This window comes from Nerophis ophidion, linkage group LG02 (genome assembly GCF_033978795.1).
Source record: "Nerophis ophidion isolate RoL-2023_Sa linkage group LG02, RoL_Noph_v1.0, whole genome shotgun sequence".
NCBI classification, from domain to species: domain Eukaryota; kingdom Metazoa; phylum Chordata; class Actinopteri; order Syngnathiformes; family Syngnathidae; genus Nerophis; species Nerophis ophidion.
Window position 1 is genome coordinate 10,612,595 of NC_084612.1, and position 72,089 is coordinate 10,684,683.

Genomic DNA, 72,089 nt, shown 5'->3' on the forward strand with positions numbered 1-72,089 from the left:
TGTGCCCCTCCTGTGTGAAAGAGAGGAAAAAAAGGTTGGAAGTTTGATGGAATAGAATAACCCCAACCCTCCTTCTCCTCACTTCACATTCTGTTAAAGGGCCGCCGGGCTTTTTGTGTGTGTGTGTGTGTGTGTGTGCGTGTGTGTGTGTGTGTGTGTGTGCGTGTGTGTGTGTGTGTGGTGTGTGTGTCAGGCGGGACAAATTTGAAAGGCAATGTCATAATGGTTGAATTGGAGCGATATCTTGAAGCAGAATAGACGTGGCTTCTCTCCACGAACAACTTAAAGCCCCATTGTTCCTATTATTAGTCAAGATGTTTGGATACACGCAGACGCTCTGAATGAGAATAACATGTTGTAGCTACAACCGCGGTAGGAAAATATTCGGCGCGATTGCACACGTCGTGAAAGTGTGTGCGGTCCCGCGGACAACAACACGTTTGGGCCGCTAATTTTCTAAACTAATTTTGTAATCCTCAAACTTTTTCTTTTACACCACAAGGAAACCATACTCAAAAATGACCAACATTAAAATACAGTAGCGTAGTAGGCCTAAGTATTCATTAAAACAAAGCAGAGGTTTTATTTAACAGGTATTCATTTAACAGCATGTGACAAGTTTAAGAGTGTCACATGTGGTAGACGTAAACGTGACTGCTGTTGTTGTGTGTTGTTACTGCGCTGGGAGGACGTTAATGAAACTGCCTAACAATAAACCCACATAAGAAACCAAGAACTCGCCCTCGATCATTTTACAGTTATAACGTCATTGGGCAGACACGCTCTCAGACACGTCACTCAGGTCCTCATTGAGCTGGAGGGGGCGTGACCTCCAGCTCCGCCTGAATTTCGGGAGATTTTCGGGAGAAAATTTGTCCTGGGAGGTTTTCGGGGGAGTCGCTGAATTTCGGGAGTCTCCCGGAAAATCCGGGAGGGTTGGCAAGTATGAACATTACCCACGGCTTGAACAGTAACACTGTGTTTGAATATGTAATTAAGTAATTATTTGGCGTGCCACCTGATGGCGCCCAAGTGCACAGTTTGAGAATCACCAGTGGTACTCAAACTTTTTTCACCAAGTACCACCTCAGAAAAATCTTGACTCTCCAAGTACCACCATAATGACTAACATTAGAATACAGTAGCATAGTAGGCCTAAGTATTTATTAACAAGTATTTGTATATATATTTAATAATTTGGGCTACTGTAACATTATCCACGGTTTGAACAGTAACACTGTGTTTGAATATTTAATTGAGTGGTTCTTTGGTGTACCACTGCATGGAGCTTGTGTGCCACAGTTTGAGAATCACCAGTGGTTCTCAAACTTTTATCACCAAGTACCACCTCAGAAAAATCTTGACGCTTCAAGTACCACCATAATGACTAACATTAAAATACAGTAGCATAGTAGGCCTAAGTATTTATTTAAAAAAAGGCAGAGGTTTTATTTAACAAGTATAATTAATAATTTTGGCCACTGTTACATTACCCACGGTTTGAACAGTAACACTGTGTTTAAAATATTTAATTGAGTGCTTCTTTGGTGTACCACTGCATGGAGCTTGTGCGCCACAGTTTGACAATCACTACACTAATGGTTCTCAAACTTTTTTCACCAAGTACCACCTTGGAAAAATCTTGACTCTCCAAGTACACCATAACGACTAACATTAAAATACAGTAGCATAGTAGGCCTAAGTATTTATTAAAAACAAGAGAGAGGTTTTATTTAACAATTATATTTAATAACTTAGATTTATATCGCGTTTTTCTAAACACTCAAAGCGCTCACAGAGAAGTGGGACTCAACATTCATTCACACCTGGTGGTGGTAAGCTACATCAGTAGCCCCAGCTGCCCTGGGGTAGACTGCCAGTTTGCGCCTACGGCCCCTCCGACCACCACCACCTATCATTCATTCATCATTCATTCACCAGTGTGAGCGGCATCGGGGGCAAAGGGTGACGTGTCCTGCCTAAGGACACAACGGCAGCGATTTTTTTGGATGTCAATAGGTGGGAAGCGAACCTGCAACCCTCAGTTTTCTGGCCGGCCGCTCTACCCACTACGCCATGTTGCCCCACAAGTGTCCTGACTAGGTTGGTGGAAGGTGGGGATCGAAACAGGAACCCATGCCGCATTAATAATTTTGGCCACTGTAACATTACCTACGGTTTGAACAGTAACACTTTGTTTGAATATTTAATTAGGTTATTCGCTAGTGTGCCACTAGATCGGGGGGTCGGCACAAGCAGCTTCAGAGCCGCAATTATCTTCGTTGAGGTCCTTGAAGTCCTTGGCTGTTAACGGGCTAAAACAAAGATTAAAATCTGCGGCTGAGGCCACCCCTCGGACAAGAAGATTTGTCCTTGCACAGATAGAAAAAGTACGGCTTGAGCATAATAGCTAATAACTATAGCAACAGACTTTAAGCATACTAAAGTTTTGTGATAACTTACACATAATTATTCTAACAAATACTCTGTGCTAGGACATCAATCAATCAATCAATGTTTATTTATATAGCCCCAAATCACAAATGTCTCAAAGGACTGCACAAATCATTACGACTACAACATCCTCGGAAGAACCCACAAAAGGGCAAGGAAAACTCACACCCAGTGGGCAGGGAGAATTCACATCCAGTGGGACGCCAGTGACAATGCTGACTATGAGAAACCTTGGAGAGGACCTCAGATGTGGGCAACCCCCCCCCTCTAGGGGACCGAAAGCAATGGATGTCGAGCGGGTCTAACATGATACTGTGAAAGTTCAATCCATAGTGGCTCCAAGACAGCAGCGAGAGTCCCGTCCACAGGAAACCATCTCAAGCGGATGGGGGGACATAGGAGAAAGAAAAGAAGCGGCAGATCAACTGGTCTAAAAAGGAGGTCTATTTAAAGGCTAGAGTATACAGATTAGTTTTAAGATGAGACTTAAATGCTTCTACTGAGGTAGCATCTCGAACTGTTACCGGGAGGGCATTCCAGAGTACTGGAGCCCGAACGGAAAACGCTCTATAGCCCGCAGACTTTTTTTGAGCTCTAGGAATCACTAATAAGCCGGAGTCTTTTGAACGCAGATTTCTTGCCGGGACATATGGTACAATACAATCGGCAAGATAGGCTGGAGCTAGACCGTGTAGTATTTTATACGTAAGTAGTAAAACCTTAAAACATTAGGCTGGATGTCGTCCAGGTTTTGTACCCAATCCTGCTCAATCCAAACTCCGCCTGCATTCTTTTTAATAGTTTAAAGTGAGGATGCATGTTTTGTCGCACACATGGAGCTGTCTTAGAAAAGTACACAACATTGCATCACTAACACAGCACATCTTGGTGAAATTATGGAATGACTCATTTTCAGTCGCCGTTACTTTCCGAGAGTAACTGCGCAAAGCGATTAGCGTTGGAGGCTTTTTCTTGCCGTTGTAATGCGCTCGCCACATTTCCGCGCGCACACACACACACACACACACACACAATCACACACATTCACACACACTGCAGCAATTAGTGGCTGCAACAAAGCCTGACCAAAAATAAACACTGCAGTATTGCATACTTGTTTCGACAATGCCATGTAATCCCGGGGATATGCTGAACAATATTAGCTTTTCAATTACTCCTCGGGGCCTTTGAGTGGCGGTCTTTCGAAAGCCCCTCCACTTCTAACACGCCTGCCATATTGTCCAAAGTGAAAGTCCCTCTGCTGCGCTTTACATCAGGGGTCTTCAATGTTTTTGGAGAGATGGAGTGGGGACCCCTTACTTATATCTTGTCTACAATTGTTTTAAATTAAACAGGTCCTAAAGGTACCTTATTAACCTGTGGGTTTCTCAAGTGGAGAGTACTGTTTTTTTTATTGTATTCCAAAAAATATATATATATTTTTTACAAACCCTACACTTAAAAGGCCTCTCTAATGCTTACAACATTGCCACTTATCCTATAGTTTAGGATAGGGGTGGGCAACCCGCAGCTCTCGGGTCTCATGCGGCTCTTTCATGCCGTCCGAGTGGCTCCCTGGAGCATTTTTAAACAAGGATTGAAAATGGAAAAAGATGGGGGAAAAATTAATTTGTTGTTGTTTTTTATTTGAGGACAAACATGACACAAACCTTCCCAATTGTTAGAAAGCCCACGGTTTAATATGTTTGTGTGTATGCTTCACTGATGAGAGTATTTGGTGAACATCGTTTTGTCCTACTAATTTCGGCGGTTCTTGAACTCACCATAGTGTGGACTGTGACGCAACAGTTTGTTTACATGTAAAATCTACCACTCCTTCTTTGTCTCATTTTGTCCACCAAACATTTCATGCTGTGCGTGAATGCACAAAGGTGGCACTTTGTTGACGTTATAGACTTGTTGGAGTTTTAATCAGGCATATTTGGTCAGTTGCGCCCTTGAAGGCCGCCTGAACATATCTGTTTCTCAGCTGTGGTCCATAAGGAGCCACATCGCTACTTAGTTGTAAATAAACGTTTCAAACACTTGTGGCAGTAATGAGAAATTTCAAACAAACAGAAGAAGTTTGAAGCTAAAGTTATAGAAACATTTCTTAACTTCAAAAATCATGACTAAAGTGCTGAAGCTGTTTTTTGCTTTGCCCTTTAAAGGGAAACATTATCACCAGACCTATGTAAGCGTCAATATATACATTGATGTTGCAGAAAAAAGACCATATATTTTTCAACCGATTTCCGAACTCTATATACACATCGAGTCAAATCAGCTCTGTTGTTTTCCGTTTTTTCGACTGTTTTCCGTACCTTGGAAACATCATGCCTCGTCGGTGTGTCGTCGGAGGGGGTAACAACATGGTCAGGGACGGACTTAAGTTGATTTACGTAGAGTGTGCATCGATTAGCATGCCATGCTAATCGATGCTAACATACTATTTAGGCTAGCTGTGTGTACATTTGTAGCTATATTTGCATTCAGCCTTTCCCTCCATCCACATTTGATGCGAAACAAACACTTATTACCAATCGACGGATTTAAGTTGCTCCAGTGTCACAAGATGCGAACGTCCCGATCGTTTGGTCTGCACATTTTACCAGCGATGCTAAGGCAGACATGGCACAGAGATGCATGGATATCCTGCAGATGCATTTCCAACGATAAAGTCAACGAAATCACAAAGGGGAGTTTTGTTGATGTTCTTGACTTATGTGCTAATCAGACATATTTGGTCGCGGCATGACTGCCAGCTAATCGATGCTAACATAATATTTAGGCTAGCTGTATGTACATTTGTAGCTATATTTGCATCCAGCGGTTCCCTCCACCCACATTTAATGCCAAACAAACCAATCGACGGATTTAAGTTGCTCCAGTGTCACAAGATGCAAAAGTCCCGATCGTTTGGTCCGCACATTTTACCGGCGATGCTAAGGCAGACATGGCCGAATAGCGTCAATAGCTATTCGCTCAATAGCTTCAGTTTCTTCTTCAATTTTGTTTTCGCTGTCTGTCTCCATACTCCAACCATCCGTTTCAATACATGCGTAATCTGTTGAATCGCTTAAACCGCCTAAATCCGAGTCTGAATCCGAGCTAATGTCGCTATATCTTGCTGTGCTATCAGCCATGTTTGTTTGTATTGACATCACTGGATGACGTCACAGGAAAATGGACGGTGGCTTCACAGATAGCGAAAATCAGGTACTTTAAAGCCTTTTTTCGGGATATTCCATGATGGGTAAAATTTTGAAAAAAAAACTTCGAAAATTTTAATAAGCCACTGGGAACTGATTTTTATTGGTTTTAACCCTTCTGAAATTGTGATAATGTTCCCCTTTAATCTCATCAGCAGTTCATTTAAGTTACATGTATATTGTTATTTTGTATACGTAATTGAGTTAGAATGTATTTATTTAAGCAGTGCGTAATTGTGCAGTACGTATGATTATTTTCCGTCTAGCTCAGCTGCATTCGGGCGGAAAGAGGGGTACACTCTGGACAACTCACCACCTCATCACAGGACCAACACAGATAGACAGACAACATTCACACTCACATTCACACACTAGGGCCAATTTAGTGTTGCCAATCAACCTATCCCCAGGTGCATGTTTTTGACTGTGGGAGGAAAACCGAAGTACCCAGAGGGAACCCACGCAGTCACAGGAATAACATGCAAACTCCACACAGAGAGATCCCGAGCGCAGGATCGAACCTAGGACTACTCAGGACTTCCGTATTGTGAGGCACATGCACTAACCCCTGTAATGGTAATGGGTTATACTTGTATAGCACGTTTCGACCTTGAAGGTACTCAAAGCGCTTTGACACTATTTCCACATTCACCCATTCACACACTGATGGCAGGAGCTGCCATGGAAGGCGCTAACCACGACCCATCAGGAGCAAGGGTGAAGTAATAATAATAATAACTTGGATTTATATCGCGCTTTTCTAAACACTCAAAGCGCTCACAGAGAAGTGGGACTCAACATTCATTCACACCTGGTGGTGGTAAGCCACATCAGTAGCCACAGCTGCCCTGGAGTAGACTGACGGAAGCGTGGCTCCCAGTTTGCGCCTCCACCGACCATTCATCATTCATTCACCAGTGTGAGCGGCACCGGGGGAAAAGGGTGAAGTGTCCTGCCCAAGGACACAGCAGCAGCGATTTTTTTGGATGTCAATAGGTGGGAAGCGAACCTGCAACCCTCAGTTTTCTGGCCGGCCGCTCTACCCACTCCGCCATGTTGCTCCACAAGTGTCTTGATCAGGGACACAACGCATGTGACTAGGTTGGTAGAAGGTGGGGATCGAAACAGGAACCCTTATTGCTCGCACGGCCACTCTCCAAAATGCACCACGCCGTTCCCTGTGGATGGCTGGTTGGACGCTATGGGTCTTTTGAAAATCTGAGAATCAGGGAGAACCTTAAGGGGGATTAAACAGGTATCCTCCAGTGTGTCGCTGAGCTGTGCATTGTAGTGATAGGATCGGCAGTTCTTTTGACCGTACTGAATCACTACAATCAGTTCCTTAAATTGATTCGTTCAAAAGATTCGTTCACCGAATCACTTCTGCGGCAGTTCTCTGCGTCAGTACGTTCGCGAACATGATTCACGTGTTTCACGTCGCGACACAGTCAGTTCCCTGCGTCAGTACGTTCGCGAACGTGATTCACGTGATTCGCGCCAGTTGCACTCATACCGGCATGGTCGCGGCGGAGCTCAACTGAACTGAGAAAGGAACGAATCAGTTCATGAAGTGATTCGGTTCGGTACGTTCACTCAAAAGATTTTTTCGTTCGAACGAACCGTTCGCGAACGACACAAGACTAGTGCATTGCCTCCATTAGCCTATAGTGTGTTGGATCAATGACAATGTACATTTAAAGACACAAAAAAATATATATTTTGAAAAAGTTTGATTGCTCAAAAGTTTATTGATCCTCCACTTTAGATGAAAATGACGGACATGATGATGATGAATGAGGAAGTGGCGCTTTTCGAGATCCAGCCCTACTTCGCCCCCGCCCCGCTACGACCCGCTCCTCAGCCGTCACCATTGTCCGGGGTGGTTGTGTGCAGCGGGGGCCTCTGAGTATTCTTCTCCCATCCCTCTTCAATCGCTTGCCCCCTTGATAGGGCCCACATCAAAGCCGGGCTTTATGGGCCAGTGGTCCCTTGACTCTCAACATGTGGTTTTGTGGCCGTGGACATCGGCACCTTTTAACCCATTCTGTCCAGATTAGGCATCGCCTTCAGTTGGGCTTTGGTGAAACTATAGTAACCAATAAGAAGCTTGTCGCTGAAAGGAAACTATGTATCTTGTCGCGTTGGAGCTGTCGGAACATCACCATCCCAGACAAGTTCCTCAGCGGGATTTTTTTGGGCTGCCTGGACGGGGAGGGGACTTCTTTTCACTAACACTCACAGTCGTTTATATTCAGCTCCAAGAAGGGGGGAATTTGTTGTCCACAGGGTACAAGCATTTAATTATCTGCTTTTTTTTTTTTTTTCATGTTCAGCCAGTGAGTGGGAAGAAAATGACTGAACAGAGGAGGGGGAATAGGCAAGAAATAAACAGGAACTTGCGAGGTGAGTCCCCGTGGTAGTCAGCGCTGGTCCCGCTGGGAGAGAAAGGGCAGATCAGGGAGGGCCAAGTGTGTCTTTGCCTCTTCTTGACGAGATGGAAACTCTTCCCCCGGAATGCTCGAGGATGTAAGCGCTCCCCCTCCCAATCCATCAGTCAGATCCTTGGCCTGAGCTCGGCTTTAACAGGAGCTAAAGACTCCAGACATCACACACTCATTAAAGCCCGGGAGCAACTGTCGCTGGCGAGCAGCTCACCAACTCTCTCCAGATTCCTGTTGAGGGGAATCTTCACACATTCCCAGGTCGTCGCCCCTCGCAGATCCCGCAAATCATCAGCTCGGATTAGCCGGGCGCTCTAGTCACAACATTTACTCTGCTGTACCACTCAAGTATTTTTAGCGGGAGTAATACCATTTATAGTTGCAGTCGTCCCTTGTTTATAGCAGCCAATGGGTTAGGGACTTGACCGCGGTAAAAAACAGTTTCCAGTAGGAGTATTGGGGCGGCATAGCTCGGTTGGTAGAGTGGCTGTGCCAGCAACTTGAGGGTTGCAGGTTCGATTCCCGCTTGTGCCATCCTAGTTACTGCCGCTGTGTCCTTGGGCAAGACACTTTACCCACCTGCTCTCAGTGCTACCCACACTGGTTTAAATGTAACTTAGATATTGGGTGTCACCATGTAAAGCGCTTTGAGTCACTTGAGAAAAGCGCTACATAAATATATAATTCACTATTATAAATAAATAAAATATTTTCATAGTTAGAGCATGCAAAACTACTAGCTAATATGTTTTGACATAATTAGAGCCATTTACCGTATTTCCTTGAATTGCCGCCGGGGCGCTAATTAATTTAAAACCTCTTCTCACTCCTGCGCTTACCAAAGGCATGCGGTAAAAGTAAGCATGCGCTAATCATTTTAAAACCTCTTCTCACTCCGGTACTTACCAAAAGCATGCAGCAAAAATTTGCGTGTGATGTAAGCTTGGACCGTAAATCCTACTGAATAGCTCTTAATCTTCTTCCCTTTATGCGATTTCAAATTACCGGTATTGAAATCAGCCTCCTCCATTTTGAAAATGATGACAGGGGAAGTGTCACTCGTGACGTCACGAGTTTGACCAGACGGGAATACTAAGCATGCGCTAATTATTTAGCGAAGCGAGTTTGACCCGGCAGTAATTCAAGGCAGTCGCATACTATATGCCCTGCGGTAATTCAAGGAAATACGGTAATTATAAAATAGCATCCATATAGTCACATCTACACTTGTTTCACCCATCATAGTAGCCTTGAGTTTGTTCTACTGTAGATTACAGTACTCATTAAGAGGGATGTGTATCGAGTACCTGTATTTTTCCTGTATTGGTTCCTGGTTAGGCCAGTCCATGAGGACTGTGAAGATTCTGGACTAATAAGTTAAAGTGAAAGTACCACTGGTAATCACATACACACTCGTGTAATGAAATTACCCTCTGCATTTGACCCATCCTCTTGTTCCACCCCCTAGGAGGTGAGGGGAGCAGTGAGCAGCAGTGTTAGCCACGCTCGGGAACCATTTTGGTGATTTAACCCCCAATTCCAAGGCTTTACACTGAGTTCCAAGGGAGGTAATGTATCCCATTTTTATAGTATTTGGTGTGACTCGGCCGGGGTTTGAACTCACAACCTACCGATCTCACTCTATCCACAAGGCCACTGAGCAGGTTTAATGATACACCCACCAACACTCGGCCAGTGTCCAGTCCAAATGGACGAGCGAGGATACGTCCAAGAAGACTGAGGTGTCCGATGCCTGCTCATTCAGCCAAGAAACTGTGAAGCTTGTCCGTCCCGGCGCTCAGCGCCAGCTCCACTGCCCTGTCTCTTCATCCACATCTCTTCCAGTCTCTCCAAACAAACTTTGGTGTGGCAGAGACCCAGCAGCTGGTCTCCATGGCCAAAAGGCTCCCAGGAGGCAGATCCAGAAGTTCAGAAAAAAAGCACAGCAGAAGTCACAAACGTGCCACCCCTTGTCACACAGTCCCAAAGGGTCCCAAACCCATCCATTTTTCTACCGCTTATTCCCTTTTGAGGTCGCGGGGGGCGCTGGTGCCTATCTCAGCTACAATCGGGCGGAAGGCGGGGTACACCCTGGACAAGCCGCCACCTCATTGCAGGGCCAACACAGATAAACAGACAACATTCACACACTAGGGCCAATTTTTAGGGTTGCCAATCAACCTATCCCCAGGTGCATGTCTTTGGAAGCGGGAGGAAGCCGGAGTACCCGGAGGGAACCCACGCATTCACGGGGAGAACATGCAAACTCCACACAGAAAGATCCCGAGCCCAGGATTGAACTCAGGACCTTCATATTGTGAGGCAGACGCACAAACCTCTCTCACACCGTGCTGCCAAACGGCAAAACAAAAAACACATACATACTGTGAGGAGGCGTGGCCGGCGGACCTGCAGCGAGGTCTGGCTCTGAGATGGGCGTCAGGTGCAAAGATGGCCCACCTGGGCGCAGTTATGCAATCACCTCTCAATGTGTAAAAGGGCGGCAGGATATGCAGGAGGGGTGAAAGGTGCTCCAGAGTCAGTGGTGCTTGAGGAGCGAACGCGACAAAGAGCAAGAGACAGACGACGCCGGGGACGGCTGAAAAGCGACCGGAAGAGCGAGCAGTTGGAAGAGGCGAGAGAGGAAAAGCGACCCGACCTGGACTGAGGTTTATTTAAATAATAAACAGAGTCACAAAATTGCTCGCAATTATGTCTCTCCTTGGTGGTCCGAGGAACCCGGAGAGAAGTGGTTCTCCACACATACAATAAACCTTTTTTCAGTGATGTACCCCCTGTGAATTTTTTTTTTATTCAAGTACCCCCTAATCAGAGCAAAGCATTTTTGGTTGAAAAAAAGAGATAAAGAAGGAAAATACAGCATTATGTCATCAGTTTCTGATTTATTAAATTGCTCATTTATAAATATTGCTCATTTGTAGTGGTCTTTCTTGAACTATTTGGAAAAAAATATATAAAAATAACTAAATACTTGTTGAAAAATAAACAAGTGATTCAATTATAAATAAATATTTCTACTAGGGCTGCAAAATTTTGTGTGTCCCACGATTCGATTCAATATCGATTCTTGGGGTGGCGATTTGATTATATATAGATTTTTTCGATTCAACGCGATTCTTGATTCAAAAACGATATTTTTCCGATTCAAAACGATTCTGTATTCTTTCAATACATCGGATTTCAGCAGGATCTACCCCAGTCTGCTGACATGCTAGCAGAGTAGTATATGTTTTGTAAAAAGCTTTTATAATTGTAAAGGACAATGTTTTATCAACTGATTGCAATAATGTAAATTTGTTCTAACTATTAAACAAACCAAAAATATGTCCTATTTTATCTTTTTAAAAATATTGGATACTGTGTTGTCAAGCTTATGAGATGCGATGCAAGTGTAAGCCACTGTGACACTATTGTTCTTTTTTTCTATTTTTATAAATGTCTAATGATAATGTCAATGAGGGATTTTTAATCACTGCTATGCTTAAATTATAACTAATATTGATACTGTTGTTGATAATATTCATTTTTGTTTCACTACTTTTGATTTGTTCTGTGTCGTATTTGTGTCTCCTCTCAATTGCTCTGTTTATTGCAGTTCTGAGTGTTGCTGGGTCAGGTTTGGTTTTGGAATTGGATTGCATTGTTATGGTATTGCTGTCTATTGTTTTGTTGGATTGACAATTAAAAAAAAAAAATAGATTAAAAAAAAATTAAAATTGATTCTGAATCGCACAACGTGAGAATCGCGATTCGTATTCGAATCGATTTTTTGCCACACCCCTAATTTCTACACATAGAAGTAATCATCAACTTAAAGTGCCCTCTTTGGGGATTGTAATAGAGATCCATCTGGATTCATGAATCTAATTCTAAAAATTTCTTCACAAAAAAAGAAATCTTTAACATCATAATTTATGGAACATGTCCACAAAAAAATCGAGCCGTCAACACTGAATATCGCATTGTCGCATTTATTTTCACAGTTTATGAACTTTCATTCATATTTTGTTGAAGTATTATTCAATAAATATATTTATAAAGGATTTTTGAATTGTTGCTATTTTTAGAATATTTTTGAAAAATCTCATGTACCCCTTGGCATACCTTCAAGTACCCCCAGGGGTACGCGTACCCCCATTTGAGATTCACTGCAATAAAAAGGTGTAAAAGTAATTGCATTTCTATATTCCTTCAAAACCGCTCTAAAACAACACCTCTACGCAACTTCAACCCTTTACTAATACCCTCCTCCATTCACATCCCATCTCCCTGGATTATAAATAACCTAATGTAAATAATCAAATGTACTTCTATTGTATTTACTTGCTCTTATGCTATCTGAACTCGCTATGTTCTCTGCTGGCTGTACATATCCTACTAAGTAAGACCTACAGCATGGGTGTCGAACTCTGGCCCGCGGGCCAAATTTGGCCCTCCCTGTAATTTCATTTGGCCCTTGAGGCAATGTCAAATTAACGTTAGAGCTGGCCCGCCGGCGTTATACAGCGGTGGTTTCGGTGTAACACCGCATCCACCGCTAATACTCATACTTGTCAACCCTCCCAATATTCAAAGGAGACTCCCGAAGTTCAGTGCCCCTCCCGAATTTCTCCCAATTTCCACCCGGACAACAATATTAGGGGCGTGCCTTAAAGGCACTGCCTTTAGCGTTCTCTGCAACCTGTGGTCACGTCTGCTTTTCCTCCATTCAAACAGCGTGCCGGCCCAGTCACATAATATATGCGGTTTTAGCACACACACAAGTGAATGTGTTGGGATGTCGCATGGCTGCAGTTGTGTGACCTCAAGTATGCAAAAATCCAGGAGAGCAGAAAGCAGGTAAGATGATTTTAATTTCATCAAAGTAAAAGATATAAACAGAAAGCAGTCTTGCATGGAGATGTTCCCAACATAGTTTTAACTTCGAGCACTGAGGAGTGCTCGAGTGAAACATAAATAGACCTATGTTGATTGACCGCAGCTGAGGACCGCTGCCAATCAACGGCGAGTGTGACAAAAACAGTGCTCAGCGGAGTAAACAGGAAGTATGACAAAATAAGAGCACTGAACAGGAAACAAAGTACAAAACACGAAAAACTATCAGAAAGTAAGTGACAGATCGTTACAGGACCTCCCCCTCAAGGAACAGATACCAGATGTTCCCTGGAAAAGAAAAATGGAAAAAAATGTCCACAAAGTAAGGGAGGATGGAAGGAGGATTTGGTGGAAGGTCGCCAAACCTCGTGTCCCCGCAGCCAGCGAGGGAAAGTCAGGTGGCGACGGCGCGTAGAGCGCCGCTGGAACTGGCGGGGCGGGCGGCCACGGAACAGCCACATCATTGGCCGAAAAAGAGACGAGTGCATCCCGCGAGGAGGACGCCCAGGGCACGGCCACATCCGCGGCTGACGTGGAGGCGGGCGCGCTGAAGCAGGCCCGGAGACAGCAGACAAAGCGGCGGGGGCTGCAGCCAAAACAGATACCTCTGCAGGAGGCGGCTGAGGAGCCGATGTTGGTGCCGGCGTGGAAGCGGCAGACGTCATCAACGGCGTGGAAGCGGCAGACGTCATCAACGGCGTGGAAGCGGCAGACGTCATCGGCGGCGTGAAAGCGGCAGACGTCATCGGCGGCGTGAAAGCGGCAGACGTCATCGGCGGCGTGAAAGCGGCAGACGTCATCGGCGGCGTGAAAGCGGCAGACGTCATCGGCGGCGTGAAAGCGGCAGACGTCATCGGCGGCGTGAAAGCGGCAGACGTCATCGGCGGCGTGAAAGCGGCAGACGTCATCGGCGGCGTGAAAGCGGCAGACGTCATCGGCGGCGTGAAAGCGGCAGACGTCATCGGCGGCGTGAAAGCGGCAGACGTCATCGGCGGCGTGAAAGCGGCAGACGTCATCAACGGCGTGAAAGCGGCAGACGTCATCAACGGCGTGAAAGCGGCAGATGACGCCGGGCGAGGAGCAGCAAATGCTGGCCGAGGAATAGCGGATGCCGGCGGTGACGAAGCCCGGCGTGGTACTGCTCTTGGCGGCGTTGGAACCGTGCGTAGTGCCGGCGTTGGAGCTCGGCGTGGAGCCGGCGTTGGGGCTCGGCGTGGAGCCGGCGTTGGGGCTCGGCGTGGAGCCGGCGTTGGGGCTCGGCGTGGAGCCGGCGTTGGGGCTCGGCGTGGAGCCGGCGTTGGGGCTCGGCGTGGAGCCGGCGTTGGGGCTAGGCGTGGAGCCGGCGTTGGAGCTGTGCGAAAACCCGCTAGGGACGTAGATGTCTCCGTGGAAGGAGACGCTGGCGGGGATGACAGCGGTGTGTGCCTGGCTGCACCGCAGTGTATAGTGGGCCCCCCTCCACTAGGTGGCTGCCAGACACCGTTCACACATGCGGGAAAACGTGCCTGCTCGTCGGAGTCCCCCAGTGCGAAAACCAGGGACGGGCGGGAGGGGACCAGGAGGAGGGACGAAGACACGTCCCGTGCCAAGTCCCAGCAGGAGGACAAAAGCGACCTCACTGTGGGCTCCACTGGAGCTCTCGGCGGACCAAAAAAGAGAGCGGGAGCTGGCAAAAAGAGCAGCCGGGGAGCAGCCGCTGGAAGCTGCGTAGGAGCAGGGAGAAGCAGCTCAGCAGACGACGGGAAGGATGGCGGCGGCGGACGTGCCGGTCGGAGAGCCGCAGTCGGCGACGGAGCCGCAGGAGCCGCGAGACGTGAAGGAGGAGGCGGGCGCGCCGGTCGGTGAGCCGTAGCCGGCAGCGTTGCCGAGAGGAAGGATGGCGGCGGAGGACGCGCCGGTCGGAGAGCCGTAGCCGGTAGCGTTGCCGCGGGAGCCGCGAGGCATGCAGGAAGTGGCGGACGTGCTGGTCGGAGAGCCGTAGCCAGCCGTTGAGCCGAGAGGAAAGATGGCGGCGGGGGACGCGCCGGTCGGAGAGCCGAAGCCGGTGGCGTTGCCGCGGGGAGAGGGTCCGCGTCTGTAGGCTGGGACCGCACAAACCTGGCCTTCAAGTCCTCCAGGAATTGTGCGGTCCAGAACGTCGGCTGAGGATTGCCGACAGGGATTCTCGCGAGGTCACAATTTTCTGGCTCGAAGTTACTGTTGGGATGTCGCATGGCTGCAGTTGTGTGACCTCAAGTATGCAAAAATCCAGGAGAGCAGAAAGCAGGTAAGATGATTTTAATTTCATCAAAGTAAAAGATATAAACAGAAAGCAGTCTTGCATGGAGATGTTCCCAACATAGTTTTAACTTCGAGCACTGAGGAGTGCTCGAGTGAAACATAAATAGACCTATGTTGATTGACCGCAGCTGAGGACCGCTGCCAATCAACGGCGAGTGTGACAAAAACAGTGCTCAGCGGAGTAAACAGGAAGTATGACAAAATAAGAGCACTGAACAGGAAACAAAGTACAAAACACGAAAAACTATCAGAAAGTAAGTGACAGATCGTTACAGAATGCAAGGCATACTTGATCAACAGCTATACAGGGCACACTGAGGGTGGCCGTATCAACAATGCCAACACTGTTACAAATATGCGCCACACTGTGAACCCACACCAAATAATAATGACAAACACATTTCGGCAGAACACTCGCACCGTAACACAACAGAAGAAATATCCAGAACCCCTTGCAGCACGAACCCTGCAGGCCCCCTCCCCCCCGCTACCACCAAACCCCGCAGGTCCCCATTAAAAGGTTAATTTGTTCAACCTTGGCCCGTGGCTTTGTTCAGTTTAAAATTTTGGCCCACTCTGTATTTCAGTTTGACACCCCTGACCTACACTGTTTCAATGTCCATTTCTCTTTTGATGCAATTGTTGATGACTGAAGTACTGATATCAACCAAAGCTCCTCATCCGGATTGTAAATAATGTAAATAATTCAATGTATATACTATGATGATTAACCTATGTGATGACTGTTTTATGCTGATAGTATATATTTGTACCATGAATTGATTAACGTGGACCCCGACTTAAACAAGTTGAAAAACTTATTGCGGTGTTACCATTTAGTCAATTGTACAAAATATGTACTGTACTGTGCAATCTACTAATAAAAGTATCAATCAATCAATCCAATAAAAACAATACATGTTGGGCACATACCATTAGACAGTTGACAAAAAGACGCTGACTAGGCAATACGTGCGGGGAAGTGCAGGGTTTGGTTGAATGTGTGTGAATTGGTCCGATCCACTGATTATCCTTGCCCGCATTTTCTAAATATTCGCAATGGTTTTTTGTTCAGTTTGTCACTGATGGTTCAATCCTGCGTTGACGGCTGCTGGGACGCACACTCGGCGAGCGAGGCCATGGTTGGTGGGGTGAAATGAACACATCACCGCATTGACACTTGACCGGGGCATTTTTGCGGCGAAGCTTCGGTTACAGTGTCCACTTGCTGCCGCTCAGTCCGGCTTAAGCCGAGCAGCAGATAATCGGCATGCAAGCGGCTTGATTTCTTGGCTCAGTGTGGACAGTTGGGTAGAAGGGGCGGAGGGGAGGGTAGGGGGGGTGGTGGTATATAGCGGCCCTCCAGGAGAGCAAGAGAAGCGAAGGCTGGAGGAGCCTTCTGTAAGGGTCGCTCGCCCCGCCACATGGAGTGCTCTGACGGTGACCCCCGCGTAAACTGGCAACTGCACACCGTCTGCTTGGCATATTTGGCCATTTAGTGGGCGCTTGTGGAGATCAAACGGGTTAAGATGGGCCCTCGTGGTGAGCGGGGAGAAAAGAACATCAAAAAGGTGTTAATTTCACTTCCCCACTTTTGATTAAGTCAAGCATGAAAAGAAATGTAATACTCTCAAGTGGCAAGGGTTTACACTATTGATGCTGTTACTTCTGCTTCACGAGGCCCAATCAGCCGACGGGGAGCTGAGTAAACTCGCCCCGAGTTTTAGGAGAGGCCAGATGGAGGGCTTTTGCTTGTGCCTGAAAAGACAGCTTAAGAGCTCGCCTCCTCAATCCCACTCAATACTGACTGTGTGAAATCCTGGCCCCGGCCAACACCCTCCCTCCCGCTTTTCAACCCACCCGCCTTCTCCTGAAAAGCTGGTGGCCACCACCATATGGGCTTGTTTAAAATCTCCCACAGGCTGGTACAAAGCACAACACAGTTTTCATATCAAGCACTCTTGACTCTTTTCTATAGTCTTGTCGTTGCCCAAGCCTGTCAAAGGGTCTGCGCTCGGAATAGCAGGTTGTGTTGGCCGACTGTTCTGCTTGGCGATTAATGCGAGTTTGCTGGCAGAAGCCAGACTTCATATGTTACAAAGCAAACAAGGTTGACTGGAGGTTTTCAGCCCCCCCCCAGTAACTTAGAGCCAAACACGAGACATGACAACTGGGTAAACCCAAATTAGACGTCCGGAAATCGTTCGTGCTGCCAACCGCAACAGCAAAAAAGTAGTCTTGAGTGATTGAAAAAAAAGTACAAAAGTAAAAATGTAATTCTCCAATTAAAAACATATTCATGCCTCCTTGTTCATTTTGGCCTATCAAGAGCCTGAAACCGTGACCTGACTTGGTCGTGCTGAGTTTGTTTTGCACGAGGCACTAATCAGGCGCCACAGGGCTATTGACAGCCAAGCAGGCACAAGACTATAAAACGACGGTGAGAACTTGTTGAATTAGGTCCTGACGTTGAGCAACAAAAAACCTAACGTTAAAACAACATGCTTTTTGACGACGTTAAACCAAAGTTGGGTTCTGACGTCAATTTTGGTAATATTGCAACCAATATTTTACAACACAAATACAACGTTGAAACGAAATGCCTTTTGACAACGTTTTTTCAATGTCAGATTGTGACGTTGATTTGACCATTGAAATTTGGTCACCAACAATTTTGGAACAATGTGCTTTTTGACGATGATGAATCAAAGATGGTTTCTGACGTTGATTTGACCATTGAATTTTGGTAATATTCCAACCAATATTTTGCAACAAAAATACAACGTTGAAACAACATACTTTTTGTCACTGTTTATTCAATTTCAGGTTGTGATGCTAATTTAACTATTGAACAATTTGCTAATATTGCATTCCAATATTTCAAAACACAAATACAACGTTGAAACAACATGCTTTTTTGACACTGTTTATTCAATGTCAGGTTGTGACGTTGATTTGACCATTGAAATTTGGTCATTTCCCAACCAACAACTTTGGAACAACATGCTTTTTGACGACGATGAATCAAAGATGGTTTCTGACGTTGATTTGACCATTGAATTTTGGTAATATTCCAACCAATATTTCACAACACAAATACAACATTGAAACCACATGCTTTTTTGACACTCTCTATTCAATGTCAGGTTGTGACGTTGATTTGACTATTGAAATTGGTTCATTCCCCAACCAACAACTTTGGAACAATGTGCTTTTTGACGATGATGAATCAAAGATGGTTTCTGACGTTGATTTGACCATTGAATTTTGGTAATATTCCAACCAATATTTTACAACAAAAATACAACGTTGAAACAACATACTTTTTGTCACTGTTTATTCAATTTCAGGTTGTGATGCTGATTTAACTATTGAACAATTTGGTAATATTGCAACCAATATTTTAAAACACAAATACAACGTTGAAACAACATGCTTTTTTGACACTGTTTATTCAATGTCAGGTTGTGACGTTGATTTGACCATTGAAATTTGGTCATTTCCCAACCAACAACTTTGGAACAACATGCTTTTTGACGACGATGAATCAAAGATGGTTTCTGATGTTGATTTGACCATTGAATTTTGGTGATATTCCAACCAATATTTCACAGCACAAATACAACATTGAAACCACGTGCTTTTTTGACACTCTCTATTCAATGTCAGGTTGTGACGTTGATTTAACTATTGAAATTTGTTCATTTCCCAACCAACAACTTTGGAACAATGTGCTTTTTGACGATGATGAATCAAAGATGGTTTCTGACGTTGATTTGACCATTGAATTTAGGTAATATTCCAACCAATATTTTGCAACAAAAATACAACGTTGAAACAACATACTTTTTGTCACTGTTTATTCAATTTCAGGTTGTGATGCTGATTTAACTATTGAACAATTTGGTATTATTGCAACCAATATATTAAAACACAAATAAAACGTTGAAACAACATGCTTTTTTGACACTGTTTATTCAATGTCAGGTTGTGACGTTGATTTGACCATTGAAATTTGGTCATTTCCCAACCAACAACTTTGAAACAACATGCTTTTTGACGACGATGAATCAAAGATGGTTTCTGACGTTGATTTGACCATTGAATTTTGGTAATATTCCAACCAATATTTCACAACAAAAATACAACATTGAAACAACATGCTTTTTTGACACTCTCTATTCAATGTCAGGTTGTGACAATGATTTGACTATTGAAATTAGGTCATTTCGAGACCAACAACTTTGGAACAACATGCTTTTTGACGACGATGAATCAAAGATGGTTTCTGACGTTGATTTGACCATTGAATTTTGGTAATATTCCAACCAATATTTCACAGCACAAATACAACATTGAAACCACGTGCTTTTTTGACACTCTCTATTCAATGTCAGGTTGTGACAATGATTTGACTATTGAAATTTGGTCATTTCGAGACCAACAACTTTGGAACAACATGCTTTTTGACGACGATGAATCAAAGATGGTTTCTGACGTTGATTTGACCATTGAATTTCTGTAATATTCCAATCAATATTGTACAACACAAATACAACATTGAAACAACATACTTTTTTGACACTGTTTATTCAATGTCAGGTTGTTAAGTTAAAGTTAGTTAAAGTACCAATGATTGTCACACACACACTAGGTGTGGTGAAATGTGTCCTCTGCATTTGACCCATCCCCTTGTTCACCCCCTGGGAGCAGGGGGTGAACAAGCAGCGGTGCCGCGCCCTGCAATCATTTGTGTTAATTTGATCCCCAATTCCAACCCTTGATGCTGAGTGCCAAGCAGGGAGGTAATGGGTCCCATTTTTTATAGTCTTTGGTAAAGGTTGTGAAGTTGATTTAACTATTGAACAATTTGGTAATATTCCAACCAATATTTTACAACACAAATACATTGTTGAAACAACATGCTTTTTGACAACGTTTATTCAATGTGTGAGGAATATATTATACTATTTATAGTCAAATTTTTTTCCCAAGGGGGGGCGTACTGAAAATATTTGAGAAGCACTGCCGTAACCCAAAGACAGCTGCAAAAAAAACTCTGTCATGTGCGATGTGTATAGTAGAGATTTGCAAATTGAATACCAAGTATGGAGCTGGTCTATAGGAATGAGATTTATTCATGACTTCTGTTGTGATCTGGTGCTCTATAGAAAAAAAAAAAAAAAAATCATTAATTAATCCAACATGACCTTCAAGGAGAGGAGGGATTACCACACTAGTATTACCGTATTTTTCGGACTATATGTCGCAGTTTTTTTCATAGTTTGGCCGGGGGTGTGACTTATACTCAGGAGCGACTTATGTGTGAAATTATTAACACATTACCGTAAAATATCAAATAATATTATTTAGCTCATTCACGTAAGAGACTAGACGTATAAGATTCCATCTGATTTAGCGATTAGGAGTGACAGATTGTTTGGTAAACATATAGCATGTTCTATATGTTATAGTTATTTGAATGACTCTTACCATAATATGTTACGTTAACATACCAGGCACCTTCTCAGTTGGTTATTTATGCGTCATATAACGTACACTTATTCAGCCTGTTGTTCACTATTCTTTATTTATTTTAAATTGCCTTTCAAATGTCTATTCTTGGTGTTGGGTTTTATTAAATAAATTTCCCCCAAAAATGCGATTTATATATGTTTTTTCCCTTCTTTATTATGCATTGTCGGCAGGTGCGACTTAAACTCCGGAGCGACTTATACTCCAAAAAATACAGTAAACAATAATAACAAAGTATCTAAGTGGTAATTCTTTTCCCAATTGAATGGATGCGGTAGCCATTCAAATCGATATTTGGTACTTTTGTGTGTGTGTGTTCCTTTAAATTTGTATAATGATAACATATTTTTTACATTTAACACTGAGCTGATAATGACAGCTGTGCTGTCCAGTTCTTATATTTTGTATTTCTATTCTTAGTCTCATTTGCAAGTATGTATTCATTTCAATTTGTTAACAATGCGTAGTCAGGAAGTAGTCTCTGCAGTTAAGTTGACTGTGCCTTGCCTTGTCTTTTTTTGAACCCTACAAAGTATGTGTACAGTAAGTATTATACTTGTTACACACCAGCCATTGGATTGTAACTGTACATCTTAGTTGTAGATATCCATCCATCCATTTTCTACCGCTTGTCCCTTTCGGTGTCGCTGGAGCCTATCTCAGCTGCGTTTTGGGCGGAAGGCATGTACACCCTGGACAAGTAGCCACCTCATCGCAGGGCCAACACAGATAGACAGTTGTAGGTTTGATTAACACATTACAGCTGTACTCACTTCATGTTCTCTACTGCTCTAATCTGAGTTATTGTATAGAAATATAGGGAAATAACTACAAAAGTACACTTTGTTCACTAATGTGGACCAAAAAAGGTCAGTTAGGATAATACATAATGTTGGAGTGCGAGAACATCCCAACCCTTTATTTATTAAATCAATTATAATATTATTCAATTCTTTGGTGCATTTGCGAACAGCTGAAATTATGCACAAAGCAAACTATAACCTGCAGCTCAAGAACATACAACAATTTTTTGTAACAAAAGAAGGAGAATGTAACGTTAGAGAAAATGTAACTTAAAATATTTGTTTGCACGTACCACACTTAAAACCTTTAGAATATCAGGATGGGGATTTGAATTCTGAAATGAATTAAGCAAACACGCCAAACAATGTACTGACGTGATCTAGTTTACTGTTCGAACTAAAACTGTTTACAAATAAATAATTCTGATAAACATCTAGAACATTTAAAACAATTAGATTCCATCCAGCTTATTATGCAAATCATAACTGACCTAACTATTCATCAAGAGAACTGTTCCATTTAGAATTCATTGATGTAAATTGTGTTAAATAATTGGAACAGGAAGTGAACATGTGTTAGTAATTGCTATGAATCAGAAAAAAACGGAGCATTAAATAAGCGTGCTTATACTAATGAACCTTATTCACGTCCTGTCATGCAGATGAGCATGTTCGGCAGCGCACAATCACGGAGTACTTACAAGCAGACACAGTGTGTAGACAGAAAAGGGAGAACGGACAAAATGTGGCTTAAAAACTAAAGATAAAGGTGAACTTTTAACACAGAAACACTCTCAGGAGGATGGAGTTATAAGGCATGGCTAGCTAGCAAGTGGCTAACATCTGTCCACAGGCTTAGCAGTGTTGTAATTACTTCAAAATCTCTTATCCTTGTCTCCAAGGAGACATTGTTATGTTATTATTTTTCACATATCATCCCTTTAAGATGATTGAGTTAATTTTGACCACACTTCAGAAACTAATGAACAATAGGCATATTTAGACAACAGCCATACATGTCACACTCAGGGTTGCTGTATGAACAACTCCTGCAATGTCATAAAACTGTGCCATATAGCAAAACCACGCTAAAAAACACATTTTAGGAGACTATTTTCACCACAACACAACATAAACACTACCTAACAAATTCCCAGACTTCCCTGCAGCACCAACTCTTACTGGATGCTACAATATAAACAAACGCCACTTGTGGATCTACACCTAACATCCACTGTAATGATACCAAGTACAGGAGCGCATCTAGTCGATACGACAATGATTACATCGATATTTTTTAGCATCACAAAATCTTCTTTAGATTTTTTTTTTTAAATGTATATTATGTTTATAAACTCAGGAAATATGTCCCTGGACACGTGAGGACTTTGAATATGACCAATGTATGAATGATACTGTAACTACTTGGTATCGGATTGATACCCACATTTGTGGCATCATCCAAAACTAATGTTGAGTATCAAACAACAGAATATTAAGTGATTATTAAATTTTACCAGAAGTGTAGATAGAACATGTTAAAAAAAAGAGTAGGCAGATATTAACAATAGATGAACGAGTAGATAAATAATTCATTTTCTACCACGTGTCCTTAATAATGTTGACAAAAATAATAGAATGATAAATGACACAATATGTTACTGAATATGTCAGTGGCTAAATTAGGAACGTTTGTTTGTTTACTTACTACTAAAAGACAAGTTGTCTTGTATGTTCACTATTTTATTTAAGGACAAACTTGCAAAAAGAAACTTATGTTTAATGTACCATAAGATTTTTTTTTTGCTAAAATAAAGCCAATAATACAATTTGTTGTGGTCCCCTTTATTTATAAAAGTACCAAAATATTGGTATCAGGACAACACTAGTAGTAGTATAATGGAAGCAGAATCAAATATACAGTATACACAAACTAAAGGGATAACGGTGAGCTTGCACAAGAGTCCTTACTCAGTGGCCTAGTGGTTGGAGTGTCCGTCCTGAGATCGGTAGGTCGTGAGTTCAAATCCCGGCCGAGTCACACCAAAGACTATAAAAATGGGACCAGCATTAAGGGTTGGAATTGGGGGTTAAATCAACATAAATGATTCCCGGGCGCGGCACTGCTGCTGCCCACTGCTCCCCTCACCTCCCAGGGGGTGATCAAGGGTGATAGGTCAAATGCAGAGGATAATTTTGCCACATCTAGTATGTGTGTGATAATCATTGGTACTTTAACTTTAACTGTTAATCCCCTTGCCTCTTGAGCAATACAACTTGTGTACCGTTTCCACTATTATTGTTTTTTTGGGGGGTTTTTTATGTTGACAATAACTGTTAAGGTCAAATCAAATATTTAAAAAATCCATCAGCCATAAAATATGAATTGACTTCAGTTGGTACAGCCTTGCACTGGCACGATGTTTCTCAAACTGTGGTTTGTGTACCATTAGTGGTACATGTCCAAAAAAATCCCTTCATTAAAGTACAGGGTTTTATTTTCCTATAATAAAATGTGTAATGCTAGTGGCCAAAAATATTATATATAGTTGGTAAATAAAACCTCTGCCTTGTTTTTAATTAATACTTAGCCCTACTACGCTACTGTCTTTAAATGAACCACAGCTCGAGCGTAACCATACCTTACTTAAAATGCCAGTGGTGACAGCCGCTCTTGACAAAGCTCCTCGTAGGAACTGAGTGCACGGAACTAACTAAAATGGCTTTTTCTTTGGGGAGGGGGGGCAAAAGACTTAATAGAATCTTTAACCGCTCCAACAATCCACTCCCATGGAGTTGCATTAAGTAGATATTGTAAAGGCACAATGTCCTAAATAGCTCAACATCAACCTCATTAGGCATGCAGGCAAGGACCCGGGCCATTTCATGGTGCAAGCCATTGTCAGGGCTCACCCCAGGTAAGCATTAAATTGCAAATGATACCCTGAAAAGGTGGAGAAAAAGAGAGCGGAGGAGAAGAGAGGGTGGCCCGCAGAAGAGAGAGAGAGAGAGAAAGAAAAGTCTTCTCAGGACAAGAGAAACAATGAAAGGCAATTGGAGGAACTGCTCGGAACTCGTCTTTCACTCGTCTGAGTGTTTTATCTGTATTAGTGCTGTCCCGATACCAATATTTTGGTCCCAAAATCATTTTGATACTTTTCGGTACTTTTCAAAATAAAGGGGTCCACAAACAAATTGCATTATTGGCTTTATTTTAACAAATAATCTTAGGGTACATTAAACATATGTTTCTCATTGCAAGTTTGTCCTTAAATAAAATAGTGAATTTACAAGACAACTTGTCTTTTAGTAGTAAGTAAACAAACAAAGGCTCCTAATTAAGCTGCTGACATATGTAAAGTTAAAAAGTTAAAGTACCAATGATTGTCTCACACACACACTGTGTGGCGAAATTATTCTCTGCATTTGACCCATCACCCTTGATCACCCCCTGGGGGGTGAGGAGAGCAGTGGGCAGCAGCGGTGCCGCGCCCGGGAATCATTTGTAGTAACATATTGTGTCATTTTCCATTCTATTATTTTTGTGAGACTTCTTCCAGGGATGCGTCGTACAAGAACACAGCGTAAGTTAAGAAATAATATTCATTAAACTAATTAAACAGGCTACAACAAAAACACTGGAGATAAGCAGGCAAACAAATCTAGACTCCAAACATCCCAGAATAAGCTAATCCGGTTACTTTTAGACCTCCACCCCAGATCACACCTCAATCCAACCCACTTCTCCAAAGTGGGCTGGTTCAGGGTGGAGGACAGAGTAAAACAACTTGCACTGAGCCTAGTCTATAAAATCCGCTACACCTCCTTGATACCGAAGTACATGTCAAACTACTTCCTTAACGTAAATGACCGCCATAACCACAACACCAGGGGGAGCTCCACAAACCACGTTAAACCCAGATTTCGATCTAACAAAGGTCTTAACTCATTCTCTTTCTATGCCACATCAATGTGGAATGCACTCCCAACAGGTATAAAAGTAAGTGCATCTCTATATTCCTTCAAAACCGCTCTAAAACAACACCTCCAGGCAACTTCAACACTTTACTAATACCCTCCTCCATTCACATCCCATCTCCCCGGATTATAAACAACTCAAATGTACTTCTAATGTATATACTTGTTCTTATGCTATGTGAACTCACTATGTTCTCTGCTGGCTGTACATATCCTACTGTAAGACCTACACTGTTTCAATGTCCACATTTCTCTGTTGATGCAATTGTTGATGTCTGAAGTTCTGATATCAACCAAAGCTCCCCTCCCGCCCCCCGGATTGTAAATAATGTAAATAATTCAATGTACATACTATGATGATTAACTTGTGTGATGACTGTATTATGTTGATAGTATATATTTGTACCATGAATTGATTAACGTGGACCCCGACTTAAACAAGTTGAAAAACTTATTCGGGTGTTACCATTTAGTGGTCAATTGTACGGAATATGTACTGTACTGCGCAATCTACTAATAAAAGTATCAATCAATCAATCAAAAACAAAAGGAGCTAACATGGGAGCTAGGAAAATAAACAGACACACTAATACTTTGCACAAAGGCACAAAAAGGGAAAACAAAACAATTAGCATGAGAGCTAGGAATAAAGAAAAATGCAGCGCGAGAGCTAGCGAGATTAACCATGGAAAGCAAGTCGTCGTCTGTTGCGTGAAAGCAAATTAGGATCCCAGAATGAATGAACAGAAAGGGCTGGCTTATATAAAGATGGTGATTAGCAAAACAGGTGTGTGTCTGGAAACCACGGCAGGTGAAAATAATTTGTTGCTATGGAAACAGACTAAAACAGGAACTAAGGACGTCAAACAACAAAATATGATACAAAAATGGAACAAAACACGAATACGGAATGATCTGGCCATCGGATCATAACAATTTTGTCACTATTATTAAGGACAAGTGGTAGAAAATGAATTATCAATCTACTTGTCCATTTACTGTTAATGTCTGCTTACTTTCTCTTTTAACACGTTCATCTAACATGTTCTTTTAACATTCTTCTGTTGTTGGATATTTTACATTAGTTTTGGATGATACCACAAATGTAGGTTTCAATGCGATACCAACTAGCTACAGGATCATACATTGGTCCTATACAAAGTCCTCATGTGTCCAGGGACATATTTCCTGAGTTTATAAACATAATATGAATTTTAAAAAAACAAAAGATCTTGTAATGCCAAAAAATATAGACATAATCAACTTGATACGTGCCTGTACTTGATATCATTACAGTGGATGTTTGGTGTAAATATAGCCATGGCGTTTGCTTATATTATGACGCCGATGAGCTACGGTATGTAGTGAAACATGTATTAATATTCCTCGTCCTGCAGGGATGATACTTGTAAGAAACGTACTTTATTTGTCACCATGGAGGCGATGATTAGTGATTTAGAAGTCGCTAAAACACTGCCGAGGGCGGATGGACATTAGCCGTTAGCGAGCTAGCCATGTCTTGAGGGCCTTTCAGTGTGATAACTTCACCTTTATAGTTAGTTTTTGTCAGGCATGGACTTGGACTTTGCTTGTTTTTTCGACGCAGAGGATATTTAGGACGAGCCAGACGTGAATGTAAGAACATCTTGATTTATCAACACTAACACAAACAAACTACAAAAAGGGCAAACATAGGGCGCACACAATGGCAGAGAACAAATACTTGCCTACAAAAACAAATGACCAGAACAAAGGCTGTAAACTAAAAACGTGAAACTAAAACACTTGCGCTGTGGCATGAATAACAAACCTAAAACTCACGTGGCATGGACAGAATAATTAACAGAATGGCAAGGCATGAAGGGAGATGGGCGCTGTGGGTAAGGTAAAGTTGCCAGAACGAAGACAGAAACAGAATGGCTTAAATAATGACTATGATAATGATTAGCAGGTGTGAGAACTGAGGACCGGGGCGTGACTTGGAGACAAGGTGGAAACTAATGAGTTAATATGGAAACCAAGAAAACAAGGAAGTGCAAACGCAAGAACTGAATGTCCAAAAAACAAAACATAACATGACCAAAACAAAACATGATATTTTGGGCGTGACAGTTTTCAAGCCAAAATGCGTCCGTTCTACCTTTTCTGTCTCCACACTGTCTGCTTGTAAGTACTCTGTGTTTGTGCGCTGCCGAATATGCTTCTCTGCTCGTAAACCAGCAATGTCATGACGTGAAGACGACGCGGGTGGGGCAAGGAGGGGGCGGGACCGGCACGTTTCAGAGGCGGTACAGTACTGAAAATGATTCATTAGTATTGCGGTACTATACTAATACCAGTATAGCGTGCAACCCTAATTTGTAAGCAAAAAAGAAAAACAAAACAGAGTGGGAGGGATGTCAATGAGGAAGGTGAGACAAGAAAAACGAGGTTTGGAAACAGGAGGTATTGATCGTAAAGAAAAAAAAGTCCAGGTAGTTTCTCCCGCTCCGAAACTTTCCAGGAAATTCCACCTTGCAGCCAATCGATGGCATCAAACGTCACGCTGCAAACACCTTAACGGCCCTTTTGGATGGCAGGGTTTTAGTAAAGGGCTCTCTGAAGACTAGTGGCACAGCGCTCCAGTCAGTGAGTGACACTGAAAGTGACGGCGCCCTGTCGGCCTACCCGGTGAGGGATCGTGGCTTTTTGCATATTTCCTGTCACTTGGAGGCGTAAGTGAAAGGACTCCCGAGGAAAGTGCGAGGGAGTGAAGCGGAGTCAATTCAAAGCGAAGCGCTCCTCGGGATTACGACCATATGTCTTCTACGTGACGTGTTCATGTCAGGGGCACCGATGAGCCTCCAGTCAAAATGTTTATTTGGAATTCAACAACCACACAACTCCTGAAAATATGTCTCCATAGTCCAGCTTGTGAGACAGTCCAGAGAGCGTTCGCAGGTTTGGCTTTTCCTTTGGCTTAAAGGGGAACATTATCACCAAACCTATGTAGCGTCAATATATACCTTGATTTTGCAGAAAAAAGACCATTTATTTTTTTAACCGATTTCCGAACTCTGAATGGGTGAATTTTGGCGAATTAAACGCCTTTCTGTTTATTGGTCTTGTAGCGATGACGTCAGAACGGGACGGCACCGAGGTAATACAGCCGCCATTTTCATGTTCACAAACACTGGGTCTCGGCTCTGTTAATTTCCGTTTTTTCGACTACTTTGTGGAGACATCATGCCTCGTGGGTGTGTTGTCGGAGGGTGTAACAACACTAACAGGGAAGGATTCAAGTTACACCACTGGCCCGAAGATGCGAAAGTGGCAAGAAATCTGCCGCCAGACCCCCATTGAATGTGCCGGAGTGTCTGCACATTTTACTGGCGATACTAAGACAAACATGGCACAGAGATGTATGGATAACCTGCAGATGCATTTACAATGATAAAGTCAACAAAATCACAAAGGTGAGTTTTGTTGATGTTGTTGACTTATGTGCTAATCAGACATTTTTGATCGCGGCGTGACTGCCAGCTAATCGATGCTAACATGCTACGCTAATCGACGCTAACAGGCTATTTACGCTAGCTGTATGTACATTTGAAACTAGATACCAACATTTAATGTGAAACAAACACTTACCAATCGATGGATTTAAGTTGCTCCAGTGTCACATGATGCGAAAGTCCTGATCGTTTGGTCCGCACATTTTACCGGCGATGCTAATAAGACAGCCATGCTATGGGCCACTTAATTAGGTACACCCATGCTATGGCCGAATAGCGTCAATAGCTATTCGCTCAATAGCTTTAGTTTCTTCTTCAATTTCGTTTTCGCTATCTGCCTCCATACTCCAACCATCCGTTTCAATACATGCGTAATCTGTTGAATCGCTTAAGCCGCTGAAATCCGTTTCTGAATCCGAGCTAATGTCGCTATATCATGCTGTGGTATTCCCATTGTTTGTTTGTATTGGCAGCCCTGTATGACGTCACAGGGAAATGGACAGTCGCATCGCAAATAGCGAAAATCAAGCACTTTAAAGCTTTTTTTTAGGGATATTCCGGGAGATGTAAAATTTTCAAAAAAACACCGAAAAATAAAACAGGCCACTGGGAACTGATTTTTATTGTTTTCAACCCTTTTGAAATTGTGATAATGTTCCCCTTTAACAGTACATCCATCCGTCCATCCATCTTCTTCCGCTTATCCGAGGTCGGGTCACGGGGGCAGCAGCCTAAGCAGGGAAGCCCAGACTTCTGTACTGTATAGTACGGTGCAGAAATTGAAAGCGTCAGGTTACCCACTAAATTTTAGAATTAAAACATTTTGTTACATATTTTAGCCGCAACAGATTATAAGGGACAGATACAGTCGTGGTCAAAAGTTTACATACACTTGTAAAGAACATAATGTCATGGCTGTCTTGAGTTTACAATAAATTCTACAACTCCTATTTTTTGATATAGTGTGATTGGAGCACATACTTGTTGGTAAAAAAAAACATTCATGAAGTTTGGTTATTTTATGAATTTATTATGGGTTTACTGAAAATGTGACCAAATCTGCTGGGTCAAAAGTATACATACAGCAATGTTAATATTTGGTTACATGTCCCTTGGCAAGTTTCACTGCAATGGTAGCCATCCACACGCTTCCGGCAAGCTTCTGGTTGAATTTTTGACCACTCCTCTTGACAAAATTGGTGCAGTTCGGCTAAATTTGCTGGTTTTCTGACATGGACTTGTTTCTTCAGCATTGTCCACACATTGTGCAAATCAGGACTTTGGGAAGGCCATTCCACAACTTTAATTCTAGCCTGATTGAGCCATTCCTTTACCACTTTTGACATGTGTTTGGGGTCGTTGTCCTGTTGGAACACCCAACTGCGCCCAAGACCCAACCTCAGAGCTGATGATTTTAGGTTGTCCTGAAGAATTTGGAGGTAACCCTCCTTTTTCATTCTCCGGTTTACTTTCTCTAAAGCACCAGTTCCATTGGCAGTAAAAGAGGCCCAGAGCATAGTACTACCACCACCATGCTTGACAGTAGAATGGTGTTCCTGGGATTAAAGGCCTCACCTTTTCTCCCCCAAACATTTCGCTGGGTATTGTGGCCAAACAGCTTAATTTTTGTTTCATTTGACATCACAGGGACAAAGATCAGACCTTCTGGAGGAAAGTTCTGTGGTCGTTTAAGTCTTGACTTAAACGAAACGTGTGGACAATGCTGAAGAAACAAGTCCACTTCAGAGAACCAACAACTTCATCTGAACTGCACGAATTTTGTCAAGAGGAGTGGTCAAAAACTCAACCAAAAGCGCCTTATTGCAGTGAAACCTGCCAAGGGACATGTAACCAAATATTAACATTGCTGTATGTATACTTTTGACCCAGCAGATTTGGTCACATTTTCAGTAGACCCGTAATACATTTACAAAAGAACCAAACTTCATGAATGTTTTTTGTGACCAACAAGTATGTGCTCCAATCACTCCATCACCAAAAATATGAGTTGTAGAAATTATTGGAAACTCAAGACAGCCATGACATTATTTTCTTTACAAATGTATGTAAACTTTTGACCACGACTGTAAATACGTTGTAAAATGAGTTATTCACGCAGACGGATTATCCATCCATCCATTTTCTACCGCTTAATCCCTTTTGGGGCTGCAGGGGGCGCTGGCGTCTATCTCAGCTACAATCAGGCGGAAGGAAGGCGGTGTACACCCTGGACAAGTCTCTACCTCATCGCAGAGCCAACACAGATAGACAGACAACATTCACACATTAGGGCCAATTTAGTGTTGCCAATCAACCTATCCCCAGGTGTATGTCTTTGGAAGTGGGAGGAAGCCGGAGCACCTGTAGGGAACCCACGCATTCACGGGGAGAACATGCAAACTCCACACAGAAAGATCTCGAGCCTGGATTTGAACCCTGGTCTGCAGGAACTTCGTATTGTGAGGCAGACGCACTAACCCCTCTCCCACCGTGAAGCCCATTTGAGTGGTCCACCCCGGATCCCGAGTTTGAACAGCTAGCACAGAATTTTTGGTACAATCACTTAATGTGCAATATATGTAGATGTGCATAGCCAAAACCACTGATTAAACAAAACAAAAGTCTCGTCATCATGGACCCACTAGCTGCGGAAGCTAGCTCTCCAATCAGCTGAAACCGATTTAGCTCCTCAGTGATGTTTTGGTGAATGTACAAAACTGAAACAATGCAATGAAAATGCCATTTTAAAGGCCTACTGAAACCCACTACTACCGACCACGCAGTCTGATAATTTATATATCAATGATGACATATTAACATTGCAACACATGCCATTACGGCCTTTTTAGTTTACTAAATTACAATTTTAAATGTCCCAGGAGTTTCGTCCTGAAAACGTTGTGTAATGATGACGTGTACGCAAGACGTCACGGGTTTTTAGGAAGTATGAGCGCTATGCACACACAGCTAAATGTCGTCTGCTTTAACAGCATAATTACACAGTATTTTGGAGATCTTTGTTGCTGAATTTTTTGCAATTTGTTCAATTAATATTGGAGAAGTCAAAGTAGAAAGATGGAGTTGGGAAGCTTTAGCCTTTAGCCACACAAACACACGGTGATTCCTTGTTTAAAATTCCTGGTGGTGAAACATTGCTATGGATCAGAGCGCGGTCAAGCAAACATGAATCAAGACAGAATGTTAACCAGCAGGTTTCCGTGAGAAAATTGTGGTTAAAAAGTCGCTACTTACCGGAAAAAAGCTGAGCTTGTGTTGTCCATGAAGCTGCCCTCGACTCCCCTGAGACATTGGCGTCAAGACAACCGTGGAGACACCCTTCCGACTATCAGGTACTATTTAACTCACTAGAACACTAGCAACACAATAGAAAGATAAGGGATTTCCCAGAATTATCTTATTACATGTGTCTAAAAACATCGGAATCCGTCCCAATCACGTTTTTTTTTTTTTTTTCTAGTTTGTCGCTATCAGTATACTCAAACACAAATCTTTCATCCTCGCTCAAATTAATGGGGAAATTGTCGTTTTCTCGGTCCGGATAGCACTTTTTGTTGGAGGCTCCCATTATAAACAATGTGAATATGTGAGGAGCCATCAAACTTGTGAAGTCCTCGTCTTCGACTTCCGGTAGAGGCAGGGCTTTTGTCTTAGCACCGAAAGTTGCGAACTTTACCGTGGATGTTTTCTACTAAATCCTTTCAGCAAAAATATGGCAATATCGCGAAATGATCAAATATGACACATAGAATGGACCTGCTATCCCCGTTTAAATAGGAAAATGTCAGTCCAGTAGGCCTTTATGTTAATATAACTAACACAGGCACTCATAAATGCACACACTAATATGCATTAAACACTCCTACAGACATCACACAGGTAAGAATTGTTTTAGTTGTATTGTAAAACTTACAAACGTTGCTTGGAGTGATGAGCGAAGAATCTTTTCTAGTAGAACACTATAGAGGACTTAGAAGTCAGAAAGGCAATTGTGCTTCCTGTTCAAATTTCGAAACAGAAGAGTACTGCAGCACCTGCAGTGAGCAAACACGTCCAAAAGATGGCGCCAAAGCACAAACAACAACACATTTCACTGTATTTGTTAGTTTTTTCTTTTAAACTATTTGCTTTATGGCCGTCAGCAAAGAAACATTTAACAAATTAACTGTACCGTTTCATAAAGCCGCAAGGTTCAAAGCAAAGGAAAAGAAAAGTAATGATCGTGAACAATAGGCAAAATTACAAAAAGTGAAGTCCCCCTTTTGCGCAAACAACTTCCTATTTCCTTGCCATTAACGTGTCTGAGTGGTTTACCTTTATTGTTGTTTTATTTAGTATTATCTTACAATTTATGGATGTTAAATTATGGGTTATACTTGTTTACCGCTTTTCTACCTTCAAGGTACTCAAAGCGCTTTGAAATTATTTCCACATTCACCCATTCGCACACACATTCTACACACTGATGGCGGGATCCGCCATGCAAGGTGCTAACCACGACCCATCAGAAACAAAGGTGAAGTGTCTTGTTCAAGGACACAACAGCCGTAACTAGGATGGTAGAAGCTGGGGATTGAACCCGGAACCCTCAGGTCGGTGGCACGGTCACTCTCCCAACCGCGCCACACCGTCACCATTGCTAAATTGCTACTTAAAACACTGCTTGAGGAGTAAATAAAGATTTTATGAAGGCTTGGAACAAATTAATTCACTTTCTAAGGGAACACAATTTATTAAAGACAAGGGTCAACCACCTCACGATATCTGAGACTGCGTTCTGTCATGTCCTTGTGATCATGTTTTGTTTAGTTGTGTTACATTACTTCAAGACTCCATTAGTTCCTGTTTTTTCACTCCATTGTTTTGTTTCCATGCCTACCAATCAGTTCACCTGTCCTAATGACTCACGCACCTGATTCTTTGAACTCACGTGCCTGTTTTCAATCACCACAGCACTATTTAAGCCTGTAGTTGCCAGGCAGTCGGCCTGGCGACATCATCCTCTACACACCCTTGGACCATGCTGATGATCCATGCTCTTTTCTCGTTTCCCTTACGTTTTGTTTTTCATGCCATAGTTCGCAAGTTTTGTTTTATGTCCATAGTTTATGTTGTAGTAATAGTTTTGTTTAATAGCCAAGTTTTTGTACCTCCTCTGTGAGCGCCTTTCGTTTGTTCCTTTTTTTGAGTTAAGATTAAAATATGTCATTACCTTCACATCGTGTCCGATCCAGTCACCTTGGGAAAATAAACCACACCAAAGTACACGTCTTGACACGTTCATCTTTTTTAATGTTTTATTTAATGCATGAAATTCCACCCTAAAAGAAAAGCGTTTGGAGTACACTTCCATATTAATCCTTTATTAAGAGGGAACAATCATAAGAAATAATCTGCTCCCCGAGCAGCGTGGAACGCTGCCTTCAAGGCTTAAATAAAACGTGGCGCTTGTTGTTTCCGCTTGTGCTTTAAGATTTAAAATTATCACGCAATTACAATATAATGACACACACTAATTGTTCCAGGGACCATGTTGGATGCATTAATTAGCACGCTCCTGCTTGGCGCTGTGTCCCAGCAATTGTTAACATTTGGGAAGACGGGGGGGAAAAAAAATAAAGAGAATCCCAAGATAATACGCTCCTGCAGATAAATATCCTGCAGCAAGTGGATGTAAATATCAAAAACAAGAACGATCAGGTGTCAAGCAGCAGGGCGAGAGGCATGCGGGGGAATCCAGAGGCATGTGGAGAATATGTCAGAACAGTTCCGGAACTATTATACAAAGTGATGCTTATGGAGTTTTTTTTCCAGCAATCTAACAACAAACCCAGTGCCGGCCCAAGCCTCCATGGGGCCCTAAGCAAAATTTCATTTTGGGGCCCTCTATTTCTGCCAATAATATTGATTGTTGATCGTTCACAAACCTACAATATTGCAGCTCTGGCAGTGTTGTTCACATTATCCTATTGTCTTTACAAATGACATGTCATTTATAAAGATTTGGGGGTGGCCCAGTTTAGAACGTAAATAATACCAATGAATGAACGAATGATGTCCGGAATGCCACATATGGTCCCTAATCTTAAAATGTAGAAAACGTTCAGCTACAAGAGTGGCCTGGGGTCGAACAGTCCAAGTGATAAAGCTTTGTATTTACAGAAAAAGTGTCATCTTGTCTCATCAGTCTTGTACATTATAGTCTTGAATTACTAGTTTATATTTTTATTTAATTGTTCATATTTAATGTTTACTTTGTACAAAGAGAGCGCAGTCTACTGAAGTTAAATTCCATGTGTGTTAAACATAACTGGACAATAAAGCTGGTTCTGATTCACTTTATTATTTTTGGTAACAAAAACCTGAAACAGCGATGTGCAAAAATAAGTCGTAGTGCAAGAAAAACAATAGAGTCCAACAATAAAATCACTTAAATATATATAAAAAGGAACAAATTCAATTGTACAAAAACCGACATAATTAAATTAAATATCAAACAAATACTTAAATAATATTAATGAACAGTTACCAGAAACAAGGTAACATAATGGTTTATAAACAAATATGAAGTTACTACATATTAAAACTATGTAAATATACATAACGATGTGCAAACATTTTTTGGGGGAAAAAAAATCTAAATAAAGTACCTTAATTCACACATTTGACCATCACATCACAGTTTTGTTCCTCTGTTCTTCACCACCCACACCACTCCACCCACTCCTTAAAACCTGTGCTTCCTGGCTTTTCTGGAGGCAAAGTAATTTATGACATCACTGTAAGAAATCTGATGGCCGACTTTGTTATTAATACTAATCACTGCCAGTCCACTCAGTCTTTCTTGAGCCATGGAAGATCTCAAGTAGTTTTTTTTTATTAATTTGAGCTTGGAAAAGCTCCGTTCTGCAGATGCAGAAATACAATGTGAAATAATGTTATATGTATGTGTGTATATATATTCATATGCATGCGTAATCTGTGTGGATATATATACATATACATAGATACATCTCCCATCTCTATCTTTTTTTTACTATTTATATTAGCATATTGTATATGGACCTTAGTAGGATCTGCTCCAATTTCATTGTTCTTGAACCTGTTCATTGCAATAATGACAATAAAACTCTATTCTATTCTATGCAACAGTCGCAGGAAGAGTGCAGGCTATCCGCAGAGCTACCCAAAGATTTGGGTACAACTCAAAAAATAGAATATAAACATTTTTTGTTGATTGCTTTTGGGGGCCCCCTGTGGCCGCGGGGCCATAAGCAAGCGTTTAGTTTGCTTATGCCTCTGTTCAAACCCCATTTCCATATGAGTTGGGAAATTGTGTTAGGTGTAAATATAAACGGAATACAATGATTTGCAAATCCTTTTCAACCCATATTCAGTTGAATGCACTACAAAGACAAGATATTTGATGTTAAAACTCATGAACGTGTTTTTTTTTTTTTTGCAAATAATAATTAACTTAGAATTTCATGGCTGCAACACGAGCCAAAGTAGTTGGGAAAGGGCATGTTCACCACTGTGTTACATCACCTTTTCTTCTAACAACAGTCAAACGTTTGGGAACTGAGGAAACTGTTGAAGCTTTGAAAGTGGAATTATTTTCCATTCTTGTTTTATGTAGAGCTTCAGTCGTTCAACAGTCGGGGGTCTCCGCTGTCGTATTTTACGCTTTATAATGCGCCACACATTTTGAATGGGGGACAGGTCTGGACTGCAGGCGGGCCAGGAAAGTACCCGCACTCTTTTTTTACGAAGCCACGCTGTTGTAACACGTGCTGAATGTGGCTTGGCATTGTCCTGCTGAAATAAGCAGGGGCGTCCATGAAAAAGACGGCGCTTAGATGGCAGCATATCTTGTTCCAAAACCTGTATGTACCTTTCAGCAACTTCTGCTGGCATCCAATTTTAAAGTTAATGATTATTTGCAAAAAAAAAAAAAGTTTATCAGTTTGAACATCAAATATGTTGTCCTTGTAGCATATTCAACTGAATATGGGTTGCAAATGATTTGCAAATCATTGTATTCCGTTTATATTTATATCTAACACAATTTCCTAAGTCATATGGAAACGGGGTTTGTAGAATATTCAAAATAACAAGACATCAGTCCGCAGTGCGAGTAAGGATAATGCCGCTGTTGAAATGACTCTTATTGGATTATGTAAAGCAGTGTTAAGTCTATGAGCCAAGCCAGCAGGAAACCCGCAGTGGGCCCGCTAATGAAAGTCACCCGGACTGTCCAACAGAGAGGTCAAGTTTCGACACCTGGACCAAACCGCATGGGGGCCCCAAGCACTGCGTACGTGCACGGCCTTGGAAATGACCGCCGGATAAGACATAGGGGTCCTTTTTGCAAGTGATATACTTAGTCACCTAAGAATGGTGGAGAACCTCGTTGTTGTCCCCTAGTGGGAATACTTGGAATCAATAGTTTTGTCTGAACGGTAAATCCAGGCATGCCAAAGTGTGTCACAGTCAAAACAGTAACAGCAGACAGTTTACTTGTAAACAGTCTTGTAACCAAGGTTACAAGACTGTTCCAGATCAAATGTGTCAGACAGTTTGTGCGCATGGTTGTACTGTCTCTTCACAAAGTGATACAGGTGAACCTTGATTCACCTCATTGTACGAACTCTTCCATTGCTACTTTGTGTGTCTTTGAAGAGTTTCTTAAGCCCTCTGTTACACTAAGGTTATCCAGCTATGGTTATCCAGGGTAAGTCCCACCTAACCTTGTCCTTGTCCAAAAACACACAATAGTCATCCGCCAGTACGCATGTGCTGAAAATAAGCACGTCATAGAGTTACTTAGTGTGCAAGTTCTTAAATTTAACTTATCTGAACAAGCGGTAGGAAATGGATGGATGGATGAACAATATCCAGTGTTGTGGTGTTTCAATGAACTGGAATCCAGTGTTCTGTAGGCCCTATTGTGGTGAATCACACCTGAGCCATCATAAATTAATCTAATCATATCTGATTGGCACCTGGCCACACCTGGTGTCAATCAGCCAGCCACTATATAGACCTGCTTTCTCCTCCAGTCACAAGTTGTAGGTGACAAACCCCAAGATGCAGAGATGGTGGCAGGCATTGAATAGGTAAACATAATTTAATGTCCAAAAATGTAAAAATAAAGAAGAAACACAAACCAGGAATCAGGCACAAACAAACTGGAAGTAGGGAACAGGAACACACTGACAACGACACGACAAGAGGTAACGACAATCGAGTATTAGCGACAATAATCCAGCACCGACTGGAGGACAAGGCAGGTCTAAATAGTGGCTGGCTGATTGACACCAGGTGTGACCAGGTACCAATCAGCCACAGCTGAGGGGACACAGTACTCAGGGAGACAAACAGGAAACAGAACCAAAATAAGAGTGCTGACAGGAACTAAATTCAGGAAACGAAGACAAATGCAGAGGAAAAACTAAGACATAGTCAAACTGTCAGGGACAAGCCTGACAGAAAAAAATCCAACTGTTGGAGTAAGTGGAGAGTAAGTACAACACCGTTTGTTAAAATGTCATCTAAAAAGTTTCAAACTCGCTTTACATAGAAAAAAATCCAGTCTTACGCCAAAATAGATATAAATATGACAGTATGGTATTGTTTTCCTTGAAAAAAACATATTGTATTTGGAGGGTTTTAAAAATAACACCAACAGGTGACTCAAAAATACATCTTTCCCATGTGATTCAGAGGTTTTCTTCCTGCCACTCACACACATACCCGGGAAATTAGAAATACGTTTTTTAGTTTCTTCTATTCATAAAAGGTATAATATATTATATATTTTTTTGACCTTACAATGAATGTACATTCAATAAGAATACCTCTTTTTGAGTTATAGCGAGATAATGCCGAAATCCAGAGGCCTGGTAATTAAGGTTGTTAACACAGAGTTAGTTATGATGCACATTTTGCAGTTATGTTACTCATATTGAGAACATGGATCTTGAAAAAGACAAAAATGAAGGTTCATTTTAGATCAAAAGTAGATATTTTAGCTAATATGACATACTTTTTTTTGCATAAACATGCAAAAATAGGTCGGATGTGTTGACGATTCGTAATTCAACAATGTCAGTATCAATACCTGAGATAAATGTTCCACTCTCAAATTAAAATTGTATTGGATACAAGCAAAATGTTTCCAAAAAATGCAGGATTTAATGATCTGTAATCCACTCTTGAACTGATCTACACGTAAACCACCATCCAAATGTGTATTGCCACCATCACGCCAGAGGATGGCAGAGCAAGTTGATGAGACTCGGCTCCTGCTTTGGATTTGGGAGGAGGGTGGGGGTGTATGTTGGGGCTTAGACAGAGACCCCCAGGCCCTATTAAGCGCCACAAAGCCTACTTTTTTTCTTTCAATTCCACACCTCAGTTTTAAATAATCCCGCACTCTATGAATTTGTACGAAAGTAAAAGCATGGAGGCAAATAAATCCAAGTGCGGGTGGCATCTGGCATCGCATTTCAAAGGTAGCTCAAAACACACTGACAGGTTGTAAGTGACAGTTGTGACACTAATTCTAAGACTCTTCTCAGAAATGGGGATGTGTTTTTAAAGATTCCCCTTCCTTTCTGATTCCATCATCATCTGATAGGACAACCATGTAGGAATGGACAGGTATAAGGCAACATAGAGTATTTGAAATGATCCTTAGAGAGAAAAGTTGAACGGAGTCTTCCAGAGGTTCCAACGACCGATGTAGCAGTATGGACCTGATTGATTAAGATCTAAATACCAAAACAGCATGTGCAATCTATAGAATTGTGTGTACTAATAGTGGGTGCGATGTACTAAGAGTTGCTGACCAGCCTAATGCATACTTGCCAACCTTCCCGATTTTCCCGGGAGATTACCGAAATTCAGTGCCTCTCCCGAAAATCTCCCGGGACAACCATTCTCCCAAATTTCTAACGATTTCCACCCGGACAACAATATTGGGGGCGTGCCTTAAAGGCACTGCCTTTAGTGTCCTCTCTGACCTGAAAAGGAGACTATCATATACGTCTCCCTTATCCATAGGTTTATCTATAACTCATAAAGTAGGCAGGCACGGAACTATTTCTCAGCTTGTGTTTATTCCAGTCGGCACGATAACACACTGACCCACAACATCCAGATTCCCATTATGCATTGATTCAAAACTACAGCAAGTAGTGATGTCCAAAAACATAACAGAGACGAAGCAGAAGAACGCAGAAGAGACATGGCGACGGTGAGTAAGAAGAAGAAGTACGCTTGCAAGTTCCAAAATGATTGGAAAAAATAATTTCAGTTCATCCAGGACAGCTCGAAAGGGAAGGGGTATGCTGCCTGCAAATTTTGTAGACCAGACTTCTCCATGGAACACGGTGGCCGAGCGGATATACTCATTCATGAACGGATTATTTATATATATAAAAGAAATACTTGAAAAAAAATATATATATATGTATATATATATATATATGTAGGTGTGGGAAAAAAAAAAATCACAAGGCTACTTCATCTCTACAGATCTGTTTCATGAGGGGTTCCCTCAATCATCAGGAGATTTTAATGGAAGCATTCACATACAATGGTTTATATAGAGCACAGAGTGGGTGGGTACAAGCAGGCGTAGGGTGTGGTGATTGGCTCATGTGTTACCTAGGAGGTGTTTCCGTCTATGGCGGCATGTTGAAATGATTTCACTGCGCTTGTTGAGGGATGATAGATCTGGATGATATATAATAAACAGTTTCTCTTTTAAGCATAGGTTGCATCTTTTATTACCACTGTTGTAAGGTGTGCTGGATGCAAGAATTTGCCATGTTATTGAATATTCAACATTATTGTTTTTGAGGCTCAGCAAACACATTTGGAACCTCAAAGACAATAATGTTGAATATTCAATAACATTTCAACATGCCGCCATAGACGGAAACACCTCCTAGGTAACACATGAGTCAATCACCACACCCTACGCCTGCTTGTACCCACCCACTCTGTGCTCTATATAAACCATTGTATGTGAATGCTTCCATTAAAATCTCCTGATGATTGAGGGAACCCCTCATGAAACAGATCTGTAGAGATGAAGTAGTCTTGTGATTTTTTCCCACACCTACATATATATATATATATATATATATATATATATATATATACCACCCACCCCCCCAACCCCGCCCACATCTCCCGAATTCGGAGGTCTCAAGGTTGGCAGGTATGCCCTAATGACGATTTTGCGTGTACTTTGAGGGGCATCATTGATTGATTGATTGAAACTTTTATTAGCAGATTGCACAGTACAGTACATATTCCCTACAATTGACCACTAAATGGTAACACCCAAATACGTTTTTCAACTTGTTTAAGTCGGGGTCCACGTTAATCAATTAATGGTTTAATCATATATGCTTTTGGTCCCCTGGGTGGGTAGGGGTTGCCCACATATGTGTCCTCTCCAAGGTTTCTCATAGTCATCATTGTCGACGTCCCCCTGGGGTGAGTTTTTCCTTGCCCTTATGTGGTTTGTGCAGCCCTTTGAGGCACTTGTGATTCAGGGCTATATAAATAAATATTGATTGATTGCTTGATATATCATATATCACCATGAAGAAAGTCTCATTTACTGCACATTCATGTTATTTAGCTCTTACCTTTGGCGTTTTGCTAAGTTTTAAAACATGCAGGGCACATCTAACACCTTTTTTGGACGTTTTAGACACAGTCCAAAGTGCATTTACTACGGAACCTATTTTTTTCCGTTTTTTTTTTTTTTCAGCACCCTAGGTGTGCTCATTGGAGAGAGGCAGCACACACTTGTGCTCAAGATGCAAAAAATTCCATGCATAGATGTTTTTCGAAAATGTAATATTTTAATAATGTATATTCTATTTGAAAAAAACAAACATCATTAATACTGACGGACTGCTTGGGAGATTGAAGGTCACTGGCTGGTTTAGCCTCCCCACTCACCACCCATACAACCTGCCACCATTATAGGCACGGATTTTATCGTACATTTTTGCAATAACTAGTAACATACCCCAACCATCGCCTACTGACTGGATGTTTTTTCTTCGAGCGCGTTATGACCGAGATCTGGGGTCAGCAACCCACGGCTCTCGAGATGCATGCGGCTCTTTAGCGCGGCCTTAATGGCTCCCTGGAGCTTTTTCAAAAATGGAAAAAGATGGGGGAAAATATATATTTGTTGTTTTAATAATATTTCTGACACACATAACATAAACCTTACTAATTGTTAGACAGCCCACTGTTTAATCTGTTTGTTTTTAGGACTCACTGACGACAGTATTTAGCCAGTGGCGTTTTGTCCTATTAATTTTGGCGGTCCTTGAACTTACCATAGTTGGTTTACGTGCACAACTTTCTCTGTCGCTGCCACAAAAAGACCTATCTTATGCCACACCTTCTTTGTGTCATTTTTTCCACCAAACGTTTTATGCTGTGCGAGAACGCACAAACGTGAGCATTGTCGATGTTATTACTCGCGTGGAGTGCTAATAATCCATGCTAAAATGCTATTTAGGCTAGCTGTGTGTACGTATTACATCATTATGCCTCGTTTGTAGGTATATTTGAGTTCATGTCATTTCCTTTACTTATGTTCTCCGTGTATTTAATTTATATTTGCATTTCTCATGACACATTACCTGTATATAATATTGGCTACATTTCTGATTGTGTGCCATGTGTTTCCAGACCCCAGCAAACGTTATCATGTTGTTCCAGACCACAGCAAACATTACCATGTTGTTCCAGACCACAGCAAACATTACCCAGCTTGCAAAGATTGTAATACATCCATTAGAAGACGACAGCCTTTCCTTTTCTTTTAATTTGAGCACACACATCTGTACATTTGGTAGTTTTAAGCCAGTTATCTCACCCTCTGAGACACCCTCTGGGGGGCGGTATAGCTCGGTTGGTAGAGTGGCAGTGTCAGCAACTAGAGGGTTGCAGTTTCGATTCCCGCTTCAGCCATCCTAGTCACTGCTGTTGTGTCCTTGGGCAAGACACTTTACCCACCTGTTCCCAGTGCCACCCACACTGGTTTAAATGTAACTTAGATATTGGGTTTCACTATGTAAAGCGCTTTAAGTCACTAGAGAAAGGCGCTATATAAATACAATTCACTTCACACTTCACTAACTTAATGCTTTGCCTTCATTTTAACACTTACATTAGGCTTTTAACTTCTTGCGGATCCAGACATATTTTTTTTTGTATTTTTGATCCAATATGGCTCTTTCAACATGTCGGGTTGCCGACCCCTGACCGAGAGCCCCCGCATCCACAAGCGTCTAAAAATGATAGGATTTGATAGTTATTCGGACTGAAACTAATAATTGTGTTTTTTTGATTGATTGATACTTTTATTAGTAGATTACACAGTTCAGTACATATTCCGTACGTAAACTACGGCAAGTATTAATGTCCAAAAACAAAACAGAGATGAAGCAGAAGAACAAAGAAGAGACATGGCAATGACGAGTAAGAAGAAGAGGTAGGCTTCAGTTCATCCAGGACAGCTCGAAGGGGTAAGGGGTATGCAGCCTGCAAATTTTGTAGATAAGTCTTCTTCATTGAACACTGTGGCCGAACGGATATACTCATTCATGAACGGATTATTTATATATATAAAAGAAATACTTGAAAATATATACACCCCCGGCTAACACCCACCCCCCCAACCCCGCCCACATCTCCCGAATTCGGAGGTCTCAAGGTTGGCAAGTATGCCCTAATGATGATTTTGCGTCTACTATGAGGGGCATCATTGATTGATTGATTGTTTGATTGATTGAAACTTTTATTAGTAGATTGCACAGTACAGTACATATTCCGTACAATTGACCACTAAATGGTAACACCCGAATAAGTTTTCCAACTTGTTTAGGTCGGGGTCCATCCACCCATCTTCTTCCGCTTATCCGAGGTCGGGTCGCGGGGGCAGCAGCCTAAGCAGGGAAGCCCAGACTTCCCTCTCCCAAGCCACTTCGTTCAGCTCTTCCCGGGGGATCCCGAGGCGTTACGAGCCAGATGAGGTGGCTCGGGCATCTGGTCAGAATGCCACCCGAACGCCTCCCTAGGGAGGTGTTTAGGGCACGTCCAACCGGTAGGAGGCCACGGGGAAGACCCAGGACACGTTGGGAAGTCAGGGTCCACGTTAATCAATTCATGGTACAAATATATACTATCAGCATAATACAGTCATCACACAGGTTAATCATCATAGTATGTACATTGAATTATTTACATTATTTACAGGTGTTGCAACAGTTCATTGCAAATTATGTAACCGAATCAAAAGAGAAGGCACTCCATAAATTGGGACAAGTGGTCAACACCCACAAATTAAGGATACATCCTTAAGCGGGATTGAAAAAAACAAAGTCCGTAGTCCAGACGGTTTGAATAAGGAGGAGTGACCCAGCATTTGCGTGATGCTGAAACATAAACCAGCCATTAGAATTGAAGGCTCTATGTGCTGGTCTTTGGCCCCCGCAACCAGTGTGGTGCAGCAAAAGGGTCCATGCACGACCTGATGATCTTGGCAGCCGGCGACGCGGCACACTAATGAAGAGGTAATGAGCCAGCGCAACCCTGCAATGGTGCAAAAGTTTACGTTCCCAGGACATGGGAGCGAGAGGGAGAGAGCCCGGCGAAGAAGCTGCAGCATGAAAGCCGGGCCCGGGTCGTCCGCATGGATCTGCAGCCACAGAGGGGATTACAGACACCTACTTCCAGCTTAGGCAGGACGTTTTGAAGTTTGGGCATGGGAGGGGAGGGATCCCTTTGGCAGCGTCCTGTTTGATTCTGGTGGGAGTCCGTCTCTAATCCCCTTTTTCCCGTTCTCACCTTCTGCCTGATCCACTGCAGCCTCTCATCCCCGCGGTCCGGGATCATTATCCACCTTGGCCCCCCAAACCCCCCCTCATTAATTTCCCTAAGAAGATTACAGAGTGTGGGTTTGTTTTTGTTGTTTGAGCCATCTGATTTGCCTAAGCCCTTTGTTTTTTCATCTGGTTTACACTTTAATGCCCCCCGAATGAGTTTCAATGATGGAGGGGGATCGAGCTGACCCACTGGAAATGCAACAGAGAAGCCCACCCGACAGGGGGGCGGCGGATGAAGGGACGAGCACATCTCACTTCACTTCACTGAAGATTTAAACGTTCAGAAGGAGAAGACAAGCGCTGAATTAACCTCAGCTCATCTCCGCCGAGTGGAGGTAAACACTAGATGGGAGGGCGGATCACTGGCTACATCTAGTAGATTAAGAAGGACTACAGGCCCATCATTAGCTGTGTGGGCCAAAGTGGACCGGTCCAACCCACCCCCACCCGTGACAAGTGAACCCGTGGAGTTATGCGGTTAGTTGGCAGGTCAGTCTGTGCAATCCAGAACTGGATTAGTTTAGAATGGCTGTTCCATCTTCACTGTGCGACATCTCATTAGTAAGATGAGCGCTTGGCACTGCAGCACACGGCGTTGTACTCGCCCGTCGAACCTTATTATCAACCTTATAAGGCATGGGGAGCTGAGCTGAGCAATACATAATCAATTCAGCCTTTCCCAGGTAAACAAGGTGGCTGACTACGTTCACTGCAGGGCCATTTGAGACCATACTTATTTTCATATTCTAATGTAATTACAGCCCGCGAACCCAAGCCGGCTAAAAGTGAAATTCATTACGGCAATCTTGAATATTAATAGACTACTTTTACACTGTAAGTGGCCCAAATGGGAATTTTTTTAAATCGGATTTTTTTTTCCCAGCTGACCGTTTACACTGCAAGTAGAACGTGATTCTTATCAGACTCCAATATAAATGCGCACAGGACCCAATGTGGCCTTGACATCACTTGCATGTATTGTATAACCATTGGATGGTTCTTTTCCTCCATGTTTCAGAGGACACGACCTCTACAGTTTCCAAAAACAATTTAAAATGTGCACTCGTCAGACCAAAGAACACTTTTCAACTTTGCATCAGTCTCGCTTAGATGAGCTCGGGCACAGCGAAGCCGGTGGCGTTTCTGGGTGTTGTTGATAAATGGTTTCGCTTTGCATAGTTGAATTTTAACTTGTCCTTACAGATGTAACGCCCACATCTGAGGTCCTCTCCAAGGTTTCTCATAGTCAGCATTGTCACTGGCATCCCACTGGATGTGAATTCTCTCTGCCCACTGGGTGTGAGTTTTCCTTGCCCTTTTGTGGGTTCTTCCGAGGATGTTGTAGTCGTAATGATTCGTGCAGTCCTTTGAGACATTTGTGATTTGGGGCTATATAAATAAATAAATAAATAAACGTCAAACTGTAGTTACTGACACTGGTTTTCTGAAGTGTTCCTGAGCCCATGTGGTGATATCCTTTACAAACTGATGTCGCTTTTTGATGCAGTAACGCCTGAGGGATAGAAGGTCCGTAATATCATTACTTACGTGCAGTGATTTCTTTAGATTCTCTCAACCTTTTGATGATATTACAGACCGTGGATGATGAAATCCCTAAATTCCTTGCAGTAGCTCGTTGAGAAATGTTGTTCCTAAACTGTTCGAAAATTTGCTTACGCCTTTGATCACAAAGTGGTGACCCTCGTCTCATCCTTGTTTGTGAATGACTGAGCATTTCATGGAAGCTGCTTTTTTTTACCCAATCATGGCACCCACCTGCTCCCAAGTAGCCTGTTCACCCGTGGCATGTTCCAAATAAGTGTTTGATGAGCATTCCTCAACTTTCTTTTTTGCTACTCGTGACAGATTTTTTGAAACAAGTTACAGGCATCAAATTCTAAATTAGCTAATATTTGCAAAAAATAAGAACATTTTCCAGTTCAGAAGTTAAGTATCTTGTCTTTGCAGTCTAATCAATTGAATAGAAGTGGAAGAGGATTTGCAAATCATTGTAGTCTGTTTTTATCTATGATTTACACAACATGTGCCAACTTCACTGGTTTTGGGTTTTGTAATATAATGAATGAATGAATATACAGTATATAGTGTTATATATTTGGGAGGGTTCAAATTTTATTATGGCTTTTAAGGAGAGGATGTCCGGATAGCAGCGTGGATCTACGTTAGCTTTATTTTTTCAACTCACTTAGAAGCAAATACGCCACAGAATTAATTCCGGTAGTGCGTATATGTGTTCCTGTATAGTATTTCTCCAGCAATGGTCATGTGGTGACATCAATTATGGCATTTTGAGAGGTAATCATTGAAGTCAGACATAACTGAAGGCATAGGTGGGAAACGCACGGCCTGTCACTTCTTTTAAATAACATACTATCGCAGCGCTCAACTCGCTGGCATCTGTTAAACTAACGCGTTCAACGTACTTTATAAACGTTTGTAGTTTCAGGCTTCAAAATGATCGCCAAAATGCACAAAACAACACTAGTGTGTATCCACAGCCAGTGGAAAAAACCCCTTTAAACCCCTAAACGAAGCCACGGTCTCAAACAAAGGAGCAAGGGTAAAAGTAGACAAGTGGTTCAACACAATACCGACCCAACAGCAAATAGATCCCATCCCCCATTCAGAACCTACCTGGCTCCTATCTTGTGGCAAACAATTCCACACAATTAATGTGACAAAGCCAAATGTAATTGATTGATAAGGGAGCAGAAAGGCCACGGCTAACCTTGCTGGCTCGACAGTGCAGATGTCATCAGACCCATCAACCGCCCGGACATTATCAGGTGCCAGGACACTTCGTTTGGGCATCATCATCGTGAAAGGGAGGGCAGTGAAGGGGGTGTAGGCGAGCTAATGGGACAGTCGTGTGTACAACCCATCTCCATCTCCATCTAACAGGCAGGGCTTGTGTGTACTTTTAAGGTCAAGTCGACTTTACCTTTGTCCTATGTAGTGTGCCTTATAAACATTGGCTAGCTCAAATTCTAGTTTGATTATAATTTGTTCTTTCAAGCTTGTAATCTCAATGAGCCAAGATCAAACTTGCCACCCTTCCCAATTTTTCCGGGAAACTCCCGAATTTCAGTGCCCCGCCCAAAAATCTTCCGGGGGAACCATTCTCCTGAATTTCTCCCGATTTCCACCCATCATCCATCATCCTCCGCTCATCCGAGGTCGGGTCGCGGGGGCCGCAGCCTAAGCAGGGAAGCCCAGACTTCCCTCTCACCAGCCACTTCGTCTAGCTCTTCCCGGGGGATCCCGAGGCGTTCCCAGGCCAGCCGGGAGACATAGTCTTCCCAACGTGTCCTGGGTCTTCCCCGTGGCCTCCTACCGGCTGGACGTGCCCTAAACACCTCCCTAGGGAGGCGTTCGGGTGGCATCCTGACCAGATGCCCGAACCACCTCATCTGGCTCCTCTCGATGTGGAGGAGCAGCGGCTTTACTTTGAGTTCCTCCCGGATGGCAGAGCTTCTCACCCTACCTCTAAGGGAGAGCCCCGCCACCCGACGGAGGAAACTCATTTCGGCCGCTTGTACCCGTGATTTTATCCTTTTGGTCATGACCCAAAACTCATGACGATTTCCACCCAGACAACAATATTAGGGGCGTGCCTTAAAGGGACTGCCTTTAGCGTTCTTTACAACCTGTCGTCATGTCCGATTTTCATCCATACAATCAGCGCATCGGCTCAGTCACATAATATATGCAGCTACACACACATAAGTGAATGCAAGGCATACTTGATCAACAGCCATACAGGTCACACTGAGGGTGGACGTATAAACAACTTTAACACTGTTACAAATATGCGCCAAACTGCGAACCCGCACCAAACAAGAATGACAAACACATTTCAGGAGAACATCCGCACCGTTACACAACATAAATAAAACAGGACAAATATCCAGAACCCCTTGCAACACTATCTCTTCCCTTGCAACACAAACTCTTCCGGGACGCTACAATATACACTTCCCGATACACTACCACCAAACCCCGCCCTCGCCCCCATCTCGCAAAATCAGAGGTTTCAAGGTTAGCAGGTATGGCCAAGACCTCTGTTACATCTCTGATACTAACGAACTAACTTCTGAGAGGGGCTCATAATGGTTTATTTTCAAGTTCCAGGTTTTTAGGTTAATGTAGGAGTAAAATCCTACAGTATTTAAAGGACATGATGAACCTTGTAGATTGGACCACCACAACACAGAGGAATTTTTTTTGCAAAAATATTACAAAATACATTGACAAGAGCAGGCTTTGCTACACATCTTGATATATAGCTTGCTTTGCCCGATCCGTCAGCTGTAGACAAGATGCCTTTTCTTTTCAGCGTATGATATTTCCCATTTAAGCGGGTGTGTTTCCACCAAAAACTACCCGATTAGATTTAGTTCCTCAGGAAGCTTTCAGAGTTCCTGAAAGCTAGGTGGAACTTTTAGAAGGTTTCCGGAACCTTATCAGGAGCGTTCCTAAAACCTTTTTTTCGAACACACAAGCGCCATTACAGAATGCTTGACGACTTGTTTATTTTTCATTTCTTGGGTACTACTATTACAAAAAATTGACAATGAAGAGAAAGAAGAACGACAAGAACTTTGGACTTGCAGGAAACTTTGCATGGCAGCTGTCTGCTGAAGAACGTTGATCAGTGGAACTATCTTGCAGTGTTTTTATTCAGCCGTAGTCTTTAAACTTTATGCACTTTAATGTTACTCATAATTTTGTACGCCAAGCTACTCTTTTAAACCTATTTACAAAGGAGTATGAAGCCGGACTCGTAGCAACGACCTCATCTGCTTACTACCCTTAACTGCATTGGATAAATGTGCAATACAGAAGGCCGCACACGAGTGGAAAAAAGATATATAACATCAAATATTACCTATTTACTTTATTACACATTGTAGAGTAGTCAGTAACACTCAATTTGTGTAGTTATTAACCTCAACCCAAGTGAACATAACGCTAAATAAACCTACTCAGTGGCCTAGTGGATAGAGTCTCCGCCCTGAGATCGGTAGGTTGTGAGTTCAAACCTCGACCGAGTCATACCAAAGATGATAAAAATGGGACCCATTACCTCCCTGCTTGGCACTCAGCGTCAAGGGTTGGAATTGGGGGTTAAATCACCAAAATTGATTCCCGGGCGCGGCCACAGTTGCTGCTCACTACTCCCCTCGCCTCCCAGGGGGTGATCAAGTAGATGGGTCAAATGCAGAGGACAAATTTCACCACACCTAGTGGGTGTGTTACAGTCATTGGTACTTTAACTTTGACTTAAGCTAAAAAAAGACGATGCGATATATTTTTTTATATATTGTTATTTACTGCTGAAATTAACCACAAGGAATTGCCTGACTATCATGAATTCATCATTTACTGTGAGGACGACTTTCTGACTTTTGGATATTGCGGAAAAAAGCCAGACTTTTTATGAATAATTCGGTACACTTAATTTTTATATTATTGCTTTGTAATTAATTCATTGACTTTTTACTACAAGAACAATGACCTAATATTTTCTGTTTATTTACATGGTATCAGTGTAGAAATATAGTAAGCCTGATTTGTATAACTTACCCTGAACTGTGAAATGTGGTGGAAACACAAACCACACACTTCTACAGGAACTAGAGGTTCTAGGAAACAAAAGTTCCTTTACTTTTGGTGGAAAAAGTTCTTAATGGTGATGTAAATTTGTTCATTTTCATTTTAGGATAGGATTGACTTTATTAATCCTACAATGGAAAAATTATGTTGTTGCCATGTAAATTTTCCATACAGTAACACAAGTAAAACTTAACAAAAAACACAAAATCAGTAGAAATTAGTAATAATCAGTGGTGATCTGTTAGGTCCAGCAAGGCCTTCTCTGCTGGCCTAACATAACCAGAAATCACAATCATAATTAAAGATAAAAGTAATTTTTAATTTACTTTCCCTAAATATCTAAAAGTATTCACATTCTCTTCATGTAAGATTATGCTCCTTCCAGTGCTGTTGTTATTAGGTTATAGAGTTTTTATCCAATCAGAATTCTGCTAGTTTATGTTGCCATGCTGGACAAAATCTGCCCGGGGCCTTCAGAATCAACAATGCAGGAGTCTGTGCACTGTAAGTGAACGGGCATATACAGTTGATAGATAATTGTTAAAGCCAATCAGATCACCAGTTGTTGTCAGTAAGGCCTTCTATCTGGCCTCACGTTGAAAGTGACATTTACGCGTCCTGTGAGTGGATACTCACTGGTTTGAGCCGTGGCGGTGCTATGCAGATCAGCAACGCCACACCCGGGACCATTAGCGGATGATAGACAGTTGCGATAGCCCAATCAGATCACAAGTTGTTGACAGTAGCCTTTCTATGTAGCCTCATGTTATTAACGAGACTGATTGTATCACTTGTCATTCCAAAGTGAGTTTTCAATCACAAGTTGCAACTTAGCAGGAAGCAGGAAGTGTTGATCCACAAACAAGGAGAACAAAACGTTGATTAGGTGGCAGATATATACTTGCAAGGCCATTTTCAAGAAGGATATTCAAAGAGAAACTACATCTTGTGAGACGATGTCCGCCAACCCCGCAAACTAACTCAGCTTTTCCGGCAATGAAATGGGGAAATGCCTGCTATTTCCACTCGAGTCATCAGACTATGAGCGGTACCAGTGGCTTATACAACGTCAAATGGGTGGTACAAATTGAGAGTTCAAATATTGTATTTCTTAATTTTTTCACTTTTAATATGTTTTTTTGCAATTTTAATTTGGACAGTACCACATACGATATGTTTTAATTGCTGCTGCGGGCTTAAACACTCTTGACACCCACATTGCACACGGAGCAAAATGTTTTGCACACCAAGACTAAAAGCAGATCAGAGTATTTAGATTTTGGCTTGCTGTGAGTAAAAATGACCTTGGTAGACGTCCTTTGTGCACGGTGGATGTAACAGTCTGTTGCTGAAGGAGCTACGTTTTTTCTTCTTTAAGGGCGGTTGTTTAGGGGTTGGGCTCTCTGGGTGGCTGGGGCCGCACTCTGGCTCCCGCACATACTGGGAGTCAAATATATTGTAGATACAAATGCACTTATATACTCACACACACATAATTATTCATACATAACGTATTTTTCGAATTATATGTCGCTCCAGAGTATACGTTGCACCAGCCAAAAATGCATAATAAAGAAGGACGAAAAAAAAACATATAAGTCGCACTGGAGTATAAGTCGCATTTTTGGAGGAAATGTATCTAATGAAATCCAACACCAAGAATAGACATTTGAAAGGCAATTTAAAATAAATAAAGAATAGTGAACAACAGGCTGAATAAGTGTACGTTATATGACGCATAAATAACCATCTGAGAAGGTGCCTGGTATGTTATTATAGCATCTTATGGTAAGAGTCATTCAAATAACTAATATAGAGAACATGCTATTTGTTTACCAAACAATCTGTCACTCCTAATCGATAAATCCCATGAAATCTTCTTCAACGATGTCACTTCTAAACAACTCTGCCAACTCCAAAGGTATGCGCCCTTCCTCTTGTCGTATTTGCTGCATATTTCACTACGTCCAGCTTGTAATCTGCAGTACATGATTTCCTTTTCAGTGCCATTTTTGTTCAGCCCTTCTCAGTTTTTATAAGTTACCGGCAAGGAAAAAATGATCCATTTTAATAGCTACGGCAGTAGCATATAGCAGTTAGCATTCCATGACCCACAATGCACTTCTGCCATGACCCTCCCCCACCGAATTCTTATTGGTTGACGTGTATGTGACGATTGTTGACGTGTGTGTGACGATTGCTGACATTTTCTTCGTCTCTTCCGCGAATTAGATAAATAATATTATTTGATATTTTACAGTAATGTGTTAATAATTTCAAACATAAGTCGCTCTGGAGTATATGTCGCACCCCCGGCCAAACTATGAAAAAAACTGCGACCTATAGTCCGAAAAATATGGTATATACATACATATGCGCACACAAGTACCTAAGCTCCCACATACCTACACACTCAAAGTTTGTACATCCACATGCACATTCAGTGTACAAACATACATATACACATTCTGTACATATACATTCACTGAACAAACATACATATACACATACATGTACATATACATTCACTGTACAAGCATAATTATACATGTACATAAACATTCACTGTCCAAACATACATATACACATACATGTACATATACATTTACTGTACATACATACATATACACATACTGTACACATACATACATACACTCGTGCATATATTCACGTTTCATCAAACATATATCAACGTTGTTGCCCATGGGAAACTGGGTAACACTTGGCACACTAACAAAGCTCAACCTATTTTTACTATAACAATCTACAAGGTTAATATAGTTGGCTTCTCTTTCTTACCCTCCATTTTGTTTATCTACTTTCTTTTGTATTTCAAGTTACCATTATGTATATGTATTGTTGATAATAGAGGTAATTATTGTTATTATTCATGATCAATAGTGCTATTTCTATTGGTATTTGTATTGCTCCATTTGTCGTGTAATAGTGACCATTGTCATTTCTATATTCATCCATCCATCCATTTCCTACCGCTTGTCCCTTTAAGAGGTCGCGGGAGCCTCTCTCTGTTACGCTAATCTGGCATTGTAGCTATGCGGGTGCGTTCTCTCGTTGATGCAGGCGTAATGGACACAGCGGGAAGGTAAGAATGATGATTTATTTAACACTATAGAACAATCTAAGAACATAAATACTTTCACAAAGGCACTAGAGACAAACCAACAGAACTAGCATGTGAGCTAGAAAGAACAAAAGGGAAATAAACAAACAAGGGAAGTACACAAAAATAGTCTTTACCACAAGCGGGGATAGCGACGTCACCTCTTGCATAAAATAGCAAATCGAGACTGCGAGAGCGAATGGCAAACAAGGACAGGCTTAAATAGCGACAGAAATTAGGAGGCAGGTGCGCGAGAAAGACAGAAGGCAGGTGACACAAATGCGATTCTATGGCAACGGAAACAAAACAGGAAGTGCCACCAGGAACTAAGGACGTCAAATACTAGACAGGATGTGATAACAAAACAGAACAAAACAAGGATCATGACAATCTCAGCTGCATTCGGGCGGACGGCGGGGTGCACCCTGGACAAGTCGCCACCTCATCGCAGTCATTTCTATATTAATATAATTTATTTTTGTAACTGCTTCTTTGCTGTCATTTTTACCACATATTGTCGGAAGTATTGACAACGAGCAGGGCCGCCAAACAAAGGCGGATCCAACCTCATCCGGCTGACGGGGAGGTGCAGGCGTTGGCCATCGGCTCCCCGGCAGCGTCACCCCACGGAACCCGCAAATTTTGGTCAACTTGATGGAAATGTAATAAGTGGCGCTGCATAGTGTTCACCGCAGAGGCCCTGGCGCTCTGCTGGGGGTAGGGGAGGGGCACATGTGTGACGCTTCTATACCCACATCATCATCATCTCGGCCTGTTAAGTCTCTCTTAGCGGCGCAGCGCACGGCGCTCTGAGCCAAGGAAGGATCTCCCGACCCCAAGGGGCCTTGCTGCTTGAGCCAATATAGACTCTCTATGCGTCCTGAGGGGGGGGAATAATGCACGGGGCTGACCCACGTCTGTTTCATTTCCCCCTCCTCTTTTTACTCCCTTCTCTTCCCTCCCTTCAAAGCCCCTTGCTCAGCTGCCACACTACACATCTCAGAGTTAAAAGGACAGAAATTCTCATTTGAAATCACTGCCTTTGCTCCCCCGTCACACACGCACACACACACACACACACACACACACACACACACACACACACACACACCACACACACACACACACACACACGCCATCAGCTCAGCTCGTGCTGGATGCACCACACTGAGCAGTGCACTGCAAATGACAACTAAATAGGCCCCCTAATACCACTTCATAAAGCTAAGGAGTATCCTCCAGGCAAGAGTTGTAAATTAAAGGCATCAATGTTGCCAGCGTGCCATGAGCAAAGTGAACCTTTCCACCGGCGTGACAGCGAGCGGCTTTGAGAGTCCGCGCTAAATGATAGCTTAAGCGAGCATAATTTATGGCCGTGCCCCCCACCCCCTGTGAGAAATAAAAGGATCCCCTTGTTATGAGAAATAAGAGAACAGAACTTAGATAACAGTCAACTAAAACGGCCTTCTTTCATCTCCGTAATATCGCTAAAATTCGCTCCATTTTGTCCACTAAAGACGCCGAGATCATTATCCATGCGTTTGTTACGTCTCGTCTCGATTAATGTAACGTATTATTTTCGTGTCTCCCCATGTCTAGCATTAAAAGATTACAGTTGGTACAAAATGCGGCTGCTAGACTTTTGACAAGAACAAGAAAGTTTGATCACATTACGCCTGTACTGGCTCACCTGCACTGGCTTCCTGTGCACTTAAGATGTGACTTTAAGGTTTTACTAATTACGTATAAAATACTACACGGTCTAGCTCCATCCTATCTTGCCGATTGTATTGTACCATATGTCCCGGCAAGAAATCTGCGTTCAAAAGACTCCGGCTTATTAGTGATTCCTTGAGCCCAAAAAAAGTCTGCGGGCTATAGAGCGTTTTCCGTTCGGGCTCCAGTACTCTGGAATGCCCTCCCGGTAACAGTTCGAGATGCTACCTCAGTAGAAGCATTTAAGTCTCACCTTAAAACTCATCTGTATACTCTAGCCTTTAAATAGACCTCCTTTTTAGACCAGTTGATCTGCCGCTTCTTTTCTTTCTCCTATGTCCCCCCCTCCCTTGTGGAGGGGGTCCGGTACGATGACCATGGATGAAGTATTGGCTGTCCAGAGTCGAGACCCAGGATGGACCGCTCGTCGGGACCCAGGATGGACCGCTCGCTTGTATCAGTTGGGGACATCTCTACGCTGCTGATCCGCCTCCGCTTGAGATGGTCTCCTGTGGACAGGACTCTCGCTGCTGTCTTGGATCCGCTTGAACTGAACTCTCGCGGCTGTGTTGGAGCCACTATGGATTGAACTTTCACAGTATCATGTTAGACCCGCTCGACATCCATTGCTTGCGGTCCCCTAGAGGGGGGGGGGGGGTTGCCCACATCTGAGGTCCTCTCCAAGGTTTCTCATTGTCAGCATTGTCACTGGCGTCCCACTGGATGTGAATTCTCTCCGCCCACTGGGTGTGAGTTTTCCTTGCCCTTTTGTGGGTTCTTCCGAGGATGTTGTAGTCGTAATGATTTGTGCAGTCCTTTGAGACATTTGTGATTTGGGGCTATATAAATAAACATTGATTGATTGATTGATTGATTGATTGATAGACAGGCATGGACCAATGTGGCTGGTTAAAAATGATTGATTACATGTTGCAGGAAAAATAGAACACAATTATATTGAGAACTGTTACAAAAAGAAAGTTTGATCATGTTAAGCCTATACTGGCTCACCTGCACTGGCTTCCTGTGCAATTAAGATGCGACTTTAAGGTTTTACTACTAACGGCTTGTTAGTGATTCCCAGAGCCCAAAAAAAGTCTGCGTTTTCTATTCGGGTTCCAGTACTCTGGAATGCCCTCCCGGTAACAGTTCGAGATGCTACCTCAGTAGAAGCATTTAAATCCCATCTTAAAACTCATTTGTATACTCTAGCATAGACCTGAGCTTTTCAATCTGGCCCTGCGGACATTCCCAAATATTTTTTATTAGATCTTTAAGATCTAATAAAATAATAAAATAAAATAAAATGCCATTATGATGTGCTATGATTTTTTTCTAACGACCGTAAGTCTTGAACTATACAAAGTATTTCAATGGTTGGAATCTGTGCAAATGGATGATATACCAGTTACTAGGACTGTGAATCTTTGGGTGTCCCACAATTCGATTTAATATCGATTCTTGGGGTCACGATTCGATTCAAAATCTTTTTTTTTTTTCAATTCAACACGATTCTCGATTCAAAAACTATTTTTTCCCGATTTAAAAGGACTCTCTATTCATTCAATAGATAGGATTTCAGCAGGACCTACCCCAGTCTGCTGACATGCTAGCAGAGTAGTAGATTTTTGTAAAAAGCTTTTTATAATTTTAAAGGACAAGGTTTTATCAACTGATTGCAATAATGTAAATATGTTTTAACTATTAAACAAACCAAAAATATGACTTATTTTATCTTTGTGAAAATATTGGACACAGTGTGTTGTCAAGCTAATGAGATGTGATGCAAGTGTAAGCCACTGTGACACTATTGTTCTTTTTTAAAATTTTTTATAAATGTCTAATGATAATGTCAATGAGGGATTTTTAATCACTGCTATGCTGACATTTTATCTAATATTTATACTGTTGTTGATAATATTCATTTTTGTTTTACTACTTTTGGTTTGTTCTGTGTCGTGTTTGTGTCTCCTTTCAATTGCTCTGTTTATTGCAGTTCTGAGTGTTGCTGGGTCAGGTTTGGTTCTGGAATTGGATTGTGTTGTTATGGTATTGCTGTGTATTGTTTTGTTGGATTGATAAAAAGAAAGAAAGAAAAAAAATCTATATATATGTATATATTTTTTTTAATGAGAATCGAATCGATTCTGAATTGCACAACGTGAGTATCGCGATTCAAATTTAAATCAATTTTTTCTCAGAGCCCCTACCAGTTACTATAGTAATATAATTACTTACTATGGTCATCTAATTAGTTACTATGGTAATATAAATCACAGCAGCTCAGACGAGGCACCAAGCAGTGTGGGTGGGGAGTGTTTCCACAGACGCGGAAGGAGACTTTCACAACAAAGTTCTAAAGCTTATTGATAAATCAGATACATCAGATTGTAGGTGGGTTTATTTTGTACCCTTTGCGTTCATATTTCACTGCTTGTTGCGATTATTGTTACGTTTCACTTGATTGTAAAATATGTCGATCGAAAGGGGGTGTGGCGTTCATATTAGTCACTGCCGTTGTGTCCTTGGGCAGGACACTTTACCCACCTGCCTCCAGAACCACCCACACTGGCTTGAATGTAACTTAGATATTGGGTTTCACTATGTAAAGCGCTTTGAGTAACTAGAGAAAAAGCGCTATATAAATATAATTCACTTCACTTCACATTAAAGGGGTCATATTATTATAATTTTTTTCTGAATTGAAAACACTTCTATGTGGTCTGCAAAACATATAATGGTGGTTAATTGGTCAAAATGTTGCATTAATCATGTTTTACAGATCATCTTCAGGCCGCTTTCTGACAGTCGCTTCAGTGTTATTTACATGGCTCACCTTCGACAGCATCATTTCTCCGTCATCTTTGTTGTATCGGTGTAGCGTAGTGGAAGAAGTGTCAAAAGACGGAGCTAACTGTTTTAATGACATTCAGACTTTACTTAAATCAATAACAGAACAGCATCTCCTCATCTGTGGCTCACTAGTGTAATAACACCGGAAATGTGTCCTGTGGAAAAAACGTCCGACTGGAACTCTCTAAGAATAATATAAACTCCCTACACAGGTATGTTTTAGCGCTTTCATTGCGAGTTTACAGACAAATATATACTGTATGTAAAAACTTAACACTACTTTATATTAGAAATGACAACAGTGGGGGATGAATGTCTCATAACAAGAAGTTAGAGAAAAAGAAGAATTTTTCGATTGATTAATTGATTGAAACTTTTATTAGTAGTTTGCACAGTACAGTACATATTCCGTACAATTGACCACTAAATGGTAACAACCGAATAAGTTTTTCAACTTGTTTAAGTCGGGGTCCACGTAAATCTATTCATGGTAATCAACTACGGTTTCGTCACTGACTACAAAAGCTGATGCGTGTATATTTTGAGGACTTATGCAGATCCCAGATCAGCAGGTACCAGAAGGTAAAAAAAGTTGCTTTTGTATAATATTTAAAAAAAAACCGCCAGATAATATGTCTTACTTTATACACACATAATAATAATAATCGTATGTTGAAGCACAGTACAATCAATCAAGCCGTGCGGCTTCATAACTTACCAAAGTCGTACTAAAACATTTTGATGGATTTTTGAGCGCCCTGTGTAATGTTCTTTATTTTTAATGTAACATATAATATGTTGGTGTTGTTTACTCGAGTCTTATTGCAGTCTACAATTATCTCTTATGTGTGACTGTCATCTACTGTTCACAACTATCATTTTACTATGGACCAAATAAAATTGCTTTCAGGTCGGTAAATTACTCCATACATTAGGCGCACCGGGTTATAAAGTGCACTGTAGAGTTTTGAGAAAATGAAAGGAATTTAAGTGTGCCTTATAGTCCGAAAAATACGGTATATGCGCTAAACCAGTGGTTCACAAACTTTTTCCATCAAGTACAAAATTACCACCTCAGAAAACAAATCCCACCATAATGACCAACATTAAAATACAGTAGCGTGGTAGGCCTAAATATTCCTCAAAAACAAAGGACATGTTTTGTTTAGCAATTATATATAATACATGTTAGCCACTGCAACATCATATACAGTTTGAACAGTAACACTGTGTTTGAATATTTTATTAAGTGATTATTTCGTGTACCACTAGGTGAACTCCACTTACCACCAAGTTAGAGAATCACTGCGCAAAACAATGCATGCAAACTATAAAAATGCATGTGTACTATTTGTGGCCCTGTTGCATGTGATCAACTAAGACTGCGTACACTGGTACAGACAGCCATGTTTAAATGAGGTTTTTACATGTACTGCTCGGCTTTCACCATGGTGATACTCATTCACTGCAAAATAATGTTATCATGCTCCTAGGTTTTCTGTTTTGAAACCTGCAACCAACATACAGTATACCACTTTTCCAAGGCATTTAACAAGCAGACCTGCAGTGCCATCTATGATGGGACCCACTTTGCGCTGAATGGAAGATGCTGGCACTAACTGTGAGTGCACTGGAATTTTGCAGGCAGAGAAAATGTGCATTGCAAGAAGTTGCTTTCATACATATGAAAAAACGAACGTCTTAAAAAAAAAAAAAAAAACGCCAGCAGACATTAACAAGCATCAGAGGAGACTACACCAGCTCAAACCCAACATTTGAATTATGACTTAAGGCAGTTGTTCTCCAGACACTTACAGTATACATGAACAGCTCCTTATATGGTCAAGATGTGCTCTCCTGACACACGGAGACAGGAAGGAGGAATATAAAACTGATGGTTTGGCTTCTCCAAGCATACTTGCCAACCATCCCCATTATCCCAAATATTTCCCAATTTCCACCCGGACAACAATATTGGGCGGCGTGCCTTTAGCGTCCTCTACAACCTGTCGTCACGTCCAGTTTTGCTCCATACAATCAGCGTGACGGCCCAGTCACATAATATATGCGGCTTTTACACACACATAAGTGAATGCTAGGCATACTTTATCAACAGCCATACAGGTCACACTGAAAGTGGCCGTATAAACAACATTAACACAGTTACAAATACAGTATACGCCACACTGTGAACCCACACCAAACAAGAATGACAAACACACTTCTGGAGAACATCCGCACCATAATCAATAATTCAATCAATGTTTATTTATGTAGCCCTAAATCACAAGTGTCTCAAAGGGCTGCACAAACCACAACGACATGCAGAGCCCACATAAGGGCAAGGAAAACCTCACCACAGTGGGACGTCGGTGACAGTGACTATGAGAAACCTTAGAGAGGACCGCATATGTAGGCAAATCCCCCAACCCCTAGGGGAGACCTAAAGCAATGGTTGTCGAGCGGGTCTAACATGATATTGTGAAAGTCCAGTCCATAGTGGATCCAACATAACAGTGAGAGTCCAGTCCATAGTCAATCCAATAAAGTAGCGAGAGTCCCGTCCATCGTGGAGTCAGCAGGAAACCACCACAAGCGGAGGCGGATCAGCAGCGCAGAGATGTCCTTAACCGATACACAGGCGAGCGGTCCATCCTGGGTCCCAACTCTGGACAGTCAGTACTTTATCCATGGCCACCGGACCTGTGTCCCACCGCACCCCTCCATAAGGGAGAGGGGGGCAGAGGAGCAAAAGAAAAGAAACGGCAGATAAACTGGTCTAAAAAGGGGGTCCATTTAAAGCACGGGTCTCAGACACGTGGCCCGCAGGCCAATTGCGACCCGCGAGACGTTATTTTGCGGCCCGCACCTTTATATGAAAGTTTAATGTTAGGTCGGCCCGCAAGTTTTATATGAATGGCGCTTGACAGCGTTGTGTTATTTGGATCCAAAATGACTCTTTCAACGTTCTGGGTTGCCTACCCCTGCATTACTGGAAAAGCGGCAAATGAGTGAAAGCGACAGAGACGTTGCCATGGAGACGAAGGTTTTCTTACGTGCCTGGCTGCAGTCACACTGCGACACTGGTCCGTCAGTAATAACCATCCCCAATAACCTGCACCAATTCAAATCGTTATGTTTTTTTTATTTTTTAATTTGCAGTGCCTCACATGATGAACTCTACATATATTTCTATATGACGCTGGATAACACTCCTAGAGCCGTCACTTTTTTGCGCCCGCTATCCCGGTACTTTTCCGGCTATTATCCACCGACCGCCGTGTTGCTGTAGGGAGGAAAAGCGAAACGTCACACACTGTGGAAATAATATTATTCTCCGTGCGTCGGCTAAATACAAATATATTCCACAACCCCGAACATGTCTTTTTCAAAGCCTGCACTGAAGAGAGAGGTTAGTGATGAGCAAAGATAATTCCAGGAAAAGTGGGAGATGCAATATTTATTTGTTGAGCACAGGGATACAATTTGAAACGTCATTATACAACTAGACATGCTGAGGAGTATGCAAATTTTTTTAAAGAAATATTTTCTTGTGGCCCAGCCTCACCCAGACTCTGCATCCTGTGGCCCCCAGGTAAATTGAGTGTGAGACCCCTGATTTAAAGGCTCGAGTATACACAACATAGACGCAACAGAACAAATACCCAGAGCCCCTTGCGCCACTAACTCTTCCAGGACGCTACAATACAAACCCCCGCTACAACTAAACCCACCCTCCCCATCTCCTGAATTCAGAGGTCTCAAGGTTGGCAAGTATGTCTCCAAGTGAGGAATACTCCATTTTTTTTTAACTTAGATTCCTCCGGGTACCTCAGACCTGTTTAGATGACACTCGCTTGAAATAAAGCAACTTTTGGTTCAGCAAAGCATCTCCGACGTCTCTTTTCATCCAGCTACGCAGCTACATTGCCCTTTTGCCCAGGAGGGGGCGACAAGACCAGAAATACACTTCAGTAGCAAGCTACTTTTGCTGTGTAGCCCGTAGTGTAGTTGCTGTGGGGGATACCTTCCCCCCCGTAGTTTAGCTACATTCAATCGTGAGTAACTTGCGTGGAGGGGGGCGTGGCCTGCGGACCTGCAGCGAAGTGGGGTGTGCCAGAACTGGCTGCAAGATCAGCGACAGGTGCGTGGGAGACCCACCTGGACCTGCTTATCTAATCACCTGTCGCTCTGTTAAAAGGCAGCAGCCGGGGAGGAGAGGAGAGCCGAACACAAACACTATTGCTGAAAAGCAACACAATTGATTGAAAATAAAACAGTATTGTAAACCTTGACAAGACTGTCATGTCAGTACTCGGTGGTCCGAAGAACCCGGAGGAGCGATACCTCCACACTCAGCTTACAACATTTCCCAAGTAGCTTGCTGATCACTGCTTATACATCATAATAGTGACTTTATCCCCAGCCTAAATGCAGACATTGGTGACTGCAAGTGTCTGCAAGTTGTCACAGTGTTGTCATTACAGACAAACAAACAGGGTCAAACCTTTCCGAGACTCGTCCACACGCATCACGATCCCTGGCTATTTGTTGTGTTGGAAATGAAGGCATATGGCCACGTTATGGCATTCAGAGTCAATGTGCATTATCAAATCAATCCAGATGAAGATCTGCCCATCCCTCTAATTAGACGAGGTGACTGGAGATTGATTTTTAATTGCAAAAGTAATTACATGGAGCAGATAGCCAATGACATTTGATTATCTGGGTGATTGATTAAAAGGCCTGGTTGCCGGGGCAGACTGTCAGCCACTTGAAGGCGGACAAAAGAGAAAATTAAAAAAAAAAAAAGAAAAAGAAAGAAAAGAAAGTTGTCTGGTGTTGTAATCAGAAATTTCAAGGATGAAATAATGAAAAAAAAAAAAAGCCCAACAATGCCTTTGGAGGAAAGGAGCATTTTTTTCTCGACATCTTCATAAAACAACGAATTTAGGAAATTAGTGGGGGCCCTTAGGGAGATTTTAGGATGTGTTCGTTCACTTTTGTGTAAAAGCGCCAAATTTGGCACAAGTGTAGCTCAGGGCATACTTAAATGATTTGGCTAGGGCAGTGGTTCGCATACTTTTTTCAGTGATTTACTCCCTGTGAACATTTTTTTTTAATTCAAGTACCCCCTAATCAAAGCAACGCATTTTTGCTTGAAAAAAGAGATAAAGAAGTAAAATACAGCACAATGTCATCAGTTTCTGATTTATTAAATTGTATAACAGTGCAAAATATTGCTCATTTGTAGTGGGCTTTCTTGAACTATTTGGAAAAAAAGATATACAAATAACTAAAAACTTGTTGAAAAATAAACAAGTGATTAAATTATAAATTATAAATAAAGATATTCTACACATAGAAGTAATCATCAACTTAAAGTGCCCTCTTTGGGGATTGTAATTGAGATCCATCTGGATTCATGAACTTAATTCTAAACATTTCTTCTTTTAACATCAATATTTATGGAACATGTCCACAAAAAATGTAGCTGTCAACACTGAATATTGCATTGTTGCATTTATTTTCACAGTTAATGAACTTACATTCATATTTTGTTGAAGTATTATTCAATAAATATATTTATGAAGGATTTTTGAATTCCTGCAATTTTTAGAATATTTTTTTTAAATCTCACGTACCCCTTAGCATACCTTCAAGTACCCCCAGGGGTACATGTACCCCCATTTGAGAACCACTGGGCTAGGGCGCCCGCGCCGGTGACCTTTGGAGTCTTAACAGCGGCTGATCCATTATGGCCGCCACTTGAACCAGATGAGCTACAAATCCAAACTTGGTGTCTATTTCATGTTTTTTGACTATTATAAATATGATGGAATAATCATCTTTAGGATTGGTCGAGTCTGGACATCTAATTGCATATTTCCAAGATGTAAAAATTAGGTGTACCATAACTTTTGATACTTTTTGGCAAACTATTTTAGACTTTCTGAGCATCAGAAACATACTGGAATGATTAGATTTATGATCATTTATGTATTAGAGCACTTTAAAGGCCTACTGAAATTAGATTTTCTTATTTAAACGGGGATAGCAGGTCCATTCTATGTGTCATACTTGATCATTTCGCGATATTGCCATATTTTTGCTGAAAGGATTCAGTAGAGAACATCCACGATAAAGTTCGCAACTTTTGGTCATTAACAGAAAAGCCCTGCCTTTACCGGAAGTCGCAGACGATGACGTCACCCGTTGGGGGCTCCTAACATCCTCACATTGTTTTTAATGGGAGCCTCTAACAAAAAGTGCTATTCGGACCGAAAAAACGACAATTTCCCCCTATAATTTGAGCGAGGATGAAAGATTTGTGTTTGAAGATATTGAAAACGACGGACTAGAAAAAAAAAAAAAAAAATCAAGTTAAAAAAAACAAACTGCGATTGCATTGGGACGGACTCAGATGTTTTTAGACACATTTACTAGGATAATTCTGGGAAATCCTTTATCTTTCTATTGTGTTGCTAGTGTTTTGGTGAGTTAAATAGTACCTGATAGTCAAAACGGTGTGTCCACCGGTGTCTTGAGGTAGGGCTGGGCGATAAAACAATAACAATATATATCGCGATAGACATGTGATCGATATCAATAGAAAATGGCGTCGATAGAACGTTCGATAATTTCACTGAGTTCTGTTAGAAAAAAAAATAGTAAGAAACGCAGAACCGGAACCGCACGGCATTCTGGGGGGTGTAGGCAAAGGAAGGGCTTCAGCCTCTCGACCTATCACGGCCGAGCCTGAACCGCAAGGCATTCTGGAAAATGCTAAAAGGAAAAAAAAAAAAAAGCAACGATTGATTGATACTTTTATTAGTAAATTACACAGTTCAGTACATATTCCGTACAATTGACCACTAAATGGTAACACCCGAATAAGTTTTTCAACTTGTTTAAGTCGGGGTCCACGTTAATCAACGAAACGGGAATATGAGTGCGGCAGCACGAGAGGAAATTGTAAATAAAAAAGGAAACGTCACGTCACCAGTTTGGCAGTGTTTTGGATTTTTTAAGTCCGATACGAATCAGAGTAATACTGTCTGCAAACTTTGCAAGGTAGTCGTCCCGACCGAGTCTTGGAACACGACAAACCTATTTTACCACCTGAGCCCTTCTCACCCGCTGGAGTACAGCAGCAAACAGCCACAACATCAGCCGGGGCAAGTGGAACAGCACCGAAGAGGCAACAACAGACAACCATTGAGAGGTACTCGGCAGCAGTGCAATACGACAAAAATTCAAAACGTTATAAAGAAATAACGGATGCAGTGGCGTATCAATTAGAGAAGGACATGCTGCCGCTCCGCATAGTTGAGAAGTCTGGGTAAGCATTTATTTAATGTCAATATTTGCACATCGACCAGTATTTTCATTTATTTGACTGTTTTTCTTAGTGCTGACCTCGTTCTAAAGGTTAAAGGTTATATTTAAAATAAAAGTATTTAAATTCAACCTTTTTTCTCCTGGTCTTTATTTAGAATAGTTATTCATTTATTTTTTATCAATAATTATCGATATCGACTGATATGAAACACTTATATCGTGATACATTTTTTAGTCATATCGCCCAGCCCTATCTTGAGGCCAGTGTCTGATGGAAGTCGGCGGCAGCTGTACGGAAGGCACAAGCTCAGCTGATCTCCGGTAAGGGGCGACTTTTTACAATAATTTTCTCACTGCTGGTTGACAAGTGGTCGGGATCCATGTTCACTTGACCGCTCTGATCCATAGTAAACTTTCACCTCTGGGAATTTTAAACAAGGAATCACCGTGTGTTTGTGTAAAGCTTCCCAACTCCATCTTTCTACTTTGACTTCTCTATTATTAATTGAACAAATTGCAAAAGATTCAGCAACACAGATGTCCAAAATACTGTGTAATTATGGGGTTAAAGCAGACGACATTTAGCTGTGTGTGTGCGCAGCGCTAATATTTCCTAACAGTCCATGACGTCAAGCGTGCACGTCAGCATTCCGGGACGTTTTCAACAGGACACTTCGCGGGAAATTTAAAATTGGAATTTAGTAAACTAAAAAGGCCGTATTGGCATGTGTTGCAATGTTAATATTTCATCATTGATATATAAACTATCAGACTGCGTGGTCGGTAGTCGTGGGTTTCAGTAGGCCTTTAATTTCCATATTACCAACATAGCCATGTTGCAACAGGTTTTACTCATAACAATGCCCAAGTTACGTCCAATGTCTTCAGAATAACAAAACGCCACTTGGAAATATGCAAATTAGGGGTTTAGTCATCCACCGATTGTGCAAGTTCTCCCACTTAAAATGATGACAGAGGTCTATAATTTTCATCATAGGTACACTTCAACTGTGAGAGACGGAATGTGAAAAAAAAGTCCAGGAATTCGCATTGTCAGAATTTTAAATAATTTATTTGTAAATCATGGTGGAAAATAAGTAATTGGTCAACCATTCAAAGTTCTCACTGATGGAAGGAGGTTTTGGCTCAAAATCTCACGATACATGGCACCATTCATTCTTTCCTTAACACGCACGGATCAATCGTCCTGTCCCCTTAGCAGAAAAACAGCCCCAAAGCATGATGTTTCCACCCCCATGCTTCACAGTAGTTATGGTGTTCTTGGGATGCAACTCAGTATTCTTCTTCCTCCAAACACGACGAGTTAAGTTTATACCAAAATGGATACATGGATGATACAGGACAGGATTGGGAGAATGTCATGTGGTCAGATGAAACCAAAATAGAACTTTTTGGTATAAACTCAACTCGTCGTGTTTGGAGGAAGAGGAATACTGACTTGCATCCCAAGAACACCACACCTACTGTGAAGCATGGGGGTGGAAACATCATGCTTAGGGGCTGTTTTTCTGCTAAGGGGACAGGACGATTGAACCGTGTTAAGGAAAGAATGAATGGGGCCATGTATCGTGAGATTTTGAGCCAAAACCTCCTTCCATCAGTGAGAGCTTTGAATGGTTGAACAAATACTTATTTTCCACCATAATTTACAAATAAATTCTTTAAAATTCCTACAATATAAATTCCTGGATTTTTTTTTCACATTCTGTCTCTCACAGTTGAAGTGTACCTATGATGAAAATTACAGACCTCAGCCATCATTTTAAGTGGGAGAACTTGCACAATCGGTGGCTGACTAAATACTTTTTTGCCCCACTGTAAATGACGTGTGCTTAGCTTAGCCGCCTGGTTGCCTCCTCATGGCAAGAGAGCTGCGCACACACACACACACACACACACACACACACACACACACAAACACGCACACACACACACAAAAAAGAAGAGTGAAGGAAAGCTCTTATCTTGTGGAGTGGGCCCCTCATTCATCTTCATCTCTTGTCATCTCCTCGCAATGGCTGCCTGCACTCGCTCATTGTTGTCTGCCCACTGCTGAGGAGCTGAGTAAACACCACAAGAGCATCCTTTCTCCCTTAAAACCTTCTTTTTCTCCTTCTTCTCCTCACCTGTCATTCACTTTGGGAAATCCCCACTTGTCAAATGAAGGATGACAAGGTAAACCCCACTGAGAGGAAGGGGACGCACCTCAACTCTTGATGGGCCTAAAAGCGATTTATGTGGCAAGTGATGGACAAGCTGACTGATAGCACGAGGGAATGGAATAGAAACGTCATGTTCACCTGATGCATGCCACACCTCGCTTTAATGCTTTTGCACTACTTATGCCCTGAACTATTGGATCCAAATACCACGTGCAATATTGCGGGTTCAAACATTAAAATGGTGTTTCATAATTGCGGGTGATCTAATAAGACCGCAGGTACAAAATTGGTGCAGACCGCCCTATTTAAAAGAGGTTTTGCGTGTTTGTCGGCTGTAACCATGGAGACACTCATTTCCCTTCACATGTATGGTATACGTCAGGGGTCACCAACGCGGTGCCCGTGGGCATCGGGTAGCCCATAAGAAACAGATGAGTAGCCCGCTGGTCTGTTCTAAAAATAGCTCAAATAGCAAAACTTACCAGCAAGCTGCCTTTATTTTTTTAATTTTATTTATTTACCAGCAAGCTTGTCTCGCTTTGGTTGACATTTTTAATTCTAAGAGAGACAAAACTCAAATAGAATTTGAAAATCCAAGAAACAATTTTTAAGACTTGGTCTTCACTTGTTTAAATAAATTCATTTATTTTTTTACTTTGCTTCTTATAACTTTCAGAAAGACCATTTTAGAGAAAAAATACAACCTTAAAAATTATTTTAGGATTTTGAAACGCATATACCTTTTTACTTTTTAAATTCCTTCCTCTTCTTTTCTGGCAATTGAAATCAGTGTTCAAGCAAATGTATTGTTTTTATTGTAAAGAATAATGAATACATTTTAATTTAATTCCTCATTTTAGATTCTGTTTTTTCGACCAAGAATATTTGTGAAACATTTCTTCAAACTTATGATTAAAATTAAAAAAAAAATATTCCGGCAAATCTAGAAAATCTGTAGAATCAAATTTAAATCTTATTTCAAAGTCTTTTGAATTTCTTTTAACATTTTTGTTCTGGGAAATCTAGAAGAAATAATGATTTGTCTTTGTTAGAAATATAGCTTGGTCCGATTTGTTATATATTCTATCAAAGTGCAGATTGGATTTTAACCTATTTAAAACATGTCATCAAAATTTTAAAATTAATCTTAATCAGAAAAAATTACTAATGATGTTCCATAAATAATTTTTTTAATATTTTCAAAAAGATTCAAATTAGTTATTTTTCTCTTCTTTTTTCGGTTGAATTTTGAATTTTAAAGAGTCGAAATTGAAGATAAATTATGTTTCAAAATTAAATTTTCGTTTTTTTCCTGTTTTCTCGTCTTTTAAACAGTTCAATTAAGTGTTTTTTTCATCATTTATTCTCTACAAAAAACCTTCCGTAAAAAGGAAAAAAAATGTACAACGAAATGACAGACAGAAATACACATTTTTATATATATAAAGATTTATTTATTAATGGTAAATTGAGAAAATTAGCTATTTCTGGAAATGTATTTAAGTGTGTATCAAGCTGGTAGCTCTTCGCATTAATCAGTACCCAACAAGTAGCTCTTGGTTTCAAAAAGCTTGGTGAGCCCTGGTATACATGGTCCAACCTGGTTTTGTCATGTTGTTATGAAGCATACCAAACAGTGTCATTTCTCTTAATATATCATTGACAAAATTATTCAACCCCTTGAAGATCATAACATTTAAGAACAGAATTTGAATAAGGTCTTTTCAATCAGGTGTTGAAAACACCTGTAGGTGTGATTAGAACCATAACGAGCCACAATTAAACTGATTGAAAAAGACTGTGACGCTCAGCTTCTTGTAGATGGTCAATGGTGTGTTTGCAACATCGTGAAGTCCAGGGAGTGGTCAAAGAAGTCAAGAGTGGAAGTAATTTCTCTTCATAAGAAAGGATATGGATATAAGAAAATAGCAAAGACATCACAAATTCCAAGAGACACAGTTGGGAGTATAATTCGCAAGTTTAAAGCTAAAGGCACAGTGGAAACACTAGCTGGGCGTGGTAGAAAGAGGATGCTGTCCGGTATTTGAAGTGTACAGTGGTGAAAAACCCCCGGGTAACAGCTGAGGAACTACAACAGGACATTGCAGAGGGGGGAACGCAGGTTTCGTCCCAGACAATAAGGCGCGCACTACGAGATAAAGGCCTCCATGCTAGAACTCCCAGGCACACCCCACTTCTGACTACCAGGCAAAAGAAAAAATAGACTCCAGTGTGCCAAAAATCATCTGGACAAACCCCAAAGGTTTTGGGAAACTGTTCTATGGAGTGATGAGACAAAACTGGAACTCTTTGGGCCTATGAATCAACGTACAGTATGCTTAAAATGAGAAAAATACGTAAATGATACTATAAATGTGGCTGTTACTACATTACTTAAATATTTACATCATATACTGCCTCATTTTTTAAAATTTTATTATTTCTATTTATTTTCCCCCCCCCCACTTGTTCACCTGTATGTATCCCACCTTTTTTGTCAGGGGCGCCGGAAGTTGGCAGACCCGTCAGCAATCCTGTTCAGTCTCCCTGTAATGTTTGTCGGATCGTGAATGGGATAGTGCTGAAAATTTTAAATTCCCCCCGGGATTAATAAATTATGTCTGATTCTGATAAATACATGAGATATAGACCACGCACCTGGCAAGTGTAGAAAACTCCAAATCCTGGTGTTAGATAATTTACATGCGTGTCGACAATCAGAGCGATCATGTCAAATATTAATGTGACAATTAAACAGACTTGGACAATTGCTTTCAAGCTAACAGGGTGGGCCCTGCAATGAGGTGCCGACTTGTCCAGGGTGTATCCTGCGTTCCGCCTGAATGCAGCTGAGGTAGGCTCCAGCACCCCCCCCCCCCCCCCCCCCCGTCCCTAGTAGGGACAAATGGTAGGAAATGGATGGATGGATGAACAACAGGGTGGGCCAATTGGGTGTTGCTACCAAGGATAGCAACACAGAAACAACGTATAAGTGCAGTTTAAAAGAGCCCCTTTCTAGCAGTTGAAATAATAAAAATGCTGCAAAAAAGTCAGTGTGAAAATAAAAATGATGTGGCTTCCATGGTGAGGATTCCTGGTTTTCACCCAGGTGGCCCTGGCTCGACTCCCAGTATTGGAACTAATATTATTTTACCGAGAATTGATTAACGTGGACCCCGACTTAAACAGGTTGAATGTTGTGTCTTGAGTAAGGATTGGATCCCAAGATGCAGAGACGGGAGGCGGAGGTGAATCACAAAAGAAGATTGTCTTTAATAAGTTCAAAAAGGATAACTCAAGGCGATGGGGCAAAAGCGCACACCATGGAAGAGGACTAAACTGAAGGAGGACTCTAGATGGTCAGCAACAGGTTCGAAAAAAAACTTCTCTCGCTTACTGGGGAACTAGGGAACAAAAACACCAGAAGTAAGGAATGGTGATAAGAAAGGAGATGGAACGTACCGAGTTGGTTGGATGCGAGTTGAGCATGCGGGCACGGAAAGCACAGGAGTCATTAACCGGCGAGGAGCAGCTGACTATGGTGGACTTAAATAGAGCCGAGCAGTGAGTAGTCGCAGGTGTGCCTAGTTGGAACTAATGGATGGAGGAAAAATAACACAAAAGCAATACGGAAAAGACAGGAAAACAATACACCATTGAAATTCTTATTCGGGTGTTAACATTTAGTGGCCAATTGTACGGTTTCGATTAATCAACTTAAAACAAATTTCAATCAATGAATCAATCAGTTTATATTGATTTTGGAGATATAAAAAGAGTGGAAATAACCTGAATGTATTTAGTCTGAAAAGAGCAGTGTGATTTACACACATTCAATTCAAGTGCAACCTGCCTCGGGCTCAAACCTCGGTCCCCTGACTGAGAGTTGAGCGCGTTAGCCAACAAGCTAAGCACCCAAGCTGTCAGCATCATGCCATAATGCCAACTCTTAAGGTGCCAGGGACTGAGGTTTGCATGTAACCCCCCCACACCCCCCCCCCCCCCCCACTCACCCACCCACCCACCCCACAGCCACACTAGCTGGCAAAAATGGCAATTTAACACACAATTGCAATTACCGTATTCTTCGGAATATAAGTCGCTCCGGAGTATAAGTCACACCTGCCGAAAATGCATAATAAAGAAGGGAAAAAAACAAATAAGTCGCACTGGAGTAAAAGTCGCAATTTTTGGG